This window comes from Chelonoidis abingdonii, chromosome 5 (genome assembly GCF_003597395.2).
Source record: "Chelonoidis abingdonii isolate Lonesome George chromosome 5, CheloAbing_2.0, whole genome shotgun sequence".
Taxonomy (NCBI): domain Eukaryota; kingdom Metazoa; phylum Chordata; order Testudines; family Testudinidae; genus Chelonoidis; species Chelonoidis abingdonii.
This window is the reverse complement of record NC_133773.1, coordinates 56,295,483-56,367,571: the sequence shown is the minus strand read 5'-3', so window position 1 is coordinate 56,367,571 and position 72,089 is coordinate 56,295,483. Positions and strand designations below refer to the sequence as shown.

Sequence of the window (72,089 nt, the reverse complement as noted above, 5' to 3'; positions counted from 1 at the left end):
CTGTTGTGTATTTGGTTGTCATGGTTTTTGTTCCCATGGCAACTGAGTTAGATCATTAGGGGATAGCCTAGCCTGCTCAGCCAATCAGATGAGCTCTGTGTCTGTAAATAAATGGTAGTTTTGTTAGCTATCTGCTGTCTGGCCTCAAGTGATTTCTTCCTAAACCGGCTGTCCCCAAGGATATAACACTCCCTTTCTCCCTTATCTCATCCCGAGGAAGCAAATGTGATGGAAATATGAATGAGTATAACCTACGCACGGACATCTACCTGAGTGTACAGATAGCCTAAAGCAATATTTTTGTGAGTTGTGAACTGCCTCTTTCATCTCTTCGGTGGGTTAGCTCAGATGCTCAATGTTGATAATTTAAATACTAAGCTTTTAACTTGTTTCATCACCAAACAAAGCGAGGGACAAGGGCTGCTCAGCCTAATGTGAGGGACATGTCCATTTGCTGCCATGAATGGCTAGCACTGGAGATATTACCAGCATTTGTCTCCAAATTGATCCATGGAGCCAAAAGTGGAGAGGATTCCAAACAGAATCCCACACCTCACTGAAGGAAGCCAAACCTGCAGAGTGTTCACACCTGTCCAAGGAGAAGCCAGTTACAGCATGCTAGTATGGAACAATTTCTGACTGTCTCATTTATATAGAATATCAGGGTTGGAAGGGACCTCAGGAGGTCATCTAGGCCAACCTGCTGCTCAAAGGGGGAACTAATTCCCAGACAGATTTTTGCCGCAGATCTCTAAATGGCTCCTTCAAGGACTGAATTCACAACCCTGAGTTTAGCAGGCCAATGAGCAAACCACTGAGCTATCCCTCCCACAAGTCTAGTGGGGCATCCAAGCATGTCCCTGATCAGACTAACTCCCAAAGCATACTTGGTCTGCTTTCATGGTGGATATGAGGCCAGGCAACTTCCTGGCAGTTTCTCCTCCCTCTATGCAGACTCAGGCAGACATCACTCTGTTGATTATACTCTGGTCACATGTTCAAGCTTCTCTTTGCAACCATCTATTTTAAAAATGAAAATGTAGACCCTAAGCCAACACAGGATTTTAGTAATGAGTCTGTGCCTCTTGTGTCTGGCCCTTAATCTGGCTCAGAGAAGGCAGGAGGTAGCAGCAGAGGCTGCAGTGCCCAACTGTCAGAGTAGGGAGGGGCTAATGGAGGAGATACGGGAGCTACGGAAAGCAGCTGGAGCTATTTGTGAGGAATAAGGGGAGAGGAAGCAGGAGCTGTTGAGAGGGGGCAGGAATGATGGGGAGTAGAAAACGTTGGGAACAGGAGATAGGAAGTGAGCTAAGAGGGGACATGAGCTAAGGGAAGAGTAGGAGTTGCTATGTGGGAAATGATCTAATGCGAGAACAGAATAGGGGGGAATAGGGCTAATGTCATTGTGCAGTTACCCCGCCAGGTTCACTCCAACAGCCCACTGACTCCATCCTGCCAATGAACTGTGATCCCTTGGTTATCCTTGGTTCTCCACAAAGCTGCTTCTGAGGTCCCCACAAGACCTCCCCCATCTTCTGAGTGATATAAGAAATAAAATTTTGCCTCCCCAAACCTGCTCCTGCTGCTTTAGGGGTAACCTTGTAAGGGGAATCTGGTGTCAGACCAACACTTTTCACAAGCACTAAAGGCACAATTTTTATTGATGCTTGTGGCTGTATGCAAGCTATGTATATCTATGCAAATTAACTTAAGTAACAATTTACATAAAAACAGAGCTTCATAAAAGTTGAGAGCTATGCTTTTGTCATGGCAGGGCCTCAAGGCCAGAGTTTGATGGGTTTTTTTGTGGTGTATCATTCTCCTCCAACAGCTGTTAGAGCTATTCTGCTTGCCCTTCAGAGGGCTTCTGGATTTCCTTCCCCTAACCCAGTTGTCTGCTCTCTGCTTCTCACTGCAACACACACCTGAGACAGAGAGTGGAGTAACCAAAAGAAAGTCAGGGAGGAGAAGTGACATCAGGCTGCCCCCTCATGCTCGTCTCCAACTCAACCCACACTGTCAGGCTCCACCTTACCTCATTAGTAGCAGATTATTATTAATAGTTATTTGTATTAGAGTGGAGCTGAAAGCTACTGTCAGGATTGGGGCCTCATTGCACTAAGTGCTGTATGAACCTGTAAGAAGAAACAGTCCCTGCCCCAAAGAGCTTACAGTCTAGACAAAAGAGAGATGTAGGGAGGGGAAAATGGGATGAAGCATAAAAGCAAAATGGTCAGAGTCAATATAAGCACGCACTAATTAATAGCTGCAAGGAAAATTACTAACTGTGACGGATAAGAAGTTGCATATTATTATTTGTTTCTGGTAGCATCCACATCATCCTAGATGCTGTAAAAGCGGAAAAGAAGGCAAGGCCCCTGCCTCCAAAGAGCCTATTTCCCCCTTCCAAATTAAATTTGTTGTTTTTGTTTTGTTTTTTCCATAGAGAAAGAAGAGCGATCATCTAAAGTAGGTATGTCAACAACTTTAATATGTATATTTCCACTTTCCAATAGGCCACACATTTCTTTCTCATTGCTGGGTTTCTTTTACCATTGCTAGTTCTGAAGAACAGACATTATATTGCATGCCCACAGGGGCATGAAAAGAACTGCATCTATAAAGGAAATTGTAAAGAACTTTTTATTTAAGTGCAAACCTTAATATAATTGTTGTATATTCATCTGACTAATAATAATGCATTTGCTATATTAGTAGTTAGTACCACTGAAGTACTATTGATTTATTTTTATTTTAATAGTAACTTCAGTATCTTTCAGAGTGGAAATAAATTTGTTAGTCTCTAAGGTGCCACAATGACTTCTCGTTGTTTTTCAATATCTTTTTTTCTCACTAAGTACCCTAATTCCAATGATAATGTTACTCCTTGTACGCCAAGACTGGGGTTAATGGGAGAGTGTGGTGAGTGGCTAGGAGAGACAAAATGAAGGAAAACTTTACAAACGTACTTTTTGGTTTTGTGGCTAGCAATAGTTATTAGTGTGTTTTTCCCCAGCTATATGATGTTTTTTTCACTTAACTCCTTAAAGAGAACTTTTTGCTGAGGTTTTACAGTACTCAGATGCCTTAAGCAATGGTTCTTGAGATTTTTTCATAGGGTGGACCGTCTTTTAACAGAGGAATTGTTTCATGGAACCTCTCCCCTCCATAATTACATAACATCTCTGTGGCTACTACAGCACTTGTTTATAGAGAAATGAACAAGGGTTTTACAAGTTGCCTTATCAGGCTGAAGTGAAAAAGAGAAGCCAGAAATATGTGACTAGCCAGCTCCCTGTGGTCCAACAGTTGGGAATCTCTGCCTTGTATTGTAAACCTTCTGTAAGTGGTTACAACCAGGAATTTATTGAATTGGCTGGACTTCTTATTGAAAAGACAAATACTCAGTCAAAATTATACCATTTCATTACATGACCTGAATTTTTGGCTTTTAAAGAAACATCTATTGTGATGGATTTTGGGGGGTCAGATCCCATGAGGTGGTACTAAGCACCAGCACTTCACAAGAGGGATAAATACCAAGCAGGGAGAGGAGTTATTTAAGTTAAGGGCCAGTGTTGACACAAAAATAAATGGATATAAACTGGCCATCAACAAGTTTAGGTTTGATATTAGATTAAGGTTTCTAACTATCAGTGGAGTGAAGTTCTGATACAACCTTCCAAGGGGAGCACTGGGGGCAAAAAACCTGACTGGCTTCAAGACTGAGTTTGATAAGTTTGTAGAGGGATCCAGTGATAAGACTGCCTACACTGGCATGTAGCCTACCTGTGACTGCTAGCAACAAATATTCCCACCGCCTGATGACAAGGCACTACATTGGGAGGGCTCTGAGTTACTTCAGAGAATTCTTTCTGGCCACTGAGTCTTGCCAAAATGCTCAGAGTCCAACTGACCAGCATATCTGGGGTCAGGAAGAAATTTTCCCTTTAGTCAGATTGGCAGAAACCCTGTTTTGTTTTAGCAAAAACAACGGGGAGTCCTTGTGGCACCTTAGAAACTAACAAATTTATTTGGGCATAAGGTTTTGTGGGCTAGAACCCACTTCATCAGATGCATGGTGTGGAAAATACAGTAGCAGGTATAAATACACAGCACATGAAAAGATGGGATTTGCCTTACCAAGTGGGAGGTCTGTCTAATGAGACAATTCAATTAACAGTAGGAAACCAAGGGAAGAAAAATCACTTTTGTAGTGGTAATGAGTGGCTCATTTCAAACAGTTGACAAGAAGGTATGAGTAACAGTAGGGTGAAATTAGTATGGGTTTCAGCAACTGAAATCAATGTGAATAAGTTTTTAGGCTATGAAATATTTGGATAGAATATACCTTCCTCTCATTCATTCTTGTTTCTGGGTGGTACTGGAACAAGTGTTTACATACTGAAAAAGCCTGTTCTTATTTGATCAACAGCCCAAGAAGTTCAGATAATCATAGTACTAACACCTGAATACAGGCTGCTTATCTGAACGAAATCCAAATGTAAAAATTTCACACTTCCCCTATCAGTGTTTGTGATACCTTATTGCTCAAGGGATTAATCATAGACTCACAGACTTTAAGGCCAGAAGGGACCATCATGATCATCTAGTCTGACACGCTGCACATTGCAGGCCACAGAACCTTACCCACCCACTCTTGTAATCAATAACTCAGTCAGAGGTTAAGGGTTTAAGTCTTCAAATCATGATTTAAAGACTGAAAGTTACAGAGACTCCATCATTTACACTAGTTTAAATCTGCAAGTGGCCCATGCTGGAGAAGATGGCAAAAATCAACAAAATCCAAGTTTTGGAATCAAATCATTTGTATTCCAAACATTTTCCAAGGGCAGGTCAAAAAGTTTGGAGCTCCATGGAGTATCTTCATATAAAACATAGACCTATTGTTTGGGAAAATGTTTCTAAATTTAGAGCTGTCCTTCATGAAGTTCAACAGATGCTTAGAGGAGGTGTCATAGTAATATTCCTCAATTTGAACCTTAGAGTTCAAATATAAGGTACTAGCATGAAGTCCTCTAAGCTTAATCTCCAGCTTAGATCTGATAGGCTGCCACCAGGTCAGGAATTGATAGGGCCTGACCCCCCTTTCCTCTCTCTGGTGTCCCCAAAACCATTCGCCTGGAGGACCCCAGTTCCAAATCCTTGGGTCTAAAAGCAGGAGAGATAACCCCTTCCCCCTTCCAGGCTGCCTCTTGGTTAGCCTGCGAGTATCAAGAAACCGGTTTCTTCTGCTTCCCAACAGATAAGCGTTCTCTTCCTCAGGACATTGAGATGCAAAATACAACAGCTTGGCTTTGCCTTTCCCCGTTCCTGCCTTCCGTGAGGGAGACAGATACCTGATACAGAGTTTCATTTCTCTGCCTTACCAGAAAAGAAACTTCCACAGTGAAAAAGAAGCTTTATATAGAAAAGAGAAAATACAGAATAATAACTTGCATAAAAATTATACAGGCTCCTACTTAAGAAAATATGAACACCCCAGCTGATTTAAAAATAGCCAATTTAAATAGACCAGCAATCACCACAGTAAGTACAAAGCAAAGCATATCTAGCCGATTTTTCTGTTTTTGTACTCACTGCCTTTGTAGAATGAGAAGAAGATGGAATAGCAAGATAGCTTGTCCCACAGCCGAGGAAGCAAACAAGAACGCCAGAAATCCACATCTGTAAATACAACACAAAGCTCCTCATAGCCGAATTACTTTTTTCGCTTTGTACTCACAGACTTTGTAGAATATGAGATTAAGAAGGAGTTAGAAGGAAACTTGTCTTACATCACAGCCGAGAAAACAACAAAGACCCCGAGTATACAAATTCCCGCCCCTGACTTTAAACAATCCAGTTCTCTGATTGGTCCTCTGGTCAGGTGTTTGGTTACCCTTTCCAGGTAAAAGAAACTTAACCCTTACCTACCTACTTATGACACCTACCTACTTATGACAGGAGGTTAGGGGTTAGTTGTCCTGAGCTGATTTGCTACTTTCTGTGATCATCAAGATTTTTTTTTAATTTTGCACTTTCATTTTTGAAGATTGAGATTTCACTGTATTATATAACTGTTCTCTCTTGTGCTGTTATATCCTGCCAAAGGATGCACTTGTTTGTTCCCTTTCTTGATGACTCACAGTAACTGATGTTATTTGTTTGCTTATTCAGGATTAGGACTTGGCATTTTCTTTGGGATGTCCATTATTGTCATCATTATTTCTTGCTGTATATGCAAAAAGTTACAAGTAAGTGTAAACTTTTTTATATTTATTATTCTTATATTTTTATTATATTATTATTTTTTAATTTCTTCAATGATCTCTCAGATTTGCAGTGATCGTTTAATGAGGTTTCACCTACTCCCTGTGAGAGTCTGCCAGTGGATGACATCCTTAATCCTTTTAGGATATACATATTTTCCTGATACCTTGATTATATTCCAGTCCTGGCTAAAGCCAGCCTCTTCTGGAGTAATGCTGGTTCCCAGTTTGCAATACTATCCCTTTCTGAGATACTTTTCTGTCACCAGGGGGTTCTGCACCAGCAAATGACAGTGCACCTGAAAACGTCACTGACACTAAGTGACCATAGCCTATCCAGTTTTGATTGTGCTCTGTAGTTGTCTGAGGACTATAGGCAAGATGCATGGAAAGTTAATAATATGTTGGCACATCAACATTTCAAGCCATTTGTCTGTAACCTTAATATTAAAAAATAAATTAATGCTTACTGAAATGTTAAAGGATGATCAATTTTAACATGCAATGATACGACTGAAACTGATGAGTATGAGGAAAATAGAGAGATTACAGAGATTAAAAATAAGACCAACAGATATTTTATTGTTATTTATTGTAATAATATTTCCATTTGGTTTCTACAGCTTGAATGTGTACAGCAGTAATGTTAACATATTTCTATTTTCTGTATAGAAAAGCTCATTTGAACTCAGTGGAAGCAACTAGTTCCTTAAATTCCACTGGAACAAAAGAACCAAGCTCAGGCAGAGTGTCCTTGGTTTCGTTCTGTTCTTTTGCATGGCTACTAAAATGGAGGATGTAGTAGGAGAGTACTCGTCATGACTGAGCATATATAATCTACTTGCGGCTTTATTCTCACTCCGTGAACCTACATACTAGAGCTGTGTGCTTCACCGGAATCCATGACAACATTTTCTTCAGTTTCAACCCCAATATACTTTCACACATCAAAAGTATCATTTTGAAAAAAACCTCTCAATCTCCAAACAAGACTCAATCAAAGCCATTTGCTACAGCATTAGAACCATGCAATATCATGACCTCAGCTTCACTTCTGAACCATGGTTTATGGTCCTTATTTTTTATTTGACTATAATATACACTACAGTGGGGTGTGTTAACCATCTTTTTCTTAATTCATGTGAATTTTTACTATTTCCTGTTTTTCTTTGTATAATTTTCAGGTGAGGAGAAAAAATGAAAGCACTCTCTCTTCATAGCCATTCAAGAAGATCTCACAAAAAGAACTAATATGGCTGAATCATCAGAGAAATTAAAATGGATTGAAATTCAAAGAGATCCACTTACTCACAGAAAAGGGGACTCTCAGTAGTGTAAGCTTCTTTTTAAATGGAACATTTTGGAGTGTTCCTGAATCTAGTCATAGTAATAAGCAGATATTCATTGGTGCTGGCTGCTACAAATCTTTCTTCATTGCCTGTTCCTTTTTGGTTGTGGAAAAAAGCTCGCCTTACTTTAATATAGTTATCTAAGGGCCAGATTCTGCCATTTAGGCACAAATCTGCACCAGCATATGAGGAACAGGGGGAGGCATAATCCCTCTCCCAGCTCTCCAGCATGCAGAAGAAGCATGCCGTGGCCCTTTTTCTTCCTGCCCCTGCCTACTTCCTTTAGAGGATTTGTGGCCATTAGGGTGCACAGCAGGAATGAGTCATGGAGGGGGGCAGTCTTTGTGCTTCTCTGAGTATAGGGACTGGGGTCTTTCTGGGCCCTTATGTGAAGCCCCTAAGGAGTGAGGGGAAAACTCATTATGCCTCCTGCTCCCACTGATTCATCCATCCAAAAGCCTGTGACAATCTAGCCCCTAATTCTTTGTATATAGCTTGTTTTATAATAAATGACCTAAGTAAAAGTGAGTCTCAGCACAGTGTATTTCTATTAAATGCAAAAATGATGCTGATGCACTGCTAAGATTGAAATGTTATGCTCACTAAAATCAGAAAATGTAGAGTTAAGGGACCAGAGCCTCAGCTGGTGCAAACTGACATAGCTTCCTTGGCTTCATTGGAGCCATATTGATTGACACCAGCTGAAGATCTGGCCCCAGGTTTCCAGAGACACTTTTGCACAGTAGGGTTTTTTTATCATCTAATCATAACATTTATATATGCAATGACTCAAAATGTTGTTTTTGTTCATAGAGTGTTATAAAAGAATGTGTAGTTTTAACATGGAAGCCTACAATCCTGTATACACGTTTACAGTTTTACAAACATAATGTAAGAAAACAATGCAGTTTATTTCCTTGGTATGAAGTTATTTGTTTAAATAGTGTTATTTTAATCAGGGTTGTATGATCCTAGACGGAAAAACCCTTTTGTAATATATGGGCCTGTCTGCTTCTCCTCTTACACCTGTATAATCAAGAATTTCTCCACCGGAGCTAATGAAGATACACTTGCGCAAAAACTAGTATCAATGCATAACCAGGCCCCTAAATGTGCAAGCTTTAAATTGGAAACTCTTTAGAGTAGGAATTGTGGTTTTCTTTTATCTCATTCAGTCCCTGTGCTTAAAAATAACAATAATCAATAAAAAGGTGACAGTTAAGTTTGGGAATCTTGCATTTCTTGAATTTCATAGTACAGTCTAAGGGCCTTGTTCCACTCCCCTACTCTGAGTGGGTAGCACTTATTTACTTATTGATGTCAATGGAATGACTCATGTGAGTAAGTACTATGCAATGTGAGTGCAGAATCCAGCACTTAGTAGTCGCAAACTTTAGTCTCAGTATACTATGTAGAGTTGGCATATTAATAAAGTGGCATGGTGAGGCAGCATGACCCAGTGGGTATGATACTAACTCAGCATTTGGGAGAGCTGGATTCAATTCCCTGTTCTTCCACAGACTTCCTGTGTGGCCTATAGTCAAGCTAATTAGTCTTCTAGGCCTCAGTTCCCCATATATAAAACAGGAATAATAGCAATTCCTTATCTCACAAGGATGTTGTGAGAATAAATACATTAAAGGTTGAGGTGCTCAGGTAACAGGTGCTTTTGCAAGTACCCTATCCAGAAAATCTAATCAGAGGTTTTGGCCTGTTTCCAAATCTGCTCAGGCATGATATCTTCCTTCTTAATAATAATATGGACTTGAGTTATATCAGCCTTCAACCAGTAATTGATATTCTATGAAGATGCAAAATCTAAAGCATAGAAGTTCCTTGCATGAGAGGAAGGGAAGATGAAACCTAGTTCAGCACCATTGAGGGCAAAGGGAATTTTACTGTTGACTTCAGTGGATCAGGATAAGACTGATAACACAGATGTATAATTGAAAATGTTGGCCACTTTTTTTCCTATGCGTTTAACAAATGAGGGCTAAAATCTTCCTTTTGTGTAAACATGATCTGAGTTAAGAATGAGCTCATTACAAGAATTGTGTTTCACTCCAGTCTTACTAAGAATTACAATTATAATTACATTTTCATTTCCACAAAAAGAATAATAAACTCCGAATTTTGGAAGAGCAATCTATCATTTTGTTTTGCTTGATATTGACATAGTCAGCAGATTTCAGGGTATTTTATTAAAGAAATGTCATAGTTAATGTGGATTAATTGAAAGTTAAACATATGCTTAAGTGCTTTACTAGATTTTATTGCCCTGCATGGTCCTATAGCGCTGGTTGAACGTTGCAGAAGCAGGCTCACAGAATATTCCAATTCAAGGCAATGGGATTACTCTATATAAATTAAGCATATGCATCAGTGAACATGGATTTAGTGGTGTATTGTGCTATGGCTGCACTGTCAAAAATGCACTTTCCCTATACCTTTTAATCAGAGTAGCAACCTATGATAGGCCTTTCTCGGCAATATCAAGGAATATTTTCATTACCGCCTTACAGTCTATAGACAAATATTGCACATTTATGTTTGGTTTTTATTCTAATCAAAATCTCACTATACTTTACGCTGCATTTGAAAGAAAATACTAGATAGTGCTGTAGTTTTCTAATAACCTGTATAAGTATAGTTGAAATCTGCATTCTGAAAAAAGCCTTGGGCCCAAACATTCTATGTCAGGTACTGAATATGGTCCAGATGTCTATTCATGCATATTAGCTAATATCACTAATCACATATGTCTGTTAACAAAAATGAAGAAATGTTTTTAAAACTTCTTTTTGCTGGTACCAATATGATGTAAGGAATGAAAATTTATCCAGGAAAGAAATATATATACTACGTAAGTAATAATGTTGGGGATTTTTCATTTGTAATTATATTTCACATGATTTAAAAATTGCACTATACTCAGCTATGATTCTATGGAAATTATAAATAATTTAAAATAGCTGTATTAAAGCACTCCTCTATATTAGTTAAAAATGCCTTTGGGGGAGAAGGAGCTAAAACAATTATACATCTTACAGCGGTATCACTGCAACTGCCTTCTAACAGAAGTTGTCGTCAATAGAACTACTATGCATTGTGGTACTTCCATTGACAGGCTAAGAAGATCAGTGGGTCCTTTGGACACATTGATAATGTCAGGGAATCACAACATTGTTATGGGGTGAAATCCTGGCCCACTAAAATAAATAGACTTTTACCATTGGCTCCAATGGGGCCAGAATGCCACCTTTGCTCCCCTTTGCAATATCTGTGTACAGCAAAATTCTTTGGCATGACTGCCCTCATATAACTGGCTTCACTAAAGCTGAGGTGGTGTGGAGTGCAACAAAGACACATCAAAAGGTAGACAAAAGATAATAACAGGGACTGACTCTTGATAAAGTATGTGGTTGGATCAGACGATGGACTGGTACATAGCCATCTTTTTTTTTAAGTGCACAGTGTACCAGGTACTTCTCTCTGTGTAGGAATATATCATAGTACACTGTACCATGCTTTGAGGGAGCAGCATTTTTTTATGCAAAGTCATCCTCCTGTCTGTTAACGTTCACTTTATCAGGTTCACTTCTCTTTTCCTTTCCCTTCACACCCTCTTGAACATGCCAGCTGCAGACTCACCACCGCCCAACTGTCTAAAGTAGCCTAACACTATGGGTAAGAGAGTCTTGTGTATGGAAAGTGGTGAGGAGGGGATGAAGGGGAATTGCAGGACTCAGACGATTAGTAATTGCAGATGGTAGTTTATTTGTTTAGACTGGCAGTGGGTGAAAATCTCTGCCACACTATCACAAGACCGTTCAGGCCTGTATGAAATGAATTTCTCTTCCTCCAGTTCCTAGTGGATGATTGTCACAAAACACCAACAGAACTGGAATTGCTTGGCTGTCCTTGCAGGCAGGGGTGCAGGAACAATTTGTATAGTGAGGGTGCTGAGAGCCATTTAACCAAACTATAAACCTTATACATAATGGAAACCACTTCAAGCCAGGGGGTGCAGCAGCATCCCTAGTTCCAGCACCTGTGCCTGCAGAGAGGCTGACTATCAAATAAGCATGGAAATTACAATAGCTTCTTGCCTCACTGAGGTTCCTCTTAGAAAGAGTTAACACACAGAGTGGGACAGTGTGAGACAAATTTGATATGCTTTTTTACTAGAAGCCATCTGCAATCGAGGAGTACACATGTTCTTTTGATATGGAATTTCATCAATAGGCATTGATAAGAGAAAGTTGTACATCTTCTATTGAGAGAAGATTTCAGTACCTTAGGATTTCAGTCTGGTTACCTTTCAAGTGCGCTAAATTCACTTCCAGACAAATTCTGTTCTTAGCTCCCCCATTTTAAATTGGGAGTTACCCCTATTAAAGTCAATGGCCTTGGATAACCACTCTTTCCAAGATGCGTCAATGTAATGACAAGAGGAGGCTATAGGGAGCTATTGTGACTCTCAGGTGCAGTCCTCCCAGCCCGAGCACAAGAGCAAGAAGTGTCCTACTTTAACTTAGCCTGCTGGTGTAAGGTTCTCATGCAGAGCTCATGCCCACTCCTTTCCCTCAGCCCTCCCGCTTTTCCCGCTCATGCTGGTGTGCGAAGGATATCTTGCATGGGAGCAGCACAGCTCTATGCCAGCAGCGATTCTCCTTCACATTGGAATTCCACTGGAATGTCTGGTTTAAAATGGTTTAAAACCATTTTGCATAGCAGCAAAGTGGCCTTAGTGGCCTTAGTGGGCCAATTTCAGTGGAAATTACACCAGATTTATACCAGATGTGCAAGAGGGCAGAGTTTAGTGCTTGAAACAATGCACAAAAATTAGTATGAGATTCTGCCATTTAAATTATTTATCAGGCTCAGTCTGAGGTTTTGGGGCTACCATCAGCAGATGAACTGAAACGTCTGTAATAGAGCTGGAGCAGGTGGACATACAGATGCTGTCTCAGTGGGAGGAAAAAAACCACCTTTTCATTTCACTTACCCTGATGGAGATTTCCGCAATCATATGCCTGATTACACTAATTTACTGAGAAGGTGGCTCTGTGACCAACCATCTCAACTCCTACTGGTTGTACACATCTACCCTGATATAACATAACCCGATATAACTTGCTCGGGGGGTGGAGGGGGCGCTGTGCACTCCGGCGGATCAAAGCAAGTTCAATATAACGCAGTTTCACCTATAACACAGTGAGATTTTTTGGCTCCCAAGGACAGCATTATATCGGAGTAGAGGTGTATTGATGTCCATATGTTTTGTGCTGTCTTGACCAAGCCCTGTATGCACCGTGGCAAGCTGCACCACCATGGGAAGCATGCTGCTTCAGGGATAGGTCTCTGCAGCAAAATCTGCTTTCACAACAAATACCACCACAACAAATACCACATTGGCTCTGGAGTGCTGCTTTCCCTATGTTCCCTTCAGAGATTGATGTCAGTGAAGATGAAAGATGAGAAGAATACTGGAGTCCAGACCCACTGTGCAGATCTGAAAGCAGAGCTTTGCTCAAACTCTGGCAAATAATGGGTTCTGAGGGAAGACAGCAGTGGGCATGTGATCTGTAACTTAACAAAGTGTTTCTTGTGGTGCTGCTTTAGGGAGGCATGCCATTCATTTCAGGAATATTACAGGATTTTATCCTGCTGCTGACGTGAAGAGGTGTTTAATAGTAGCTCTAGCGGCATGCTCCTTCAGAGATTCCCAGCTAGGTCAGAGTCCTGTGCAACGTAAGTAAGAGGAAGTTATTCCCTTCCCCTCCCCCCCATCACATTGGTGGTGGTGCTTGGTGGCAGCACATCATCGCTGCCTCACTATTCTTTTCCTGCATAAATATTTCTCTCTGAATTAAATTTTGATTAGTGGTGTGGATGAGATGAAGCACGGTAGAAAGAAAGGGCTCCTTGGGTTGAAATAACTCACTGTATGTGTGTTTAGCCATGATTTTGTGAACATCTGGAACAGTTCGATTTTGCTGAGCATGCAGGTGCAGTGTCTGAGATGAGGATGGAGCCCTCCATCATAACAGAATGATCAGATTGCATTTTCAATAATGTCTCCTTTAGCTACATTGTAAGCGAAGCAGATTTAGACCTGGTCATTACAAAGATGTGAGACCTCCAAGAACCATCCAGGTGCTGTAAGAAGTTAGATCAACAGGATTCCTCTAAGGCCAAGATTGTGGCTTGAGGCATAGCTATGTGCAAGGGGAAATGAGGAAGATTAGCCCTAGGAAGCACTGTGCCACAGATATCCCTTTAAGTGATTTATAATTTCCTCCCACTCCCCCCTTGCTCTGATGAGGAAGTAGTAATTTGCTGCTGGCCTATATCAATGACACCCACCATCCTGGCACAGTTGCGCTAGCCAGTGCATTGTGGCAGAGCCAAGCCTCTAGCCAGTCCCTGCAACTCCCTGTCTACCTGCTCCAGGGACAAGTGGGCATGCTTCACCCATTCATTATTGCACACCTAGATTCAAGGGGTGAAAGAAGGGGTGTATAGTCCAGAGGGAAATTTTATCCCAAGTCACTATCTAGTGTTTATAATGTAAAGTCTCTGGGGCAAGGACCTTGAGTTCTTGCTTGCCTGTAGAACACCAGAGTGCTGCACTATCACATTTCAATATCTCTTCTGTGTCTCATGGTAAATCAAGAGTGCCACGTCATTCATTGTTAAATAAACGAGAGCATGTTTCTAATCCGCAAAAAGAAACAGCATACATTCATTCTATAGTGTATATTCCATGTTTTCTTAAAAAGGAACTCCGACAAAGTAAGTGCATTTCAGTTAAAAAGTAAGTGCATTTCAAATGGTTCTGTATTTTCTGGGTTTTGGGGACTGTTTATTTCAATATTCATAACACACAGTGGGGGTCAGATTCATGAATGTCTTCTGGCAACAGAAAGCTTGATGTGAGTATGTGAATATATTCAGCTGTGATTGTCCAATAGCAAGAAAAAGATACAGAATAGGCTTGAGTTATAGAATTACGTTTCTAGATTATTCTAATTATAGTAGCTGTAGTACTAACAGGAGAGTCCCCTCTTATACTATGTTCTGCCCAACTGAATATTACCATTTGGTAAATATCACTGCAAGAAAAGTAAACATTGATCCCTACATGCTTCTTAAGAACAGCATTTGTCTCCGCAGCACATTCTGAACTGTCATGATTTTCAGTTTATTATAAATAATTATTTTTTAGATTTCCACAGATCTTTCTTTTCCTTTCCTTTGCTACACTTTGCATTAATTTTCTTAGTTTGCAATAAGCCTGTGTCTTTCTTCAAGCCTCATTTCCATTTGTAGACCATTGCTTGAACTGACAGGTTGAAAAAAAATCCTGAGTATCCTATTATTCATTCCTTCTACATGTTTATGAATGAAATCATTATTCATGATGATTAAGACTAATCCCCTGGACATCCAGTATTCTTAATCAGGTGATGTGCCGGTTTCTGTAGATACTGCACAATTAATCATTTATAGGATCAGACCATGAAGGAAGAGTCCTGTATTATTGTTGCTCATTTTTTCGTTGCTGATGAAAGGCATCTGAGGATTGATCACTCAGCTCTTGACCTCATATCATACAGCGTTAATCCCCTCTATCATGTGCGTCACGTCTTCTTTCATGGTGACTTTCATAAACAGAAGTTTATTATATGTGGAGATATCAGCTCTCTTTAGCAGCTTTAAAACCATAGATTCAGAAGAAAGTTAACAAAGTGGCTGCGCTATCATGGATGACAAGATGCTTAGAGAAGTTCAGTAAGAAGCATTTGGTCAGCTATAGATTAGAGGAAATGGAATGTTAACTGATGGGTTTTGTGAAAATGGAACGTTAGCTTGCTATCACAGACAGCACAGGTCCTCCCTTCTGTGTGATATATTGAGTGACGTATAGAACCATAGCCTTCCCTTTACATGTCACATCTGTTGTAGGAAATGGTGAGCAATCTCTCCACTTACCATGGATGTTTGCAAGCTATTTCTTTCTAGCCAGCTTTTGACAGACATGTCGAAGCAAATTCTAATCTGTGTAAATCTAAGATTCACACTCCTTCCAAGGGCTAATTAGATACTCAGGAGTAGACTGAGGAAGGGAAGATGATCAGTGATTTGCCCTTCAGATGAACTTTTTATTCACAGTGTACAAATCTAAATTAAAATCCATGTCTGTCTTTCAGTGATGGGTCAAGTAATCTCCCACTCTGTGTGCATACATATGACGTACAGTATTCCCTAATCTCCTTTGCACCTTTGTACATCAGGAAAAACTCCTCTGAACTCAGGGAGTTCCACAAGTGTGCAGCGAATGTAAGTGAGAGGCGAATCAAGTCTTGCATGTGTACTACCTTTAAATTCCTGCCCTAAATGCAAAGTTCAACTCAACCTTATAGATGGAGGTATTGACTGGTGGTGAGCAACTGCATCTCCCACTAAATTCAATAGGCAATGGGATTGCTCACTGCCTTTCAAGATCCCACCCAAAGTATTTTGATGTTTCTGCAGCAGCAATACCCAGGATTTGTAAAATAAACGTACTTCCTACGTAATCTCGGGCTAAACAGGGCAACCTTTACTTACACGAGTAGCCCCAGTGACACCAGTGAGACCACTCCTGTGAGTGAGCTATCCCTTAGCTATCATTTTTCTAACTAGCATTTGCTGATATTTTCTTTTCCAATAAAATTTTTGAAAAGCATAGAATAAAAGAAGGTGATGAATTTACCATGACCCAAAACTTCCAGATTTCAGTTGGGTTAACAAAGGCATTTCTTTTTAGTATTTCATTTTTTACATTTAATTACAGGTAAACAAAAAGTTTTAAGGAATGAGATCTGTGTAGTAGAAAAATGTTACTATCTTGAACAGTATCTTTTAATATGTTTTAAAAAACCTAAGATCAAATTCTCAGCTGATAGAAACGAGTACACCTCCTCAGGCTTCAGATTCCACCAGCTGAGGTTATGGCTCTGAATGACTAAGAAAAAAGTGATATACCATTTTTTCAGTTCCGATTGTGATTGCAGCAGCAGATGCTTCAGTAGATCCAGCTCTCTCCTGGTATGGCAGAATCTGGGCCTGTGAATGAAGACATTGTTATTCATCCATCCACCTCGTCACACGTAGGCAGTCTGTCTGTGCCCTGTTATAGACATCCCATTGTAAACCAGGAATAAATTTTGATTGAGATATACAATCTTGAAGTCAAATTAATAGCCTTAAAGATGAGATTATTGTTATTATTATCCTCAATGTCATACAGCGTGGGCTCAGTACAGGGGTAATGATGCATAATGTGCTGTTTTCCAGCACATCCACTTGAAGCAAATCTGCAAATGGGCTTCAGAGTGGCCACAGATATTCACATGGAGCAAAACATTTATAGCAAGTTGCAGTGAAAAGTTTAAGATACAAATACTTTTCCAAAACACCTCTCCTTGTACACTGATGCAGGCTGGATTTTAACCCAGGTTGATTTTGAGTGCTACTAAGGATGGAGCTGAACCTCTCACTCAGCTCTTCCTTTTCACTACTAGATACTATAATTTCTTCTAATTGGATTTTATTTTTAAACTATGATGTGCTTGTTGCCACATGATCCTGGAAAGAGCTGCAAGAAAGCAAAGCAGCTTAAATTTTTGAGTGAATTGTGGTGAGAAAAGAAAATGGTTTTTAATATTGTGTGTGCTCGTGCGTGTGTGCAGGGAGAGAGTTGTTTACATATGGTTTACAGCAAACTGCCAACATAAACTTAGTCCATCTAGAGAGAGATCCTCCCCTTTACTTTGAGTGACCCCTGTACACTGCCCTGGGCCATAAAAACACTGCAGTCAGATGGCAAAGAACTTCTCTGGTGCAGGCCCTGCATAGGGCTTCCATACGCATCCTTACATTGCCTACACTGAGGGTCTGCAGCAGGAGGCATACTAGGGATCAGGCTGGAGACATGAGACAGCATGTCATGGGAGCCCCCGTACACTGAGCACTATGGAGATTCTGTGCTATTCCATGCTCTGAGGCAGCCTTTGCTGCTCTAATACACCAGGAAATCCACCAACTCCTTCTACAGCCCCAAACTGGGAGGGCACAGTGTGAATTAAAGCCACCATTGTCCTCTAGCTAGGTTGTCAGTTCTGATGCAGTTCAGCCTCTCTCCCTAAACTTTACAGTCACATTGCTGAGCATTTTTATTAAACTGTGGTTGTACACCATCATTTCTTATTTGGCCCCATTCCTGAAGTTGATATTTAGCCAAAACTGTCCTTGATGTTTATGGTTTTAGGCCTGAGTAAGGACTGTAGGACAGGCAGTGGTAATGAGATCTTGCTCAGCAGTGGGTCTGTACCTATCACTGGAAAGACTTCCTCATGGGATGAGTCTGAGAGGATAAGTTTGTATTAACAACTCATAGACTTTAAAGCCAGATGGGACCATCATGACCATCTAGTCTGACACATTGCAGGCCACAGAACTTCACCCACCAACTCCTGTAATAAACCCAGAACCTCTGGCTGAGTTATTGAAGTCTCAAATCATGATTTAAAGACTTCAAATTACAGAGAATCCTCCATTTACACTAGTTTAAATCTGCAAGTGACACGTGTCCCATGCTGGAGAGGAAGATGAAAATCATTCAGGGTCTCTGCCAATCTGACCCATGGCAAAAGTCCTCCCTGACCCCAAATATGGTGATTAGTTAGACCCTGATCATTTTGGCAATACCCAACAGCTAGACTGAATCTTCTGCAGTAATGTAGAGCCCTCTGCATCTACTGTCCCATCACTGGCCATTGGGGATATTTGTTACTAGCAATCACAGATCAGCGACATGCCCTTGTAGGCAATCTCATCATACCCATCTCTCCATAAACTCATCAAGCTCAGTTGTGAATCAAGTTAGGTTTTTTTACCTCCACTACTCCCCTTGGAAGGCTGTTCTAGAACTTTACTCCTCTGATGGTTAGAAACCTTCATCCAATATCAAGCTTAAATTTGTTGATGGCTAGTTTATATCCATTTGTTCTTGTGTTCACATTGGTACTGAGCTTAAATAATTCCTCTCCCTCCCTGGTATTTATTCCTTTGATATATTTATAGAGAGCAATCATATCTTCCCTCAGCTTTTGTTTGGTTAAGCTAAACAAGCCAAGCTCTTTGAGTTTCCTCTCATAAGTTGGGTTTCCATTCTTCTGATCATCCTAGTAGCTCTTCTCTGTACCTGTTCCAGTTTGAAGTCATCTTTCTTAAACATGGGAGACCAGAACTACATGCAGTATCCCAGATGAGGTCTCACCAGTGCCTTGTAAAATGGTACTAATCCTTCCCTATCTCTACTGGAAATACCTTGCCTGATGCATCCTAGGAATGCATGAGTCTTTTTCACAACCACATCACATTGGCGGTTCATAGTCATCCTGTGATCAACCAATATATCCAGGTCTTTCTCCTCCTCTTCACTTCCAACTAAGTGCCAGATTTATAGCAAAAATTATTGCTGTTAGTCCCTAACCTTGCACTGTGCACTATTACATTTCATCCCATTTCTATTACTCCAGTTTTCAGGGTCATCCAGATATTCTTGTATGATATTCTGGTCTGCCTCCATATTGCCAATACCATCCAGCTGTTCTGGTTGATACTAATTGAGATGACAGTTTTTGTGATGTGGGCACACCTAACAGACTAAGACCATCAAATCTTTTTTATGCAGGCTAATTTATAGCCATGACTTTCAGTTAGGAGCCAACTTGACCGGGTTTCATACTAGCAGCTTTGGAATGATGGGGTCGGTATAATATTGCCAATATCTGAAGTTGCCCAGTTTCATGCTTTGGTGCATTTTTAAGTGACCTAATTCTGAAAAACCTACCAATCCTTTAAAACAAGGGCTACAGTATTGTCAGCATCCTAGCATCCCAGCTTCCCATCTAACCCACCTGCACAGATTCTTCCTTAAAAAATTAAGTGCACGATGATAATACAACTTCCACAAACATGTCTGCTCTGCTCTTGAGAGCAAGCAGACTAGTGAAAGATACTCAACTCCTGCTCTCCGAGTGCATGTAGCTAAACACTCTGCCTGTTCATGCCAACAGAGCCCACAGGAATAGTAGAGTGGTGGAGAAGAACCTCCAAACCAAAAGAAAGCTGTTTGTTTAATTTCAGGTTTGGGAGCCTTGCAGCATAGGGGATAGCTCCAAAGTAGTTCACTAAGTTCACTAAGGCTTTTGGATAGATATAGAACAGAACCGTACAGTGTCACAGAGTGTACAGAGTGGCAAGCACATTTGTCCATATCTCATAAAACAGACTCAAACTGGCCTGGGAATGACAAAATCAAGATATGATTGTGCAAAAATAACAGCTGAGGTTGGGCAAAAAGAAACTTATGCAAAGAAGAAAACTTTTTTTCCCTGCTGTATGTTAGCAGATTTCTAATGGAACAATTTCACTGTATCCAAATGAAAAAGCAATAAGATGTCTTGCTCGCAAGCCTTTTTAGCCATTTATCTGTCATTTATCTGTCATGGGGTCTAGAATTCATGAATAGAAGTGTAAAAATACCAAAATTACACACTCTGCTACATCTACCGAAATTATATACTCTGATCAGTTTCACTCATTCACTACAGATTGGCGGTGATATGATCCTATCAGATACCTGTTTTAAAACCCAATTATGTTTGAGTTTTCACAAAAAGGGTCATTCCTACAGATGTTCCTTTCATGTCTAGACTGCTCCAGCGTCTTCTACTTCTTGCTCATAGTTATTTGAAATATGTACCTCTCTGCGTATAGTGGGAAGTCATTGAAAACAATCTGCCACAGCATTGCAGTAAGCAAGTGGTATTTAGAGATGCTCTAACTCAAAGGTGTCCATAACGTGTTACTTCCTTGCACAGGTTACCCTCAGGGCTATTTTGTGTGCAGGGAAGAGAGCAGCACAGTTGGGCAAGAAATACATGGAGCTCTGTGCCCCATCCCCAATGTGCCAGCCAGTACAACTGAACCATTGTGGAAGGGGAGATTAGCTCTATCAGAAAGAAGACTGATGCAGCTTACTTCCCCCTGCCTCCGCCCCTGGAATAAGGGGAAAGCTGAGGACAAACTGTGAATCTCTGAGTCACTATGTGCTGCTCCTTACTTACGCTGGATAGCAAAGTGACAACTCAGCCCTAGAGAAAAATGAATCTAAGATTTATGTAAGAGAAGAAATAATAGTGCATAATTCCTGCATGATATTAGAATGCCAAGAGCATCATATTGTTCTCTTCAGACTAATTTGCAATAACTTATTCACCAAACACAACACTCAAATTCAGCAGCCACTCTATTTTCCATCTTCCTGTCTCCATATTTCTTAGCAGCTCATCCCTTTCCTGTTTTCCTCACCAGAGAACACTCTTTTATATCCTGGCCAGCTAGGGCCCAGCACAGAGGGTACAAGAGCAGGTGAGATGGAGGAAGGACTAAGAATGATTGGAAAACATGGGGAGTGAGTATGGACAGAACTATGACTATATTGTAATCTCTCTTCCTCCCCCTCCCTCCACATTCTATGCAATTCCTAGGGCCCTACCAAATTCACAGTCCACATTGGTCAATTTTACAGTCATGGGATTTTTTTAAATGGTAAATTTTGTGATTTCAGCTATTTAAATCTGAAATTTCCTGGTGTTGTGGGCAGAGGGGTTGAAAGGTTATTGTAGGGGGCATTACAGTATTGCTACCCTTACTTCTGTGCTGCTGCTCGTGGTGACGCTGCCTTCAGAGCTGGGTGATCGGACAGCAGTGGCTGCTGGCCAGGAGCCCAGCTCTGAAGACAGAGCCACTGCCAGCAGCAGCACAGAAGTAAGGGTAGCATGAGTATGGTATGCTGCCCAGCTCTGAAGTCAGCACAGAACTAAGGGTGACAATATCATGACCTCTTAAAATTATCTTGTGACCGTCCTGCAACTCCCTTTTGGGTCAGGACCCCCAATTTGAGAAACGCAGGTCTCCCCCCATGAAATCTGTATAGTATAGGGTAAAAGCACACAAAAGACCAGATTTCAGGGTGTGTGACGTGTTTTTCATGCCTGGGAACCCGGTCAGGCCCTAGCAATGCCACATCCAATACTAGGGCGATGGGAGCCACACAAGAACCTGAATAAATAGATACCTTAGGCAGGGCAGATATAAGTTCTGCTTATTTTGAGGATTGGGTGAAGAGTCCAATCTGTTCTTATTTTATCTCAGTCATTCAATGTATCCACACCTGAAACAGAGGATTGCTTTAGAATTGCTCCTTGTGCGAAGCACAAGAACCAGGTAGAATTGTAGACTCTATGCATGGTGAGGGATTGTACATGGGTGTAGGTGCAGCCGTTGTTGAGGTGGAACTCAGCCCCGCTTCCTAATCAAATTGGTACCTAACTGGCAAATCTAGTTTTATGAGAGCATATCTGCTTTGCAGAGAATTTTCAGTTTCCTGTCTGTAAAACAAATTATGTACATTTTAATGAAATCTCCAGAGTTACAGAGACTGTCACTATGCATGTTGCAGCTATGCTGTTATATGCCAAATTCAGAAAACCACAAGAATACTGAAACTGTAGATGTGGTTCGAGCAGGGTGCTAACTGAAGGAAGTGGGTGTGTACCAATAGGTCTTCAGTGCTAGTCTAAGCTTTGCCTTTACCACAAAAAAAACCAAATTCATTTGGATTCAATGTTAAAAATAAAAATGTCACCACTACATTGGCTCATTTGAATTCAGAATGAGCTGTCAGTGGAAAATGTGAGCTTCTGAAATGCCCTTATCCTTTTCCATGGCACAGCATGAAACTTTGTAATCTACAAGGTATCACAGATGAACAATACAATACGAGTTTGTGTCATTTTACTTATACAAATTGTATGACCAAAACGCTTTCCAGAGTTAAATGACACAGCTACAGAGCTGGAATCTATCCCCTCAGCTTTTATTTATTACTTTAAAAGGTACAGTATGGAATGGGCATGACAAAAAAAGGTACATTTTCAAAGGAGATTTTGAGAACACATAGAGAATAAGTAAGGTGGAGAGAGAGAGGCAGGCTATTCCAAATCGCAGGAAGTTCAGAGGACAAGGACTTCCATGGCAAACTTATGTGAAGGAGAAAACAGGAGGCAAGTGCTAGGCAATCAAGAAGCCAAGAGCCAATGTCTATAAAGGGTAATGCAGTCATGTTTCTTTGTGCATGTTGGATGAAGAACAGAGGCAGTCTGCATATGTGAAATTCTGGAGAACTGTGATGCAGAGAGGCTGGAAAAAAGAGAATTGAAATCAATGAAGGCATGGAAGGGAATTTCAGCAGAGGTGGATTCAAGGTAAACTTACACGACCGTGATTGCAGAATTAGTGATAGGTATGTTGGGATTCCCTCCGAGACCTCTTTCCACTCCGCTTCCCAAGAACTCAGTTTGACTCTAGACTTTGTCATTCAGATATGTTTGTTTGGCATACAGCAATACTATGCTGAGTTGATCAGGCTCAAACACAGGGGGGATGGATACAGGGCACATCACAACCCCAAAGTTAAACAAAAAGCCTCTCCCTTTATATGCATTACACATCTCACTGCATTTACTATCCATTGCATCACACATTTTTGAATTAGCTCAGTTACTTTGCAGGAATCAATCCCTGTGCAGCATGCATAGTCCATGGTTTGACTCCCTCTGTATCTCATCTCTATATTCCTAACTTGTGTTGTCCCTTGTTATCCAGTTCATAGTAAATAGTTCCCTGTGTGTTCCCCCCCAGGTTTCCTTCTCTAACAGGGGAAAGTATAAACCCCAGGGGATCCAGGCTCTGAAGGAAAGGTTTATCCAGAAGGCTGGTAGAGTCAAAGCCTGAGAAAGGTAGAGTAGGGAAAGGCTCAGGAAAATGACCGGCTGCTGATTAGAGGATCCCTTAGCTGGAACCCAGAGCAGAGGGAGGCTACCAGCCACCGGGAAAGTGGCACAGTTTGGGCAGTGGGGGAGAAGACTGCCATTTTGGATGGAAAGACTTTGATAACCCCTGCAAGGGGAAAACATACAGTGAGCTGAGGGCCAAGCTGCAAAGAGAGAGTGCTGAGTTGCTGAGAGAGAAGCAGCAGGGCACACAAACAAGTGACAGAAGCCAGCATCCAACCTGGAAGGAGCTAATCCCTGGATTAGCCAGAAGGAGCCATCCTAGTGGTAAGTGTATCCTGTGATAAGCATCATTAAAGTAGTAGGTAAATTTAAAAGCCCAGATGAAAATGACTCAGAGAAGAGGCAGATAATAAAGAACAGTGGGCCAAGAAATGAGAACTCCACAGAGGATGCTTTATAGTTCAGAGAAGGAATAACAACCAGAGAAGAAAAGAGAACATTTTGACTGATAGAAGCTGATCCAACATATTTCATTAATATGAAAGATTACACTGAAATCATGGGGAAGAAGGAATATTCATCTAGAGCCAAGCAAAAGTTTTTGGCTAATAGTTTGTTCATCAAAAAATATAGCTTTGGGCACCTGAAACTGTTCACAAATTTGAGTTGAATACAACCAATAGTTCTGGCTGGGGAAAAATGGAAGAAAAAGTCTACAAAAAATCAAAGCACTTTATTTCAATATTTTCTAAATGGAACAATTCAATCTTTCATTTCAGATTGTAAATAGATTTTTTTTAACCACAAAAAAGGGGATTAAAAACACAACCAAAGCCAAAATGAAATTAAACATTTTGTTTTGGTCAAACAACATATTTCACTGAGGAAAAACTCAAATTGTCATTTTGTGTCCACCTGAAAGAAGATTTTCAGGTTTACTCAGTTATTCAACTAGCTCTACCTTCATTCTGAGCGAGAAAGAGATTATTAGCCACATGGAAGAGAGCAACTCAGCTTGAAAACCACCAAGGAGATTGCTGGCTGATTAGTCATTATTGAGGAGACCCCAAGCTGCTTCTTCCCCCCGCTTTTTTTTTTAAAAGAAAATTGAAATGGAAGACTAGTGAGAGAGCAGTAGTATGAGTGTCAAGGCCAGACAGGGATATTTTAGGACAGTAGCCTGTTTCAGAGAGTTTGCCCCAGAGGTCGAGGAATTAGTTACCATGTCAGCAGTGCAGGGACAGGGAAAGAAGGGAAACGACAGAAGAGATCAAAAAAGGACATAATTTATTTAAGTGACTGAATTATATTCTAAAAATCTAGAGGGGGAAAAGGGAAGTGGGGGAGAAGAAGAAGAAAGAAATCTAGAGGGGGAAAAGGGAAGTGGGGGAGAAGAAGAAGAAAGAATTAATAGATAAGAGGACTGATGAGTATATGAGAATCAAGACTGAAGTTAAAGAATAAAGGTTGAGCAGACAGTAGAGAAACCACTAAGGATGAAGTTGGAGAGGGAGAGATGATCAAAGAGAGGGAATGGGGCAGGGGATACACCTAGAGAGTTGGAGGCTTGGAAGGGCCAAGAGAGACAGAAGTAGAAAGGAAGTGCAGGAGCAAGGAGTCGGGAAAGCAAGCAAGTACACCATAGTAGATTAAATGGAAGATTCTGAGAGTCTCTTGCAGGGACAGAGAATTTCTGAGTCAGCTAAAGCAACAGCCCATACAATCTGAGCATCTGGAGGAAGCTGATACTGGAATATAGCAGGAAGGAGAGAGGACAAATATGAAAAAAAAATCAGCTCCCCCACTAGAAGGAAAATAGACTTGCTGAGGTAACGGAGATTCTGCCACGAAAATGTCGTGGCTTAACCATGAAAACTGCAGGTTTTAAACAGAAAAGAAATTATTTAAATGATAACTGCACCTATCTTTGATAAGTAGCTATCCTAGCATCCATGGCAATCTTTCATTTCTTAGCTGAGAAGTAAAGTTGAGCCTGCACCAAAACCATGACTGTGGATTCCCCAAACTTTGGGCGGTTCAGAATAACTGACAATCAGATCTAATTTTTGCTACCATCCACTATCTTTATAATGAGACAAACCAAAATCTCTGCTCCAGACACTCCTGAAATTTGGTGTGTTCAAAATCTAGATCCAAATTCTGTGATTTGAAATCACTTCTGCTGAGAATTTCTTCCATCAGGAAATCTAGACTAGCTTTGGCTTGGAATTCACTCCCTTTATCCTTAAGCTCTTTCCTTTCATTGCTAGCTTTAAAGCTGCCTTGCTATCAAGAGGATTAATCATGTTTGTAACATGTACATTGTCTCTTTAAGAACTTCTCAAGGGCTGCTGTTAGGCACATGCCTTAATTACCTACCAGTCTGCATACAGATACCAACTGCTGCCTATCTCTATTAGAGCTTTGATTTTTTTTTCCCTTCTAAGGCATTGTAGTTCACAAACAATACGTTTTCATAGAACACCAGTTTCACTTTGGTTTATTTCTGGTGCTTAGGGAATGCTTCCCCTCCCCAATAACTCTGACTATAAAGAGAATGAGACTGGTCACAAAGAATGTCACTCATTTGTTCGCATGCACGCAGTGAACTTTTAGGAGCAGTTGTTCTCAAATTCAAATGATTTGTTTATTTCCAGCCTAACCTGAAGTAATCTTAGGTTAATAAAATAGTTTTCTTTCCAAGTTTTCCTGTTCTGAGAGGTGCTTGAAGCTTTTAGTCTCCAAATAGTTCCTTGACACATTCTGATCAATCCTGATACCTCTATTTAAGCTTGGGGAGCTTTAAAAGCAATGAAAGTTTGTCTAAATAGAATTGGGGCAGTAATTAGCAGGTAGGTAAAGGCAGGGTCAGACAAAGTGGGGGAGAGAGCTGAGACTGAGGTATGAAGAAGTTATAGGTGGTTATGATCTTTTTAGAGATGTATTGGGCATTCCAGAGACAGCAAGAGAAGGGAAGCTGGAATGAGGGGGAAGGAGGAGGGTGGGCATATGGTTATAAATGAAGGCATGACAGAGGGGGAAGTGGTGGTGGGGATGGGTGTGGGAAGTGGAGAGGGCGGGGATGGAAGGAGGGCTTCGGTTGAGGTAAATGTCGCCACAGATGAGGAAGGATGGATGTAAGATTTGGATTTGTGCTGATGAGCAGAGAGGGGAGATTCGGATGGAGGGGGAGAGGAGGAAGTGGAGCTGGTGAGAACTGTAGAGAGATGAGGGTAAAATGGAGCCAGGGTGGAGATGGGAGAGGGATGGAGGAAGAGGATGGATGCCATGAGGCTGAAGAGGGGTGTGATAAGTGCCATGGGGGAATGGCAGATAGACAAAAGGAGGAAAAAATGAAAAATATTGTGAAAGTAACATGAGTGTAGCTGCTCCTGAGGTAGCTAGACTGTGTTGCCTTTCCCTGCTTTTTTACTGCAATAGCCTATACCATGGCCCTGAACCCACAATCAGATTTGTGTGGGAAGGCCCTTGTCCCCGAGAGGACACCTCAGGACTCCAAAATCCAAAACATGGTAATTGGTTTCCACATTGCAATTTAAGATAAAAACATAACAATTCACACTATACAATGCTTAATTTGTGCCAGAGCTTACCAGGGTTAAGTCCCGGAATCTGTAGGCTTGGCAATTCAGATGAAACAAGCCCCAGCACCTCTGGGCTTGCTGCATCAGTTATGGAAGCAAAATAATTGCTTGAGCCCCAGCACCTCTTTCATTACAAATTAAGAACCGACACCATACAATTGTTTGACAGATCATTCCTGTCACCATCCCTTCTCAATGAAGAGCCATTCCATAGGGTTTTTCTTTGTCAGAACCAAGTTTCTGCTTCATAGATCACTTCTAGGTGAGCCTATTGAGTAAAAAACCTCTTAATGAAAGGTGATCTCTTATTCCTAAGAATGGTCTTAAATCACAGTGTGTTCTAAGCAGATCTATCTTATACTGTATTTCTGAAAATCACTTCTTCCATTTTGTGGACACAGGCCTTGTAAAATTTTGTCACAGCTCCAATATTTCTGTAATATAATCAAGCACTTTGAATTAAAAAAAATTAATAGACTTTGCTCCTTAACAGCTGGAAATGCCTTGACAGAAGAATTTGATTCCTGGCACATATTAGGATTGACATGGACACTAATCCTACAGTGACATGCATCTGGATATACTCTTGCATCTGCACAAGATGCTATTGCAGTAACTGGAGGATCAAAGCCTTTTTCAGCTACTTCTAAACATGTATGTCATATCTCTATATCAACATGAACATTTCTGTTCACAGAACCAAAATGAAACTGACAGGCACTTAAAATTAGATTTTTGTTAAACTATTAAATCTCATTGTGTGAAATAATATCCTTGTTTATTTATACACAGCCGTTAAAGGTTTTTAGTGTGTCACTTCCAGCTAACCTGCAGATGGAAGGAAGTGGTCAGATGAGGATTACAGAAAAACCTAACTAAATCTCTGAGTGGAAATCTCATAAGTTTCCTTTTCTTTGTCTCTCTCATTTCGTGTAGCTGTTCTTCTGGTCAATCAACTGCGGACATGACTGACAACTTGTAGTGGCTGACAACTATCACATTTCTGATGTACTGCCATGAAATAGAAAATACATACTCAAACCACAGGTAAATAAATATGCAACCAACTGCTTATGGGTATACCTGATACACAACCTATCAAGAGAGAGGTGGAAATCCAGATAGCTGCTGTACCCCTCTTTTAGTGACTTAAGGACGTGACATCTACTAAAAGTCAGGATACTAGTCCATTTACAAGGATGTGACATGAGATCAGGAAAATAGCTGTAACTGGCACACAACATATCCTACCCTGTGTATGAACAGAACACATATAGGTAATTGTTTATGTAAACAACATTTTGGAAGGGCAATTTCATTAAAAAAAAATTAAAACTACCATATGTATCACCTTTTAGGTGCTGTTCACACTTTCATGCTTATTTTATATCTTGCTCTGTTTTACTTTCCTCTGTCTTAAATTAAAGTGTCTTGCCCTCTATTTGCTTTATCCAACCTTTCCCTTATAGTTCCCTCACTACCAAATGTTCCTTTTTATTTCCCCTTTCATGCCCAACAAGTTGCTTTCAGACAAGTAGTATAGTGGCAGCGTGAGGAGTGTGGGAAACTGTATCTTTGAGGAGGCTCTGGTGAGACCTAGTTGAAATCGATTGCTATGCAGAGGCTCACGTCATGCCATGCTGCCAGACCGTTGTCAGACTCCTTTGCTCTGAGTGATCAGTGCATATCACCAAGAGGACAGGACAACAGGAGATGGAGGGAGATAAAGTAGGGCAACCCCCAGCGGGTGAAGATAGTGGTGTTGTGGGAAGGAGAAATCCAAGTGAAAGGGTAGGTGGGGGAGACTCAAATGAGGTGGAGGCAGATAAACAGCTGCAGTAAAAAGAGCTCCCTCCCTCAATGACATTAGAGCACAAGGTCCTTGTGCCTGCTTCACCTCTGTCTGCTGCAGCTGAGTCATAGGAGTGGAGAGTTTCCCTGTCTAGTGAGGGCAAAGGCAATCAAGTGGGCTGACAGGTCCTTTCAGCCTGAGCAGCAGGCTAAGACAGAGAGCAGCCATTCTTAGCTGAGTGAGGATGGATGAAGACTAATATAAGAACAAAGGAAGAAGGCCTTCCTTTCTTCAGCTTTCTGATACCTTCCTTTCTTTTTTCCCCCAGCTCTGTGTAGTTTATTCCTGAGCCTACAATTCAGTGGCGGGGAGGGGAGAATAGGCTTGACCGGTCTGTAAATGAGGTTGCACCAACCTATGTCAGCAGTGAATTTGGCCCCTAGAACTGAAAGCAAGTTTAGGTTAGCGACAGGTGTTGCTTAAAACTTTTAGCAGTTCCATTCAAATAAACACTCATGCTTTTGGGTGCTTATTCAAGCTATCTGAACCTCTGGGATAAAATCCTGGCCTCATTGAAGTCAAAGGTAGAATTCCCATTGAGTTCAGTGGGGCCAGGAGTTCACCCTTTGAGTCTGAAAAATCAGAGAGGAAAACTTGCAAAAACATTCACTCCCACAAGATTTCTAACATAGTCTGCTTCTAGTCTGACCATAAATAACATGAGATTTTTCTCGTGGTATTTTAGCAATTCAGTTTCTGGTTCTAGTGGACAATTATTTTTGTTCAGAACAATTATATTCTCTATCTTAGTTTGCTCATCCCTAGTTCAGATGCAATTTTTTAAATTATTATTATTTTATTTTATTTTATTATTTGATCACTGCTACAGTTTAGAGACAGTAACTAACACCTTTGTAAAAGTTCAGAATTCAGACTGTATTGTACAGCTTGGGCCCCACCTTACCATAAAACATGGTTATTTTTAGGTAGTTTCCTAGTATGTAGAAGTCTTGGTTAACACATTGTCTAGCTAACACATTTCTAACTTTCTTTTAGCATCTGAAGAACTGTGCCAAACATTAAGACCTAGTAGCTATCAAAATGGTGCCTGATATTAAATTCAAATAGATTCCAGATTAAGAATATAAAACTGGCTATACTGGATCAGACCAATGGTCCAGCTAACCCAGTATCCTGTCTTCTGATACTGACCAGTCAGATGCTTTAGAGTGAATGAACAGAACAGAGCAATTATTGAGTGATCCTTCCCCTGTCCACCAGTCCCAACTTCTGGCAGTGGGAGGTTTAGGGACACCCAGAGCATGGGATTGAATCCCTGACCATTTTGACTAATAGCCATTGATATACTCTATCATCTATGAATTTATGTAATTCTTTTTTGAACCAAGTTATATTTTTGGTCTTCACAAACATGTTCCACAGGTTGACTGTGCATTGTGTGAATAAATACTTTCTTATGTTTTGTATTAAATCTGCTGCCTGTTAATTTCATTGGGTGACCTCTGGTTCCAGTGTTATGTGAAGGGGTAAATAACACATCTTTATTCATTTTCTCCACATCATTCATGATTTTATAGACCTCTATCATAATCCCCCTTTAGTAATCTCTTTTTTCTAAACTGAACAGTCCCAGTCTTCTTAATTTCTCCTCACAAGGATGCTGTTCCATACCCCTAATAATTTTTCTTGTCTTTCTCTGTACCTGGTCCAATTCTTTTTTGAGATGGGGCAACCAGAATTACATGCAGCATTCAAGATCTGGGGGTACCATGCATTTATATAGTTGCATTATGATACTTTCTCTTTTATTATCTATCCCTTTCTTAATCGTTCCTAACAGTCTGTTAGCTTTTTTGACTGGAGCTTCACATTGAGCAGAACTACCCACAATGACACCACTCAAGAAAGAGATTTTGGAAACAGCTAATTTAGACCGCAGCATTTTGAATATCTAGTTAGGATCATTTTTTCCAATGTGAGTTACTTTGTACTTATCAACATGAAATTGTAGCTGTGATTTTGTTGCCCAGTCACCCAGCTTAGTGAGATCCCTTTGTAATTCTTCGCTGTCAGCTTTGGACCTACTTATTTAGTACTTTTATATCATCTGCAAACTTTGTTACCTCACTGTTTGCCCAATTTTCAGATTATTTATGAATATACAGAGCACAGATCCCAAAACATGTGCTTGGGGGACCCTGATATTTTCCTCTTTCCACTGTGAAAACTGACCATTTATTCCTACCTTTTGTTTCCTATCTTTTAACCAGTTACTGATCCATGAGAGGACCTTCCCTCTTATCCCATGACTGCTTACTTTGCTTAAGAGACTTTGGTGAGGGACTGTAGTGGGGTAGTCACCTGCTCCTGGCCTGAAAGGGTTAAAAGCCAGCCCTTGGAGAGGGCTGGGGCTGGGAGCCTTAGACTGGGCTGATTGGGGAGGCAGCCTCAGCTGTGGCCATGCCTCAATCAGGGTCCAGCTGGCCCTATAAAGGCCAATGAAGCCAGGAACTGACAGTCTCTCTCTGGCTGTAGAGGGAGATGGTCCTGGCTGCTGGGGAGCTAGAGAAGGTATCTGGAGTGGGGCAGGGCTGGGGGAAGGCTACGGGAGCTGGGGATTTCTGGCCTGGAAACCCCCAGGCTGTGGCCTAGTAGAAGGCCAAATAGATACTGCGGTTGTACGGGACAGCCTAAGGCTAGGCCGAGGCAGCGGGTCCAAACCCCTCCTTGCCTGTTGTGATGAATGGCTTATACTGTAGTCTGCCCCAGGGAGCAGGAGCTAGTTGATGACTGGCAGTAGCCTATGACTTAGGTGAGGTAGGGAGGATAGGAGGTGGGAGTTCCCTGGGGAGGGGAGATCCTGTGAGACTGTAGGGTACCGCAGGGGGCAGCAACCTGGCCTGAAAGGAGCACCGAGGTCCAAGAGGGACTTGGGACCCAGCAGGAAGCAGGACACCAGCCTTCAGAGGGTGCTCCTGGATCAAAGAGCTAATTCCCAGGATGACCGACAGGAGGCACCACAGGGGTGAGTTGCTGCACCGTTACAGGGACCTTGTCAAAGGCTTTCTGAAGGTCCAACTACACTATATCAATTGGATCACCTTGTCCACATGCTTGTTGACGCATTCAAAGAATTACAATCGATTGGTGAGGTATAACTTCCCTTTACAAAAGCTGTGTTGACTCTTCTGCAACATATCATGTTCATATATGTGACTGATAATTCTGTTCTTTACTATAGTTTCAACCAATTTGCCTGGTACTGAAGTTAGACTTACCAGCCTGTAATTGCCAGGATTGCCTCTGGGGCTTTTTTAAAAAAAATTGGTGTTACATTAGCTATCCTCCAGTCATCTGATACAGTTTCCTAGAGCTAGTCAAAAAATTTCTGAAAACAAGAAGACAATTATTTCATGAAAATCTTTGCAAAATATTTTCCTGTTTTCAATCAGCTTTGCAGTTTATAGTTTATTAACATTGGGTGTTTTGGTTTATGTTACATGTGTTTTGCAGAATAGGAGCAGCCAGAAACTGGTTCAAGAAATATATATTTTTCTCTATATGTGAGATTTCATCACATATAAAATGTATGTATGTGAATGTAGAAAACTAGGGAGAGAGAAGGAAAATGTGAACTCTGCTCTTTGATTTCCTGGAGCCCTTTTATATTACTTTACTATATTCTATTTAAAATAATTCATCTTCTAGTGAAAATGTTTCTTATGATCTAAATCAGCAACTTGTTCACTAATATTTATAAGTGTCTAGAGATGCTACAAGGCTAGATTGTGTGGCCTGTGTGCATGTTAATCCTGGATATGGTGGAAAATGACTAACAATGATATACAACCTAAAAAAAGATTATTAAAACTAAGAGCTGATGAGATCAATGCACTCGAAACAGATCTCAGTGGCTCATGTGCTCATTGTCTATATGAGGGGTCAGCAACCTTCCAGAAGTGGTGTGTCGAGTCTTCATTTATTCACTCTTAAGGTTTTGCGTGCCAGTAATACATTTTAACACTTTTGGAAGGTCTCTTTCTACAAGTCTATAATATATAACTAAACTATTGTTGTACGTAAAGTAAGTAAGGTTTTTAAAATGTTTAAGAAGCTTCATTTAAAATTAAATTAAAATGCAGGACTCCCAGGCAGTGTGAGTGCCACTGAAAAATCAGCTTGCGTGCCACCTTTGGCACACTTGCTATAGGTTGCCTACCTCTGGTCTACACACATGCTTCTAAGGTTGCCAGCCCAGTGAAAATGATGCGTGGGAAACTGGTGCAAAGTGCGGATTTATTAAATGCTAATGGGAAAATCCAGATTGTTCAAATTAAATCCTAAATCAGAAACAAATCATCCAGCCTCCACCACCCTATGCAGTGTCATTGAATCATTTAGTGGCCTCTTCTGTGACCCTGAAGTTGTAAAAATTAAACAATGTTAAGGGCTGCTGTTGTGGGCTTCTGGCTGCTGAAAGCAGTGCTGATTCTCCTACAGCGGGCTGTTAATTTAAAAGCCAAGGAGAGAGATCACAGCAATTAGTTCATGTTGGCTCCTAACTGCATCAGGGTGAATAATATTGGAGCCATAAGCTGGAGCCATGCCTCAGTCTGTGCTTTTTCCCACCAGAAGCTGCGTACCAGCAGTTTGCCTCATTTTAAAAATAAAGTGTTGACTTGAACCAATAAAAGAGAGAGAGACTATGCAAGAATGGAGACAATAAAATGGGAGTAAATAAAATATTTAAAAAGAAGGAACAGGTCACTTGAAGGCATATCTTAGCTCTGTATTAGAACGCTCACTGATACTTAACCATAAACTGCCTGCCTATGGGCTTAATTCATACCTGTGCTGCAGTGACTGTGTATCTGTGACTCTCCTTCTCCCCTCTCCTATTTTGCGCAGTGGAGAAGCGTGAAGGGACCTCAATGTTTTGCTTAGTACTAAGTGAGGGACTGGCAGTTTATACAGTAATAATCTTAGCAAAACGTTTGGAGTTGATGCTTGAAGAATGAAAATAAAATAGAATTCATACCCCTCCAGATAGGAATTGTTTACTGAGAGAACTCTTATGTATAACATACAGAAATATTCTCTTCATACAGCATACGTCCCTCTGTCCTAGTATGTTCTCCAGTGAATTATCTGAACTCCTATGTATGCAAATGTTTCTAATATCACTGAAACAGCTTGGAGGAATGAGGTAGTACTGTGAGCCACTGAAGACAGCTCAAATACTTTTCCAGTGTATTTCTTGAATTAGAATGATTTTCAAAGTCCCCTTTAGTTTCTCTCAAAGATTAAAAAATGTGTAAAGCTTCTTTCGGTTCCATTTAATACAGCACAGACCTGTCATTCTGAAATACACCAAGCCCTGTAGAGGGATTTGTTTCACTGCCCACAATTATGCAAATATTCAGGATTTGTCTAAGTCATCTGAGGTGATATACATCTGATTCTACTTTGTGGTATTAAGTCATAAATGTCATTGCATCATGGGAGCAGTGTTAGGTAGACAAGTAATTTAATCTACCAAAGAATTTTCTCTGAAAAGAGAGAACAATGATCACTCACCTAAAGTTTATGGTCAATATTATTACAGCTTCTTTAAAGGTGCTGAATGAGGAAGGGAGAAGGTTGGAGCCTATAATAAATAAACCCAAACAGAGAAATATATATTTAACAGTCTTCTGTTCATAGTATTATGCACACGTGACAAAGGATCTGTTTTACAAAATACATTTATATATAGTAGTTACTACCCTGCACAGTCATTTTATTTATAGTTCCTTGCATTTTCTCACAATATGCATGTAGCTTATTCACTGAATTAGTGTTATAGGGATATAGTTTCCTTTGCATATCACATTACACACAAACAGACTTTATTTGCAGGAAGCCCCACCTCTTCTCCTCCACGTATCCATAATCCAATATTCTTCTCAACCTCTATTTATCTTTTTTAACAAGTATTCAGCATTCCAGTTTTTTCTGCCCTCCTTATCCCTGAACAAGAAAAGCTTAGCTTTTATTCTCATTTTATCCTGACAGGTAGAGTGCCAAAAGGATCAGCAGCATTAAACCGTCTTTTATTTAACTGTGCTATGTAAAATCACAAGGATGAGAAAATAATTCCCCAGGATGAGGAAATCAGAGTATAGCACAGATATGGGGCAAAGGGGAAGCGAGTGAGTAATCCGGGATAAGATGAACAAATCCACAAAAGGTTTGGAGCCAGACTTCCAAATAGCTCCATGCTAGTTTTCAAGAGCTCAGGATCTGGAGTGAGGTTCTTCAGAGATCAGTGCCCAGTAGTTCCTGTTGTGCTGCTTCTGACCTGATTTAAAAGAGTTCTGCACCCTCAGCGATGATCTCTTGAAAATCTAGTCATTTATGTTAGTGATTAAATGGGAGTCGAACTTTTCTGAAACACTAGCCTCAACTGTGGGGCTGAGCCGTTCTGAAAATTCCACCCCTAGCAATTCATTGTAATTCATTTTCGCAATTATGAGATATGGTCCCAAAACCAACTCCCAGATCTGAACACCCCAAACTTGATAAAAGTTTGAGTCCAGATCTGAGTTTTTCTCTCTGAATGGATCACACAAAAATCCTGGATCTGAGCTCTGGGGAAAATCCAGATTTATACCCAAACTTTGTCACTTAGCCATGTCTTTAACATTTATCAGAGGGGCTAGTCTGATGCTGAGCTCAGAAAATGACAGACCTGCAAAGAGCAACTGTGGATAACACAATGAATCCAAATGTAGTGTGTTTGGCAGCAAACATTCCAGTGTGTCAGTGCAAAGTAGAAAACTGTAAAACTTATTTTGCCACTTGATACTTGGAGTATGCTATTGCGTGTGCCATTCTGTGCACCAGATTGCTTAAAAGACACCAAAGAAATTGGATCAATCATAAGTGCACAACCAGACTACATCAAGATTTAGCAGTACAAAGTATTACAAATTAAAGTTCACTAAGGCCACAGAGGGAAGCAAACTTTCCGAGGAGGGGAGTCTCATGCTGATTCATAAGCTCTTGAAAAGCATGGAATAAACTGCCAGTCAGCTGCTAGAGATGATAACAAAGACAAGACAAGACTGACCTCTTGACATCACTAGTCAATATTGCCTGGTATGAAACCTATTGCCAGCAATGGAAAAACTGGAGACAATTGCTGATGCCAACAGGGATTTAAGGAGAACCCTAGCCTAGAAGCAATTCAGGCAGAATTTGCACAAAGGTCAGTTCAAATAAGAAACAAACTACCAGAACTGGCAATAGAAGCAAGTGGTTTAAATCAGTTCAAGAGGGATTTGCATAATTTATTATAAGGGAGGAGGAAATCTGGCAACATGGCTACTTACCCAATAATAAATCATAGCTACAGTGATGGGGTTCAAATGAGAAATAGAAGAGTTGTTTTTCGGGTTAGCAGAATAGTTCTTCATAGACCATTTGCTATTCTCCTGGCACTTAAAAGATCTAGCATAATCAGTATAGTCATATCCATTACTCTGTTATTTACTGTGGGATATATATCATCCCTCTGCTTCATGGTATATTTTGAGACAGAATTATACCACTCATTTGTCAACTCTAGACATGAAGTCTGAGCACATAGACTTTGAACAGTGTTTATTATTCTCTCTGGAGCAGCAAAAACTCCTGATGTACATATATGGCAAGACTAAGTCTGGTGAAACTTTGAAGTAGTCAACATACTAGTTTCTTGAACTACATTTCCACAGCACATAGTAGGAGTCTTGCTGTAGCTAAGTATCAGGGGGTAGCCATGAATCAGAAGTGAGGTTTTTTACCCACGAAAGCTTATGCCCAAATAAATCTGTTAGTCTTTAAGGTGCCACCGGACTCGTTGTTTTTTGCTATAGCTAGTGTTCCTGGGAATCCTGATGCTAGAGGTATTTCTGTTTTATTCCAATGTGCTTTTATGAACTTCACTAGATCTAGTATCTGCACCATACTCCCTCCGGCACTAACCTGCTTTGCCTCCTGAGGCTGCTAATGCCACGGGCACTTGCCCTCTTTCTCCCTGCACTTCCACTAATCTGACTAGTAGGGGAGTGAAATTTTTAAATCTCTTTTTTCCCTATGTTTTCTTTAAGAGAACAAGAATAAATCCTGTCCTGCCTGGTGCACCAAGGGAAACTACAGATTTAACTGCTGCCTGCTAGGAACCCACAAGGAGAAACAGAGTACAAGGCTGGGAAGCACATGTTGAATCTCTGAGCTCAGCAAAGTATGTCCACCCTGATGACATGAAATTCTTGATGCTAACCACATTGGGCATGCCCAGATGACTGGGAGCTAGAGAACCCCCTACTTCTTAACCTGCAAACCAACTGACGAATTGTGCCCGGGCTGATGCATTAGGACCTGTTCTCCTACAACTCTCGAGAGCTATAGTGACATGCCAGCCTGTTTTTTTCCTTTGGTTTGGAAAAGAGGCTTCATGTACCCTCGTTCCCTTCTACCTCTCTTCCTTGTACTCCAGTATGACAGACAGCAAGATTTAGTCCATAGTGTTTTTCAGGAGACCCCCTAAATCACAGAAGCTTCACTTCCATTGGAAGATTTCAACTACAGAAGAATGGAGTGGCGCTATCTGGCTTTTTTAGAGGAAGATGATTTCCCTGTTAGCTTTTTGGAGACTTACTGTTAGTTTTCTACATTACCATACTTGGCTCCGTGACACTTGCTTTAATGTGTAGTATCTTGACATTCTGATCTCAAGAAGACGCAAACATTTACACTGACTGTGTCTACTTCAAAGGTTATGTATATGAAATGGAAACCAGTTTCCTCTAGCCATCTGATTCCATCTTTCCTTTCATGTTACCAACATGTCGTTATTATCATTATGTTCCTAATAAGCCTCTGGTGTTTAGGGCAGTGATGAAGGATCTCCACTCCTGTCTGTTTGTGGCAATTCTTTCAATAGTTCCCCAGCTGTGCCCCAGGTTTTTCAGCTCAGCTTCCACAGCTCTTTGCCATGTTTTTGGGCGGCCCTATTTTCGCTAGCCTACAGGTGTCCATCTTATTGCTACTCTGGTGATGGAATCAGTTTCCATCCGAAGCACATGACCGATCTGTCTCCAACACCTCCTGGTGCTTAGATCCTCTTGACTGCACTGTGTCAATAGATCTTGGTTTGAGATTGTTCTAGACCAAAAGATACAGAGGATTTTTCTGAGGCAGGTTGTATGGAGTGAAGACACTTTGGACATGTCATACTTTCTCATTCCCCAGCTATAAAGTAGTGTTGAAAGTACGCAGCTCTGATAAATCTTGAGTTTGGTTTTGGTGTTGTATTTTGATTATTTCCAGACTGTATTTAAGCTCCTGAAGGTGTTCCTGGCTTCACTGATTTTGTTCCAGATGTCCTGGCTTGTTCCACAATCCTGGCTGATGGTGCTGCCCAAGTATGTGACTATTTCTACATTGGTGAGAATGTGATCCTCTATCTATACTGGAAATGGTGAGACAATATTAAAAGTCAGGACATCTGTCTTATTGCAGTTGATTTTCAGTCCAATTTGCTGGCTGAACGCATTGAATCAAGTTGTTGTTTCTTGTATATGCTGTTGGGTATGTGATAGGAAAGTGACATCTGCAAAGTCCAGGTCTTCAGGGGATGAGAAGAGTGTCCATTTAATGCCCCTTGTCATGTCCTCTGTTGTACGCCACATTACCTAGTCAATGGCAGTGTTGAAGAGGATTGTAGACATGACACACCCCTGACATACTCCTGTTTTGACTTCAGAACTGAGCTTATTATAATCAACGCTGCAAATAAAGTTGAAATAGAAGCTTTAGATGATGTTGATTATATGGAAAGGAATTCCATATGTCCGCAGAATGTGCCATAGGCTGGTCCTTTGAATGCTATCAAAAGCCCTCTCAAACTCTATGAAATGTATGTAGAGTTGCTATTGCCATTCTAAGCACTGTTCTATTATGTTTCATAGAGTGAAGGTCTGGTCTGTGCATCCACCCCCTTTCCGAAAACCATCTTGCTCTTTTCTGAGAATGCTGTCAGCGGCCTCTGATATATGCTGGACTATGATCTTCTACAATCCTTTGCTTGTCACAGATAAAAGTGTGATACCATGCCAGTCATTACAATTACTGAGAGTTCCTTTCTTTGGTATCTTCACTATTACCCCATTGGTCCAGTCATCTGGAACTTTTCCCTTTCCCAGACTGATGTAAATAGAGGGACCAGGATAGAGGCTGCTATTTTAGGATTTACCTTGAACAATTCTGCACTCAGTTATCCTTGCCAGGAGCTTTCCCATTTTTTAAGGATTTGATGGCTTGAATGTTCTCTTCCTTAGTTGAGGTGTCTGTGTTGATATCTAGATCCTCTTCTGCCTCCTGGATGTTTGCTTCCTCTTTAGGTGGCTCCCTGTTCAGCAAGTCTTTGAAATGCTCTGTCCAGCGCATTTCTTGGTTTTTTTTCAGTTGTTAGTAGGTGTCCTTATTTGTTCCTGATGTGAGTGTTTGTTGGTGTCTGCCAGTTAACACTGATAAGCCGTGTCATTTTCTAAATGGTTCCTTGTTCACTACCAGCAGCTGCATCCTCTGCTTGCATTACCAGATTACCAATATAATGCCGTTTGTCCACTCTCACAAGGTGTTTGAAAAGTTTCAGGGCATAATCCTGCAAATACGTAAGCACATGAGTGGCCTTACATAGCCTGATTGAAAGTCTGTGGAAGCCTTCTATTGACTTCAGTCACCAATCACATTAACTCAATTATGCTGCATATATGTAGTATTGTCTAGTCCCTTTTCCTTGCTAAATGTAAACCTTACCATGTTACACTTTGTCAATGTATAATGCAGACCTTAGCTACTGGCCATGGGGTCCCTGTACTGACACCCAGAGGATAGGGAGGGCCTGGGTTCCCCACCTCACCCACCAGAAAAAGTGGAGTGGAAGCACCCTGACACAAGTGGGAGAAGAACTATTAATTTGGAACTGGGTCTGCTGAAAGAAAGGGCTGAGGGGCAGGTTGTGACCCTGCACAGAGGCAGGAGCACAACGCTGTTGAGTCTCAAAAGAGGTGAAAAGTCCGTGCAGGAGTGAGCCTGGATAGGGGCAAAGAGTCACGTTTATCTGAGTTTAGTTTATTGGATTCTCCTCTTTCCACCCACCCCTCCCCTTCCCAGAAATGGGGGACTAAATATGATCTGGCCTGAGGGCTGTCATGAGAAGAGGAAGAATATTGCTGATCCAGAATGGCTGATGGCAGGGGACACTAAATGAGGAGAGCCTACTATGCCACACCCAGCCAGGAGGGGACAGGCCCACAGTAAGTCTCTTCTTTCCTTCACAGTTACAAAATATACAGGCACAATATTTGGCTGAATTAATATTTCCAGAGCAACCTTCATTTCAGGAACTCTGTGGTTTGGAATATGTAAACTCAAAAATCTAGTGTTGCATTAGTGCTAGTTTTGGCTCTGAAAATATACTAGATATGCAGTTGTAAATCCTAGAAGAGTAGTGAGAAAGAGATTGTTCTACCTTCCCTGCTTCTATCATAGCTTCTTCTGATTGTAAAACCTACATCAAATGTGCATAAAACCTTTACTGTTTGTTTTGAAGACAGCGTTGGACCAATACCTACTTCATTTTGGCAATCTTATTTATGAACACCCCATCACCATTGCAAAGATATCAGGCCAAATCCTGTTTGCCTTTCTCATACAAGTAATCCCAGTAAGCCGAATTCTCTGCTGTGTTCTGTGGATTATGGCTTCCTGATCTCTGCCCTGACCCACAGGAGCTGATCTAATTTGCACCAGCTGATAATGGTTCCCCAAGAGGCTGTCAAACTAGCTGGGAATAGCCAGAATGTAATAGGGTCTGGTTACCCTGCCTCCCTGACTGGGGAGAGGGGTGGAGAGAGGCTGTGAAGAGAGTAGCAGAGAAGATTGCTCAGGGTCCTCTGTGTACTCTCCCTTGCTCGAAATATCTCCAAATAGGGGAGTTAAATCTGGATTCCATCCTGTTTGCACCACAAAAGTAGCACAAAGAGATGAAATGGAAAAGAGATTTGAGTTCATTGTATCCATGAGAAGAGGCAAAGGATTTGTACTGATGTCTTCCATAATTTAAACAATTAGAAGTCACTCTAAATATGAAAGTTCTGCACTGCTTATACCAGAGGCCTATCATTGGCTACCAAAAAAATCCCCCTCCCCACTTTTTGTAGTAACTTCTCTTTCTACAGCAGATACTGTGATAAAAGCCCTGAGACTTGAAAAAACAGCTTGTCTTATTCCCCCACATAATCATGAGTGAACAAGAGCTTGTTTTCAGGAAATCTGGGGAGGCTTTTTTTTTCCTTTCAAATCTTTGACCACATGTTTCCACAGACTACGTCAGTCACATTATTTTAAATAACCCTCAGAGCCCTGTGGCCGAATACTTGCATGGTGTGGTTAGTGCTGCCTTTCTTCAATGGCACTTTTTTCCTTCCTCATCTTTCATAAGTAAGTTTACTGCTGGTGGAAAATGGGAATTTAATGGCTCTGGGGACTAAAGTCCCCACTGTTTCGCTAATAGAACAGAAGCAATGGCTGGGAAAACCCTACAAAATGCCTCTGCCTTGTATAGGTAGGACCACCTCCAAGGGTGAGAGATTAATCCCATTTCCTTGGTTACTCTGAGACTGCAGAAAAGGGTCCCAGTTAGTTTCGGGGATAGTGGGTTTTTTTATATTTTTCTGTTTTATGATGATGATGTGGACACTTGGAAGTAAAATGTATGTTTAAGATCAAGAGGACCCCACACCTTGAAATGTCTGGTCTTTTTAGTAGGTTAGTATAAATGAGAATAAATTCCATGTGGCCATCAAACTTCCATGGTAATGGAACAACTTTCTCATTTTTCCTACAAGGCTTTGCTAGGTTCTAAGCAGGTAGCTAAAGCTTAGGGCTCTATCAGTACCATCCCCAAGTCATCCAGTCCGCTTTGGTTATACTTTGTGACAGCCTGACTGTAAGTGAGTTTTCTGACACAAAGATCCAAAGCTTGTTTGTTTGCACTGGGCCAGATTCAGACGTAGTGTGTGAGGCAGTTAAACTCACATAGGGCTCAATCCTGCAAGGTGATGAAAACTCTGGCTCTGATCCTGCAAAGCAGTCTGCTTAAAAATAAATACGTGCTCAAGTGCCTTGCTAGATCAATCCTGGAATGGTCAGTACCTTTCAGAACTGAGGCCTTAGCACCTCATCCAAAAATGACTGGAGTTAATGAAAAGACTCCTGTTGACTTCAGTAGGTTTTGGATTAGGCCTTTAAACATACTTATATCCACTCTTCTCATGTGCAAGTTGGTTTTATGCTACGGCTACAGGGCCAGAAAAATCTACTTTTTCCAGTTCCTTAACAAGTAAGCTACATCAAACTTATATGTGAAGAGAGTGTATAAATAGGTCTAAAGTGAACTAACACACATCACCTCTGAATTCAGTCCACTGTGTTCTCAATAACTTCCAGATCTGTCTTTCCCCAACCCCTATAAATTACTGTACATTTATTATAGTCAGGCTGAAAGATAAAACTATATAACTTATTTTGGTTTTTGTTATTTATATTCAAGAGCAGACTCCAAACTAACAAGAAAGATACAAACTAGACACAGGGTTCAGTTAAGCCACCATGGAAATGCAGCCAGCTCTGAAGTGAAACACAGCAGCTATTTAACAATGCACAGTAACACTTCACAACAACAGAGATAGTAAAATACCTTACCCAGCTGAAGGGCTAAAAGTAATTATAAAAGTAGCATAGATGAGAATACCCAAGATGGAATGTGGCCAAGACACACAGGTTAATATGCTTCTTCTTGGAGAAAGTGCCATGAAATCTTTAATAAAATTAAGTGGCCAGGACTGCAGTTTTTCTTCTCATTGGAAACACAGCCCCTCCAATAGCACAGTGTCACTAACAAGATGTGGCACAGTAGTTTGACTCTGACTCAGAGGGAAGAGTGCCACCTACTTGCTGAATTAAGACCTTCCCAAAGCACCAGGATTTTTTCTTTTTTAATTTCAGTTGTTAATTTGGCCTGACTGTCTAATTTATGCATACTGATTAGATCATAGGTCAAAATTAATATGAGTGCAGCTTCTTTTGAGGCATACCAATGTTTTCTCTTCTCAGTGACCGTTTTCATCTCCATACATAATGTATATATAAATGTACATATCCCTGTAGCCTGCCCACTAAGATAAAGTTAGTTATCTACAAATATACACTATATAGTATTCTCCTTTAATTCAGTGTTTTGAAACTTGGTTCAGTTACCCATTGCATAAACAATGTAACTTTTATGCCTTATCCTAAAAATTTGCTCTCTTCAAATGGTGTTACTTGAGTGGTATGGGAACTAGAATTTATTTCATGGGAAATTCTGCAGTTTTGAAACTTGATTAGTTTTGAATTGGAACAAAAACAACATTTTAAAATAGCCTGAAAAATGAAACTTCATGTTTCCTTTTGGGTCAATCAAAATATTTTTGTTTTTTAGACTACTTTTACAATAGAAAATAAATTTCTAAACAAAGTTATTTCAGAATGAAAAATCAGTGTCCAAAAATGTCAAAATGGAGTGTTTTTCACCTTATCAAAATGCTTTTCACTTTTTTCCCCAAAATGAAATTTTTACAAAATTTCAACATGTTCCTGTGGGAAGTCGTCTTTTTTAACAAGATAGCAATTTTGACAAACATTCCATTGGAAAGTGTTCAACCAACTTTAGCTGTTTGAGAAGGTAGAATTCTGACACCAATTAAAACAACAATTAAGCGACAGCCATGCTTCCTTATGCTTTGATCCCTGCCATTATTCCATCTAATTCTTATCTTTATACATTGCATTCATTTTGTATCTTGCTTAGTATTCCTTTAAGAAGAGAGGTCTAATAGATTAAACATTAACCTAAAACTATGTCTCTTTTTAAAAAAATCTTGTAAGAAAACCAATGACCCACAACAAAAATTAAGACTTAAGTTTAAACAAAATACACTAGGGGACAGCATCTACTTAATTGCCTTCAATTCTTCTTAGGCACAGAGGATTTTCAATAAGGACGATTTTGTAAAGGAGAAAATGTAATTTAGAGGGGAAGTAAGCCTTCCAGTTTATCAGGCATTTGAGTTATTTAGAATACTAAAATGGATTTTTAGCAGTGTTAATAAGAATCAAACACCCCCACTCTTTCAGTTACAGGCTGAGAGTTCCCAACCACATCAGAGTTCTCCAAGACCTTTTGCACAACCAGGGAACACCAGACAGTTCAGATATTTCATTGCTCCACCCTTCCCTAACACCACTAGTGTTCATCAGTGTTCAAAGTTCATTATCTAAAAAAATCTAGAACCTTATACATAATTTATAAAGGACACAGAACCAGTATTTCACTCCTCTGCTCTTCTTTAAGAATAATGGATGGTCCAAATATACCTGTACAGCTGCTTTGTTGAAAACAAGAATATTGGGGGGAGGGGATACTCAAATCACATTCCTGTTTATTTTTGAGAATTGCACACTAGCAATGTCACAAAATCTCTAATTTTTGTCATTACTAAAACATTGCCATCAGTATTAAAAATCAAGGCTATAAAACTACATTTTGCAATTTTTTTAATAAAAGTGATGGCCAACTTCTGACTGAACCATATGCAAGAAATGGAAAAAACTACTAACTTAGTGGTCATCTGACATCACAAACAACTCTTCCCTGCCCTAATTGGGAGACTGGGTAGCATGGGTGGAGAGAAGATGAAAGTCCAAACCCCAGCTGCACCAGCTGCATTTAGACTTCCCTGAGCTGAGCCTCAATATTTGATCCAGCAGACAGGAAGCCAGATCTTCAGCATCTCTCTCATCAGGTCAAGACTTGTCCATTGCAACATTAAGCTGAGGCATCTCATGATGCACAATGAGAAGAGGGCTGAATACTTCTCTTCTCAGCCCATGCCCGGAGAACAACTGTCAGGAAAAGGCCAGCCAGGCAGGGAAAAGACTATCAGGAAATGCTTGTGACTGAACTGTATTTAACATGAACCACGTTATTACCCTGCAAATGTGCCAGAGTGTGACATGATTCAGCAATATGGTCTGACCACCACCTAAAGTGCAAGACAGAATCATGTTTTCACTCTGTCAGAGAATTACTGTATTATTAACAAGGTCCCATAACATAACAGGAATTAGTGTAGGCAGTTTTTTAGTGATTTAATAATCACAAAAAAATGTGACTAGCATCAACTGCAGTGAAGCCGGGCACTCTGCTGTCTTCTCCATATAGTTCTGCCAAATAATACACCTCAGTCTTAACGTATGGGCTGCAACATTTACAATGTGCCTAACCATTGGATACTCTTAGGAACGCCATACTTGTTAGAAATGTGGTTTCCAGATGTGAGTAGGCTGAGAATACCAAACTCATTTCACTTGTACCCTAAACCAGATATGAATAAGAGGCTTCAGAGACAGAAAACTAGTGCATTAACCATTTCATTACTTTCACCCAGATTTATTAGATTTGTTTGGGTTTTTAATTTTGGGGGTCAGTTTATTCCCCAAAAATGTGCAGTTCCCACAACTAGTGGTACAAAATAGCTGCTAAAAGCAGGTTTATTACTTCTGTGCCAGTAAACTTTGGCCTCAGTAGGATTGAGGAGAATATTCTTAGCATCTGTAGCTGTTCCTACACCAACCATCTTCCCCTACTGAAAGAGGTACAGATATAAATATAATTTGAAAAACCACATCTAGACTTACCAGCCAGCACTACTTACATATTTACATGAGTGATATTTAAGCTTTATTTTCACCCTTTATAGTATCATGTAACCCTGCCAGGATCTAGATCAGATTACCCCATCAGCAAACTTCAGTGTAAACAGGGTAATTGTGAGATCTGTATTAAAATAAGTTCTTCTTAGAAACCACCTGTATACGGAAATAACTGCTTTCTCCCTCTCCCTTTGCCAAGTCAGATTAGTTTTAAGAGAACTATCAAATAGGCAATCAAAATAACTAGATAATGTAGATTTTTATATGCCAATAATTAATAGACTTTTCTGCGGCAAGCACCGCCATAGCTTCTGAGCCATTTATTAATATAATAGATATCCTCATGGCTCTTCTTTGAGCTAGGGAAGTATTAGTCCCATTTTACAGATGGGGAATTGATACAGATTAGGGCCCTGATTTTCAGAAGTGCCATGAATCCACAGCTCCCATTAACTTCCCTTAGGTTTATGGGTGCTCAGAGCATCTGCAAATCAAACCCTAAGGCAGAGGTGGGCAAACTATGACCTGTGGGCCACATCTGGCCCACGGGACTGTCCTGCCTGGCCCTTGAGCTCCTGGCCGAGGAGGCTAGCCCCTGGCCCCTCCCCTGCTAGCCCTTTCCACTACCATGTAGTAGCCATACTGCTGTTTTTCACAGTGGAGTGGAACCAGCATGTCTGCCTACCTATGCTGTGAAGTTCACCCCCAGCTGCAGCAGAGAGATACTCACAGGGTACACAGAGAAAAGGTGAGGACAGAGAAAACTGCATCACCCTTCCTTCCTCGCACCCTGCATTGCATGTATTCCTGAGTCTGTAGGTAACATGTCAGGCAGTTCCTTAAAGGGCACACTCTTCCTTCCCATTTCTAAGATAGCACCCAGTTCCCTGGATGCAGGACTAGTTGTGTGTACTGGACTGAAGCAGCAACTGCTTTGCAGCCCAGCTTGGCTTGGGCTTTGCTTCTCTTCTCCCACAGCTCAGGCATGGGAGCACATTCAGGCCAGCCTCCCAGAGCACCAGCAGAGTAGAGGGATATTTAAAGAAAATGGCTCAGTGGGCACAAGGGCTAGAAGTGCCTTCCTGTGATATTTTGTAACTTCTAGGCCCAAGATTCCCAACCAGAACCAGGAAGTGATAGAGTACAAGAAAAGAAAAAACAGAAAACTTAAGGCAATCTTTATAATCTCTATAGAAAATAGGGTTGTCAAGTGATTAAAAAAAAATCAGTCATGATTAGTCACACGATTAATCACATTGTTAAATAATAATAGAATACCATTTATTTAAAATAGTTTTGGATATTTTCAAATATATTAATTTCAATTAACACAGAATACAAAGTGTACAGTGCTCACTTTATATTTTTTACAAATATTTGCACTGTAAAAAAAAAAGAAATAGTATTTTTCAATTTACCTCATACAAGTACTATAGTGCAATCTCTTTATCATAAAAGTTGAACTTACAAATGTAGAATTATGTACAAAAAACAACTGAATTCAAAAATAAAAAAAGGAAAACTTTAGAGCCTACAAGTCCACTCAGTCCTATTTCTTCTTCAGCCAATCACTCAGATAAAGAAGTTTGTTTACATTTGTAGGAGATAATGCTGCCAGTTTCTTGTTTACAGTATCACCTGAAAGTGAGAACAGGCGTTCACATGGTACTGTTGTAGCCAGCATCGCAAGATATTTATGTGTGAGATGCACTAAAGATTCATATGTCCCTCCATGCTTCATCCACCATTCCAGAGGACATGCACCCACGCTGATAATGGGTTCTGCTCAATAACCATCTAAAGCAGTGCAGACAAGGACTGTTCATTCCTGCATGTTCATTTTCATCATCTGAGTCAGATGTCACGAACAAAAGGTTGATTTTCTTTTGTGGTGGATCAGGTTCTGTAGTTTCTGAATCGGAGTGTTGCTCTTTTAAACTTCTGAAAACATGCTCTACACTTTGTCCCTCTCAGATTTTGGAAGGCACTTCAGATTCTTAAACCTTGGGTCGAGTGATGTAGCTATCTTTAGAAATCTCACATTGGTACCTTATTTGTGTTTTGTCAAATCTGCAAGTGAAAGTGTTCTTAAACAGGAACATCATGTGCTGGGTCATCATCCGAGACTGCTACAACATGAAATATATGGCAGAATGTAGGTAAAACAGAGTAGGAGACATATAATTCTCCCCCAACGAGTTCAGTCACAAATTTAATCAATGTATTATTTTTTTAATTAGCATCATCAGCATGGAAGCATGTCTTCTGGAATGGTGACCAAAGCATGAAGGGGCGAGTGAATGTTTAGCATAACTGGCACATAAATACATTGCAATGCCGGCTACAAAAGTGCCATGCGAATGCCTGTTCTCGCTTTTAGGTGACATTGTAAATAAGAAGCGGCAGCTCCGTAAATGTAAACAAGCTTGTTTGTCTTAGCAATTAGCTGAACAATAGGTAGGACTGAGTGGACTTGTAGGCACTAAAGTTTTACATTATTTTGTTTTTGAGTGCAGTTATGTAACAAAAAAAATTACATTTCTAAGTTGCACTTTCACGATAAAGAGATTGCACTACAGTACTTGTATGAGGTGAATTGAAAAATACTATTTCTTTTGTTTGCCATTTTAACAAAGCAAATATTTGTAATAAAAATATTATGAAGTTAGCACTGTCAACTTTGTATGCTGTGTTGTAATTGAAATCAATATATTTTAAAATGTAGAAAAACAGCCAAAATATATAATAAATTTCAATTGGTATTCTAACTGTGATTAATCGCAATTAATTTTTTTTAGTTAATTACGTGAGTTAACTGTGATTAATCAACAGCCCTAATATACACTACTGGGAAGAAGCTCCATTCCCATAAAAACTGACTGTCCTGAAGATCTAGGCAGTAAAAACAGTTACTCTAAAAAAAAAAAAACTTTACTGTATAAAATTGCTATGAACTTGGACAATGTTTAGAGACTTTGAGGCAATATGATCTTTAGCATATTAGCTATGTATAGTATGCACTTTCAGTTAACCCCGGGCTTCTCTTTTAGTACTGCCCTTTGGTTATTAAGCAGGGCTACAGGGGGAAAAGCTGAGCCCTGCATTAATGGCAATACGTGCACTGAGTTGGGTGTGGATTTCCAGCTCAAGGGGAGAAGAGGGTAAAAGGAAATTGAAGGTTTTGGTAGACAGGGTCAGAGACAGACAAGTTACAGCCTCCAGGTGAATGCAGGCTTCTTGATTCAAATTAAGAGTGTCTCACTTATGACAACATCTCCTAAATATGGAACATTCTCACTCTGTCCCCATGAACTGCAGTCTCCTTTTTAATAGCTGGGTGCCATCACTTCCTAGAGATAACATCTACTGTGGCTGCTGGCTACCTTATAGGTCAGAAATAAGCCTTCTTTACCAACCTGTGTTTACAAAAACCTTTTTGATCCTTAGAGCCCAGCATAGCCCTAAGCAATGAAAGAAGCAAATAATTCTCAGACACTGCAAATACTCCAGGAGAACTTTCTTTTTCTGTATTATTTGGAGACATGGCTTGTTGTAGCCAAATATTCATCAAAGGACAAACTTGGAAATGACAAGTTATGTGCGCTTAGAGAACTATTAATGACTACAAGGAACCCTTTCTTTAGGAAGATCAGCAAACTATACCACTCTCTTCCCATGGTGTGCCTAAATCAGCATTTATTACAGGCAGAAATGCTAGTATATGAAAAATTATTTGATTTGTTGTGTTTAATTGTATGAGTTTTGTAATTAAAAGCACAGAAGCTTCACAACAAAATTATCAAAAATAGTAAATATACTGCAAGTAATTACTACCCACGGTTCTGACTGTAAGACCATGACCAGAAGTCTCCCCCTGCGATGGCACTACTTTAGCTAATGATGAGAGGCACACACAAATATTTCTGTTGCTGTTTCATTATCAGCAGTAAGAACTGGAAAGACATTGAACTCTAATCCAGAGATTATAATGCCACATGAGTGATGAGTAACAACTGCAAAGCACTGCTAAACAAAAGTAGAACGAGTGCACTCCAAAAAGTAACAAGCCCAGTCCTATCATATATTAATAAATTTATCATTTACAATCTCTAATAGTAAATAAAAAATGTCAGGCCACAGATGTGACATGGCATAGCATTCCAACCCTATGGTCTTTCTCCAGGTGAGCCAATACTGACAAAACAACTTCAAAAGGAGTGCTAAATGGAAAAAAAACAATCGACTGACAGATTTACATTGGTATCAGCTACAGACCAGAAAAACCTCAGAGCCAGTTATGCAGTGCATGGTACATGGGGTATGAATTTTGATATCACAAGATAAGAGATTTCCTAGATCACAGTACTAAACATACAGGAATTGTTAAATTCAAATGCAAATCTAGTTAGCAAATGGCTGAGTGTTGTAATGAGCTATTAAAGTTGGGGAAGCCCTGGAGAGGGCAGCAGCAACTGCTAGAAGAACTATGTTGCAATAAATAAGTATTATAGCAAATTCATTGTCCTTTTTTTATTCTGATAACCGATTTGATTAGAAAACGCACAGAATATTGACTTGTTTGTGTCATTTTCAGGGACGTTTGGTAACTTGTTAACTTATACAGGGAGTTCTAGGGCAGGGGTGCTCACAACCATTTTTGGTGGCCTCAGTGTGCAGCCACCAGCTCTTGCCGGTGACCACTGACAATTTTTCCTAAAATACTTAATTAACTTTAGAATAAACAAATGAATATGCACCTATCTATTTCCAAATCATTGTAATTTATTTATGTAGGGGTTGAGGTTTTTTGCAGACTCAATAATAAAAATAATGTACAGTTGTCTCTATTCTTTACTGGGCCTAAAGAGAATAGAAACACAAATAAGGTGCTTTGCATGTTCTTGTCTTTTTTTTCTTATTGTTTCTTTTGCTTTTTTTTTTTAGACTTGCTAGCTACTAAGGCTGCTGTGAAAAGTGATATTAACAAACACACAAGTACCACTTTTCACAGCAGACTTACTCAGCCCAGGCAAGCAGGGCCGATGAGACGGGGGGGAATCTGGTACAAATTACTGGGGCCCAGCGGTCTGGACGGGGGCCTGGGGCCCGGCTTCCCCTGCCCTGTTTAGCTGGTTCACCCTTGCTGGAGGGGCCCGAACCCACCCTCGGTGGCCCTGCTGGCAAGCCTGGGCGCAAATTGAGCCCTAGATGCAGAGGTGGTACAGAGGCAGTGGGAACTGGGGGCAACAGGGCACTAGGGGAGGCAGTGAGGGCCAGAGGTGATGGGAGGGGTGGTAAGTCCCGCGGCTGGAGCCTGCCACCTGCCACCCCAGGGCTGAAGCCCGACCTCACCACCTCTGAGAAGGTGGGGAACTTACTGGATGCCTGCTCCTCCAGCTTTTGTGTCTCCAGAGAGGGGCTACAGCTTTGTCCCATGCCCCCACCACCACCAATAACCACCCAAGAGGCTGTTGCCACAAGAAAAACCCCTAGTGGCCACATGCGGTTGCAGTGGATGCATGTGAGAAACACTCAGGTCACTCTAACTAAAATTACTATACTCTAAAATTTACAGAACATAAGTAACCATGTGATTGAAATTGAATGGGAACTGTGTTAGATGACGGCAACTTCATTATCTTTATCTCCTGTAAAAAAAATCCAGGGCTTATATAAAGTCATTACAACAAGAAGGCTTCTTCTGTGTCAGATGACTGACTGCCAGTCACCAGAAGTTAGAATGAAATAGGTCAGCAATAGAATGTCATTTGACAAAAGTTGATGCATGACATTAGGCTTGAGGCACATATTTTGCTGTGTGGGAGATTAACATCTAGTCCAGTACTGAGAATGGGCTTTGTGAATCATCATGTACCATTGACCTCACCTGGATACTGCCTGTTGGAGACTGCAGTAGGTTTGGTAGCCAGTCTTAGAAATCCCTTTAGATGCTCAGATGCTCTGCTAGAGAGACAGCCAAGAGACTGCAGTTCCATTTACTCCAAGTAACTGTAGGTTGAAGACTGTGCTGGAAGCACCGACACTCCTCCTCCATCCCAGAGCCTATCACCTTGCTGGTGAACCCAACAACCTCAGATGATAGGTCCACTCCACTTCCTGGACCTGGCTGCTCCCCAGAGCCAAAAGGAGCTGCTGCCATTGTTTCAGCAGCTGGTAGGTGGAGGGCCAACTGCCTGTATGTGGCACAACACAGAGCTGGACCTGGCCATTATATGGTATGCTGCATCCAGCATGACACAGTGGGACCCAGCTGCGAGCCAGCTGGGCCAGTCTACAGCTGGCTCCTTTCCAGCCTAGTTTTCTAAAGGGGAGGTACAATGGTTCATCTGCCCCCCAGTCTCTGGAACCTATGGACCTGGTTATAGGGAGCTTGACTTGGGATGGCTGTTATGTGATGGGTTTGTACTATAGGAGCACTGGCAATTTGAAATGTGTACTAATTTTTGTTTGATTACTATGGCACACTTAAGGTAGAAGGCTGGTGCTATAAAACCCAAAAATAAATGATAGAGTAGCAAAATAGCAGTATTTGGCTCTCAAAATGCAGTCTCCAAAGCCTTTCCTGGTAGTCCAGAGAGAACTGGTTGGTCAGACTACTCTTTCTTGTTTCCTATTGCTTAACCCCAAGAAAAGAAGCTAAAAATGCATTAAATACCTTGCTAATGCGTTCTGGGTATGCAGTTGGTATGCCTGTGCAATGTGACTTAGGAATGGGAGAAGTGTCCGAGAAACTTACTCTGTAGTAAGATATGGTTCAGATTATGAGAATATTTGAGAACCCCTTCTTTATCCTTAAAACACTAGGTATTAGTAGATTGCTTTGCCAAAAATGAATGCTTAGAAGAACTGAAGTATATAACGTGCGTGTGAGTCTTCAGCCCCCAAAGATTTCAGGAAATTATAAGGCTTAAGCAGACAACATTCAGCTTGTTGAAGAGAAGGCAGAGAGGTGATTTGATCACTGTGTACATGTGGAAAAGATATTTGACAGTAAGAGGCTTTGCAGTCTTACTGACAAAAGGCACAGGATCCAGTGACTTGAAATCAAAGTTAGACAATTCATCCTGGAAACAAGATGCAATTTCCTGGGAGGGAGGGTAATTAACCATTGCTTTCCAGGCAGTGGAATCACCATGCCTCTTTAAAAAAAGATTAGATATATTTCTAAAAATACGCTCTGTGTGTGTGGGCACAGAGGGTCAGGCAGGTCCCTTCTGGCCTTGGAGTCTATGAATTCCCCAGTTAATATCCCTAGGGAGAACAGGATTGCCTGCACTGCTCAACGCTTTCAGCTCTGAATTAAGACAATGACTACAGTTAAATCTCATGCTTTGGGGCTTCAGCAGGTCACTTGCTGGGGTCAAATAGGAATTTTTTTCTGCAGATGAGTAATTGGCCAGATGTATTCTTGGGGATGGGCAGGGGATGTTGTGTGGTTTTGTCCTGAACCCAGCTTCAGGAGGCAGATAAGCCAATTCTTTCTAGGTTACTGTTACAAGGTGTGACTGTCCTGCGGTGCCCTCTTTAGGTTAAGTATGGCATTCCAGGCATTTCTGCCACAGTTTCCTATCTCAGTAACACAATAACTCAGGTCTTTTGAGTCAATAATACCCTCCTTGAGGCTATCCATATCCCCTTCAGGTCCTTATATTGGACCTTGCAAACTCTTAAAGGACCATGCCAGGTGGTGGGCTGGGCTGTCCTCTAGGCACTACAGCCTTTAAGGGGCAGACTACCCCATCACAGTTACAAAAGGGCAAAAGCATTTTCTCCACCCTTTTGGCAGGTAACCTGTGAGTACAAATATTTCTCTGCACGGGAGCCTGGTAATTCAAACAATAAAGATTCTGATTTTAAAGTAATTCTTGCCATATTCTAAACTTTGTAAAATTATTCTTTCCATCCCTACTTGACCCTGTTTCTTTAGTCTCTCATTCTATAGACTAGATGTACTATTTAGAGATATGCCAAGTGACACATTTGAATCTGGATCTTACCTTCTTCAGAGTTTCATTTTTCAGATCCAGGTTTTTGACTCTGAGCCTTGAGGTCTCTGGGGACAATGGATACTTCCAAAATAGTTGTTCTAGTGTATGTTAATTGACACCTGCCTGAACTAGGAGATTATAAAAGATGCCTATTGAAAATGTCTTGGTGACAATTTTGTAATAGTTAATGGATGAAATTTAAAACAAGAAGAATTAAAACTGGTCACATTACACACACCACAGTACACAAATAAACATCATATGGTATAGTGTTTGTGAACATAATGCTAACTGCAGTAAGCAGCAGTAAAGCCCAGAGGTTAGGGTACGTACTTGGGGGTAGGGGAGATTCAGAACCTTGCCCTGAGTATCTGGTGCATACTGTCTTAGAATTGGTTTTAATCTATGTGTTTGGTCATGATCAATTTATGGATCAGGAAGGAAAGTCTAGTATATTGGGTTTTTTCTATAATCATTCTGCAAACACCTGAACTTATAAGGATGGATCCCTTTAATAGAGAAGATACAAAATAGATTTGAAAACACATGTACATTCTTTCATGGTATATAATTCTTCACTACAATATGTAACCTTGGGGTGAGTTTTTTATTTGTAATTAAAGTTCTAAAACAGATTGTGCCACATCCAGATCTCAACTATACCGATGTAACTCTAAAGTAACTTTTCTGATATCAGTGGAATTACTCTGGAGTTATACGGGTATAGCTGCAATCAGGATCTGTCAAAGGCCTAGGATATATCTTCTTAAGCCTGAGTAAATGTTCTTGCCTGCTTCCAGTGATGGCAATGTGTAGCTTGAAGCTAGGAATGTGGAATTTAAGCTGGTTTGTTTTGCTTTTGCAAGTTTAGAAAGAGGGGAAAGAGTGTACCTGAAGCAATGATTTTTTTTTAAAGCAGGCTTTGCATGTTTCAGTAAAGAGTGTGATCTGGGAGTCTTTCCTGGGGATGAGATTAATTGTCACTTTTGATTGAAGTTAGGATACATTTCCCCAGCCCAAAGAAAGGGGTGAAAATTGTTCTGTCTTTTTTTGCCACAGTTATTCTTGGCATGTTGTATTCGGTTTCAACCTACCCACAGTAGATAATAAAACATAAATAAATAAATAAAACATTTCCAAAAACGTCTTTGATCCAGTCCTTCAGTGTGGCACTTCTAACCACAAATAGTAGCATTGTATTCTTCCTTGTATCTTACATTGTATTTAATCTACTTGAAGGCAAACTCTGCCAGCTAACATATTAGACTGGAAACTTTTTTTTTCAGCAAGAGATTAAAAATCCATTATATTGTCTCTCACACTCAGAACCAAATATATTGAAGGCAAGTCAGTTTTTGCCAGATGAAACCTCTCCAACTGTAGTTCATACTAGTCTAAGTTGGAAGATGACAATGAAGTAGGAGATGTGTAGGTTAAATTATGAGTTTATCAGCAGTAAATGCTATAATATAGCAAAAGTTTCTGTTACAGCCTGTACAAAACAGCTGAGAGTCAGTGTTGCTGTTGGAATCTTGGCTTTTTCATTTCTTGGTTGGTTGAGATGACTACATTCAGTGTGCATTGTTAATGTAGGGTTTTTCTTTAAAGGGCTGGTCCTTCATGTGTTCTGTACAACTTCCATTCATTTCTAGATCAGTTCTATGCAGAGGAAGGTTGCAGGATCCAGCCCTTAACATAACTAAGGCCTACATAATGCTTTTCATCTGTAGCTCTCATAGCCAGAGCTGGTTGGAAAGTTTTTGATTAAATGTTTTTCACTGGAAAATGCCAATTTGTCAAAACTGAAACTTTTTACAGGAAAAGGACAGTTTTGACTAAACTTTCTCAGGTCCAGAATGGAATTTCTGGTTGAGGGAGACTTCAGAGTAGCTGGTTGCCCAGCAGTTAGGGTACTCACCTGGGGGCAGAGGTGATTCAAGTCCCTGCCCTGGGTTAGGCGGGACAGGGATTTGACTCTGGGTCTCCCACCTCAATGCCCTAACCACCAGGCGGTCAACTAATCTTATTGTGGGGGTAGGGAGTCTCTTGTTGGAACTATTCCACGTTGTATAAATAAATATTAATTGGACCAGAGGACAAAAGACTGACTCTATAGCCCCATGGCAAGGGTACTCATGTGGGAGAGCCCGGTGGGAGAAATACAAGTTTCCATAGCCTTTTCCTAGTTAATTTGAACAGGTTGGATCTGAGTGATTAGCAGTGTCACAGGCATGCGTCATCCATAAAAGAGCATCTCCCTCTGTGATGTTCACCTACTTCAGTCTGAAGGATTGCTAAATTCAAGCACTGCTACTGATGGAATATACACCAAACAGAGAAAGTTTGTCCTTGCTTGGGGTGAAATTTTCAGCCCACCATCTAGTCTGAGTATCTAGGCTAGGTGCTGGGGTGACGGGTGTCTTGCTGAAAACCCCTGGAGTGGCTCTACAGCCACTTCCCTGAGGGTGCTTTAGCCCAATGTATGTTCTGTGTCCTGAAGGTATGGAGCTCATTGTTACTATCTGTTAAAACAGGTGGACAGAAGCTTCATACAGAAAGGAGCTCTCTGCTCCCATCTTTTGGCGAGCAAGGGGAAGTATGGCTACAGAAGTTATTTGCATAAGTTTTATACTCAGAAATCCCCCAAGTGACACTTTGGGGACTCATAAAACTTGGACATTAACTCCTAATTGGTTAGGTGAGATGAGACAAGGGAAAAGCAGTTTCTACCCTGTGGCAAGGAATGCATCCCTGATGGCAAAGACTCTGCTCAAGGGTTTTATATCCTATTGATTCTCCTCCTCCACTGAAGATTTTGTGAATAGATGATGGAGGCAACTCTACTATGAGAGCTGGCTCTTTGCTGAAGCAAAAATTGCTGAGTGAACTCTGGTGAGGCCCCATCCCATCCCCAGCACTAATAAAGCTGAAATCACTATGGCTGGGTTAGGTGACAGAGTCACAGGGCTGGACCCCAGGCAGCACTTCCTCTAGGCACTAGAGACAGGTCTGCCCAACTGCACTCCCAGACTGAGGGAATATGCTATCCACTGACACCAAACTGTGAGTGAGTACAGTGGAGGGGGAAGTGATGTGTTAATGGGGCATTTGCCTATCAGACATTCACGCTGATGGGTGGGGTATTGAAGGAAAGGACCACTGCTAAAAGCTACCACAGTGGTGGATGTTTTGCTTTTCATTCACTTTGTATACTATTGTCATTTCCCCCAAGCTCATGTCTTGTCCCTTGAAAGTTTTTTTCTTGTTTCACACACAAACTCAGAGCTGGTGAGTGGTCTTCCCTTGCTCCATCCTCTCCCGCCTTTGCATATTGACGTGAAAGGACCCCAGTGTCTTGTAGCTTGGCTCAGTGTCTTGTAACTGTTGTGCAGCATCCTTGAACCCAACCTTCTCCCATTCAAAGTTGAATCATACAGACTCTACTGCTGGAAAGAGTACTGTAGCCATGGAGGTGGGGGCAATACAAAATTCTCAGGTGACATGCACACTAGAGAACTTGACTCACATTTTTCTCCCTACATGCTTGAAACTCCCTGGATGTCCTCTGGACATAGGAAGTTGAAATCACATAGGAAGTTGAGAGCAGATCCTTGAGGGGTGTGAAATGTTGAATGTGACACTCCTCATTAGGCTAAATTTAGCACAAGGTGCCAGAAACTTGACAGTTGTGAAGGTATAGAAGGAGCAGTAAACTGAGTAATACAATAGGTCCCAAGTAGGTAGAGGTAATATCAAAAAATTGGCTAAGCATTTGTGTTTCAAGGGGTATATCCAGTGAGAGCCTCTCAGCTATGAGGTTCCTGATTATTAATACTAGCATATTCCATTTACTCTGTCCACATGCAAATGCTAGACACTGCGGAGTCACATCTTTCTCTGCAAAGATGTAAAAGTTTTAACTGTTTTGCCATAGCTTTGAATTTTAATAGCATGTACTGAACACAAGTCTTTTATACAGTTACAAGAAGTTTGTAGCTATTCATTGATCCTGTATGAATTTCTCATGTCAAATATACCAAACACAGGACTATAGAAGATATTTGCATAAGTTTTATACCCAGGGCATAACATAGGGCTGTAATTTGCAAATTAAAATGTCTTGTTGTAGGAAGTCGTTTTCACTGAAAGCTCATGGAAACATGTAACAGCTCCAAGTAAATATCTTCTGAAAATGCCCAATATCAAATACCACATTTATTCCACAGTCACAACCTTGGTGGTGAAGTGAGCAGGCAATAACTCACCGTGGACAGCAGCAGCTACCGAAAAGTTTCAGCAATGAGTCCTTCAGAAGTATCTGTGCAATTCACTCACCGGGAATTTAGAAGCACCATGTTGCTCCATGTCCAAATCCACTTTCTTGTCCATGTATTAAACCTTAGAGTCCAAAAGATGGGGTACCAGCATGAATCCCCCTAAGCTTAATTACCAGCTTAGATCTTGTAGTGCAGCCACCAACCAGGACTTGGAGTGCCTGGTAAACTCTGGTTCCCCCAAAACCTTCCCAGGGGACCCCAAGACCCAGACCCCCTGGATCTTAACACAAGGAAAGTAAACCCTTTCCCTCACCAGTGACTCTCCTAGGCTTTCCCTCCCTGGGTTACCCTGGAAGATCACTGTGATTCAAACTCCTTGAATCTTAAAACAGAGAGGAATGCACCTTCTCCCCTCTTCTTTTCCCCTCCCCCCTCTCTCTCTCTCTCTCCCCCTTTCTCCCACAAATTCCCTGGTGAGTATAGACTCAATTCCCTTGAGCCTTAACAAGGAAAGAAATCAATTAGGTCTTTTAAAGGAAAAGCTTTTCATAAAAGAAAGAAAAAAGTAAGAATTATCTCTGTAAATCAAGATGGAATATTACAGGGTCTTTCAGCTTATAGACACTAGAGAGAAAACCTCCCCCCCCCAGGCCCATACAAATTAAAATACTTCCAGCAAACTACACATTTGCAAATAAAGAAAACAATCAAAAAGACTAAAACCGCCTTTATCCTGATACTTACTAAAATTAGAACAGAAGAGATTTTTTCAGAAAGATTGAGGAATCTGCTTACATGTCTGGTCCCTCTCAGAACCCAGAGAGAACACCAGACAAAGAAAAACACATAAAACAAAGACTTCCCTCCACCGAGATTTTTAAAGTATCTTGTCTCCTGATTGGTCCTCTGGTCAAGTGTTCCAGGTTCACTGTTTGTTAACCCCTTACAGGTAAAAAAAATGACATTAACCCTTAACTATCTGTTTATGACAGGTGTGTTTAGATATTCTGACCAAGAATAATCTCCATTTCTTGTGCAGCTGCCTGAACTTCAATTCAGTTACACCGGGGATGAATTTGGCCTGGTACATTGCTGAAGTAAACTGAGTCAAGCAGAATCTCTCTGCTTCCTTTACAGATTGACCATATGGGATTGTGTGGCAAGGTAGGACCATTGTCGAATTCTGCCCTTCATTTTACTTACACAATCACACTGCTTTAGCTATTATATCTATTTGCAGTAGCATGTGTGTGAGGATAGAATATGGCCTGGTGTGCATATAAGGTCTACAGTCAACAGTGATATGAATACTTTCCTCATGGGCCTAGTATACATGCAAACTTGCAGCAGTTTTTAAACCAATTTAGTTAAACCAGTGCAAACCCCTGTATGCACACTTAAATCTATTTTAAAAGACATTTAGCTTAATTCAGTAAGGAACTAACAAGCTAAATCAATATAAAGCTGATTTCAATTAATTTAGGAGTATCAGCACCTGAGTTTTGCATCAGTTTAACCAAACTGGTTTTTAAAACAGCATTCTGAAACATGAGGCTGTCAGATTTTATTTCTAACACAGCTCATGGCTAGAGAAAGAGAGGAATGGTTTTAAACATCTTTTAACACTAATTTTACCAGAGACATTAAACAAGTTGTAACTCAGTGTTCAGTGCAGCAACTTTCCATTAAATCAGTTAGAATCACTTTATCTGTAATCTAGCTAGACTCTCTGAAATTCAGCTAAGCCTGAAAGAATACAATCTCTTAAAGCCCTTTTACCGTTCAAAAAGAAACAAATAAGCAAAAACAAAACAAAACTCAAAACCCATCCACAATGATCGAGACAAAGGAAAACAGATTTCTCATCACCAGCTGTAAAAAATAAATTATCTTTAGAAATTCAGCTAAAAATAAACTTCTCCTCCACATTTCACTCTTAGCAACGAATAGTCCTTGAAAAGCTTCCAAAATGAGGTACCTGGTTGTGGGTGCATGGTTACAGCATACCTCAGGATACCCAGCAGTGACAAATAATTCCAAAACATCTATTATTCCAACTGCCCTGCTTTTCCAGACAAGTTTGTGTTTTCCCAATATCCATTATTCCCCTGGTTATCTGAAACTACAGGTATCCAAAATTAATTTATTGTCCCCATTCTATCTGAATATGCGACAATGAACTTGATCTTTGAAACTTTTTACCACTGTGACAAAAACAGAACTGCATAAAAACAGTTTCCAGGTCAATGGAAAAGAAAATAATACAGCAAAGATATAGGATGAATATAATTCAAAATTTAATGCAATCATGTTGCTATTCAAAGTCTAGTGTAACTCTTTTGAAAAATAATTTAGCCTGCTAATTTGTCCATGGGTCCCCGGGAATGTTTTCTGAGGAGCTAATGTCCCAGAGATCTGATATCCATTGTCATGCCAGCTCTAGTTTTCAATTCAGAGTGGCTTTCCACTTTGCTAGCAATAAAAGCAAATGAGCAAACTTCTATTGATTTAGATCTAATGTGATATTTTCTGTCATATGCGACTAAAGAAGCAAAAGGACCTAACGGAATATCTCTGTGCACTACTTTGAAGATGTGCCATATTCTTCTATATTAATATCCAGACAATTCTGGACAATGCCAGACTATACTAAATAAATTGCTTTGTGAATTTTGTATCTCTGTTGAAGAAGAACAAACAGCATTTTATAAGTCTGGGTGACACTAGACACAAGGTAAAATTTTCAAAAGCACCTATTTATTAAGGTCCAGGTTTGTAAAGGTTTTTAGGCACCTATCTGCATCTTTAGGTGCCTACATATTTCTGAAAATCTGGTCCTAAGACACTCCAGTAAAGTTCCTTTTAAAAAAAAATCTGTTGCAATAACTTATTAGCTATACTAGGAACCATGATTGCACTAAGGCCTTGTCTACTCTTGGGAAACTTCCTAAAAATTCCTCATTGTTGCAAAATTGCGCATACCTCCTTCAGTGTCAGAAACATTGGGAGTCATGATTGAGTGAGTTGATGGACTTTGGGGAATTTCTGAGATGGGGGGGATGGGGGAGTTAACTGAATTGAGTGAGACATGGAAGGCAATCAAATGGTGAATGAAGTTGTGGATTAAGTGTAGGTTTGGGGAATCTTACACTGTCGCTTCCTCCACTGTGTTTGAGGCCAGATTGATACCCTTACTCACGTAAAGGTAATACCTTTTTCATTCCTCAAATACTCCAGTTGCAATCTGGTAGACGAATCAATGGCTGTGTAGCAGAGTAGATCTCTGCTCCAGCCCTGAAGGGGTTAAAAACAGCCCAGGAAAGGCACTGGGGCTGGAGCAAGCAGCCTTTTGAGCTGGGCTGATTGGGGGGAAGCGGCAGCAGCTGGGGTCATGACCCAAACTGAGCCACAGGCCCTTATAAAAGGGCAGAGAACCTAGGAGCCCAGAGAGAAGGGCCTGGCTGCTGGAAGCTGAGATAAGGTACTTAGGGTGAAGCAGGGCTGGGGAGCGGCAGAGGAGCTGGGGAGCCCCTGCCTGGAAAGCCCCAGGCTGTGGCCTAGAATTAGGCCAGGAGGTACTGGGGTTGTAGGGTGCAACCCAGGGGTAGGCCAAGGCAGCAGGTCCAACCCCCTCTGCTGATGATGAGAGGCTAATACTGCAGTCTGTCCCAGGGTGTGGGGCTAGCTAATGACTGGGCAGTTGCCAAGACAGTGAGGCAAAGTGGGGATAGAGGGGAGGGTTCCCAGGAGGGGGAAACCCCTAAGGAATAGGGGTTACTGCCAGGAGGGGCAGAACCCCACGTAAAAGGGGCACCGGGGTCCAGGGCGGGACACAGGGCCCATAGCAGGAAACAAGGCGCATCACCAGCCTGCTGTGGGTGCTCTGAGCTGGAATTTGAGCTAATTCCCAGGAGTGACCAGCAGGAGGTGCTGCAGGGGTGAGTTCTGCCCAGTTACAGGTTGTTAATCTGGTTTCTTTCACCAGCACTAGATTCACTTAGAAATAAAAGTAAACTGCATCTTCTGACTTCAAATTCTGGGTACTTAATTTTCCACTGTAAGGGTTTTTCAGATTCTAGCATACAAACCCTTTTCATCTGGATGAAACAACATGTGAAAGGCAACTCTACATTTTTCCTACCTCCAAATTGACAAACTACAACTAAAAGAGAAGAATTGAAGAAGCCAATAGATTGTGCAGCAGCAGAGTCTTTTGGCAAATACCACATGTGTTTTGAAGCCATAAAATGATAGCTGGCCATGGTCATGGCTCTATGTAAGTGATACTGAACATTATTCATCCCATTGTGTGCTCTTTTCTTTTTTCTTTACTTAAAGATTTGATGTGTGAGATCACTGTCCTACAGAATCATCAGGAGATAGAGTATTGGAGGAAAGCTCTGGGAAATGTCTGTCATTCCAGAATGATTGCTGGCTCAGGTTTCCATCCCGAGCTTTCATCCATCAGACATTTCAGAACAATCTGTCCACCTATACACAGGATATAAAAGATAAACGTATAGTGATAATGATTGCAAGACGGCTCTCTAGAAGTCACTTCAAAAGCAGATGGGAAAACAGCCACAAAATAGATAACCAGGCCCTCTCTTCAAAAGCTGAAAAGAGCTTGTAAGTAAATGTTCCTTTTTGTTGATATAATACTGAGGGTATGGCTACACTTGGAATTTCAAAGCGCTGCCGCAGCAGTGCTTTGAAGTGAGTGTGTGGTCGGAGCGGCAGTGCTGGGAGAGAGCTCTCCCAGTGCTGCACATAAACCACATCCTCTACGGGTGTAGCGTGCAGCGCTGGAAGCCGTGCTCCCAGCGCTGCTGCGCTGATTACACTGATGCTTTACAGTGCTGTATATTGCAGCGCTCAGGGGGGTGTTTTTTCACATCCCTGAGCGCGAAAGTTGCAGCGCTATAAAGTGTAAGTGTAGCCATACCCTAAACTAAACAGGTTTAATGTCTTTAGCAGAATCAAATTCTTATCAGATACATTATAGCACAATATTTAACTGTAATAGCAGATTTTCCTTCTTTTACTTCACTTTTTTCTTTTATCAACAGCTGCTTGAAGTTCTAATATAGTAGGCCAAATTCAAACCAGGTCTAATAATAACAAGCTTCTGTAGCATTGGCAATGCAAAATGAAAACAAATCTCAACCTAAACACTTTTCACTAAATGGAATTCTTATTTTCTGGCCAGCCCCACTATGGTCTGGGGGATTACTGTGTGAAGGCTGAAGAATTTTAGCTTCATTGACTGTGAAGAAAATATATAAATAAGTGCAGGAATAGCTGAGAGTAGAACATATTTTAGAGTTTGATTGTTAGAGCAAAAACCAGGCTGGTGCTGCATGTTACAGAGCCAGGGTGCAGAACTAGTAGATCCCTGTATGGAAGAAATAAAGGAGATCTTTCAGCTTACTGAAAACTAATCTGGTACACAAAATAATTAAGTAGTTTGGGGTTTCCTAAACCCCATAAGACAGTGAATAAACACTTTCCTATTTATTTAGGAGTAAGCTATATTTAAAGAAAGAGATGTGCTCAAGCTTTAGAAATGTTTATGGAGCTATCTGGGCCGGCTCTAGGCACCAGCACTCCAATCATGTGCCTGGGGCAGCACTTTCCAAGGGGAGGCACTCCAGCTCCCTTTGGGGGGGCTTGGGGCGCAAAAAGCCGGGAGCCAGCCCTGAGCGGAGGTGAGCTGCATCGGTGGGGTCCGCAGGGAGGGCCTGTCATAGCTTTCCCACTCAGATTTGAACCTTAGCGTTCATAACCTGAGAAGCTAGCATGAACCCTTCTAAGCTTAATTACCAGCTTAGATCTGATAGGCTGCCACCAGCCAAGAATTTCCAGAAACAGAAAAGATTCTATCTCTCTTCCCCCATAGCTTCTTCCCGCCCTGGGACACTAGGAGAGTTAAACACAGAGAGCAGTTTTTCCCCTCCCCCCTGTCTTTCCTTTCTCCCACCAATTTCCTGGTGGGTCAACTAGAAAAAAAAATCAACAGGTCTTAAAAAAAAAACTTTAATAAAAAAAGAAAGAAAAAGAATAGAATAACAGTTCTCTGTAACCTAGATGGTAAGATACAGGGTTTTTAACTTATAGAAAATGAATAAACAATAGAAAAGGATATAAACAGCCTTACCCAAAAACAATACAATTTAAAGTACTTATAGCCAAATACACATAAAAGACTCCACCAGCCAGATACACAGATGCAAATACAGCAAAAAACAATTTAAAAGACTATACTTTTGCTAACTTTGTACTTACAACTGGGAAACAGAAGATTAGAAGGACTGGAAATAGACCCTCTCATAGCTGAGAGAGCACAGAACAGACCAAGACAAACCCCCAAATTCCCTCCCTTAAGCTTTGAAAAATCCGGTTTCCTGATTGGTCCTCTTGTCAGGTGTTTGGTTCCCTTTGTTAATCCTTTACAGGTAAAAGAAACATTAACCCTTAGCTATCTGTTTATGACAGGGCCGCTGGAAGTAACCTGCGGGGCGGGGGCAGAGGAACCTCTACCCCCTCGCTCACCCCTGTTCCACTGCTGTCTGCTCCCCCAAGCACGCCACCGCTCCGCTTCTCCCCCCTCCCTCCCAGGCTTGCCGCGCAAACTGGCTGTTTTGAGGCAAGCCTGGGAGGAAGCGGGAGACACGGAGTGGTGGCAGCATGCTCAGGGGAGCAGGCAGAGTGGAGGTGAGCTGCAGTGGTGGGGGGGCACAGTGAGGGCCACATGAAGTAACCTGGGGGGGCAGAGGAACCGCTCACCTCTACCTCCTCCCCCTAGAGTGCTGCTGCTCCTCTTTTCTCCTTCTCTTGGGAGGGAGGGAGGAGTAGGATGGGAAATGTGGCATGCCTGGAAGAGGGGGCAGGGATTTGGAGAAGGGATTGGAATGGGGCGGAGTTGGGGCAGGGATGGGGGGGGCAGGGCAAATTTTTTTTGCTTGGGGTGGCAAAAAACTTGGAGCTGGCCCTGGCAGCTATCAGTGCAATTTCCATTAAAACCCCCTGGTTTTTAAAACATAGTACAAGCCATGGGCTAAGCTACAAGATTTTGTGGTGTCCCACAGCACCTGCCATATTAGTGTTCAGCTACTGAAATAAGTATTATGAGATGTCACTAGTTGGCATTGTTACACATAGGCTTACAAGTCTGATCAAGTTTTTAGGCTTAGGAGAAGCCTAAGGGGTGTTTCTTGTTTTTTCTGATGCAAATTCTCTTGGGAGCTGTGGCAGGCATCAAAAGAGATTGCTCTCTGCCTTAGTCTCTGTAACTAGAATCAATTCTTGGAGAATAGTTGCTTCCTTGGAACAGGATTTGGTGTATGAGCTGGCATCCCTGAAGAATCAGAGGGGTAGCCGTGTTAGTCTGGATCTGTAAAAGCAGCAGAGAATCCTGTGGTACCTTATAGACTAACAGACTTTTTGGAGCATGAGCTTTCGTGGGTGCGTCTGATGAAGGCCTGCGTCTGACAAAGTGGGTATTCACCCACGAAAGCTCACGCTCCAAAACGTCTGTTAGTCTATAAGATGCCACAGGATTCTCTCTTGCTATCCCTGAAGAAGAGGATTGCTGGCATGCTAAAATGGTTCAGGCTGAAACAGTTCAAAATAAACTGGTACTTAACTCTAAAACAAAAATAATCTATCTAGCATAGCTGATGGCACACTGTGTGTGGACATCAGGTTTTTTTACAAAATGATCAAGACAATTTATGTCTGCTTAAGTGTGCTTAGCAAGTAAATTTCTCTAGTGTCGATCTATGATGTCAGCACATTTCATCAAAAGATTAATAAAATATAGCCACACAGCCACAGTGAAATGTTTCTTTCTGGTATTTGGGAGACTGAAAAGTAAAAATGCAAAGGATATGCTGTTCACATAGTACTCTCTTCTCCTTAGGGCTTGTCTACACTGCCAATTAGTGTATGCCAGGGTGTCAATCTACAGCACAGTAGTCTGGCACACATTAATTGGCCGTGTGGATCCTGGTACCACATGCTAAAAATTCTGTAGTGCATATCAGCATACTGCTCTTTGAAATGAAAGTACATCAGAGAGAAGTATGAAACTTCTACTGTGCAGCAGCAGGGGCCACAATGCAGGTCAATGGCTGGCTGGCTAGTATATTATAAATTCACACCTGGCTTGCTATGCAGTAAGTTGCCATGTCAAAAGCCCTCAGAACCAAATTAGACTTGCTCTATGTCCCAACTAGTGTTCTATTTCTGGAGCAGCTTCTGATCTCACTTATGCTAATGGTAATCAAGAGTAGCTCCACTGAAGTAAATGGAATTACGTTGAGATAAAACTGTACCTAAGCTGAGAAGACTCTTTGAGCTGGGTTTAGGAAGACAAATTCTTGAGTGACTAATTGTTTCATCCTATGTCACCTGGAGGCTAAAAACCATTTTTCCCCTCTTCATTCTGTTAATGTAAATGGGTTAGATCTTCCAGTGTGGCAATAGGATTTGTTCAAGAGCTTATGTTGATTCTCGTGCCTTCTGTATCCCTCCCCATCCCATTTAAATCTAAGATGAAAAACTCCTCTGACCTATGCCATCTTGTATTTGTTACCTTTATCTTATCAATTATTATATTTCTAAGTATATTACAATGTATCATTTGATTAAACTTTCTGAAGCAGTAGGGGGCTGAAAGGTGCTAAACCAAATAGTATAATGGAATTTTAAACATTCAATACAAAAGTTTGTGAATAGTAGAAACAGATTAGCGATAAGTATACCATCTCTTCACTGTTACTATTTTTATGTGGTAACCACACAAAGTACATGTAGTTATGTGGATAAGAAGATATGACTATTTTTACATTGATCAAAAAAAAAAGAGAAGTTGGGGGCTGGATTTTTTTATCTTGTCTATTGTTTAATACCAGTAATAGATTTACATTTATCTAGTTTGTTTCATCCACAAAGCTTTCAAAGTTCTTTTAAAATTTGAAAACAGATCTATTATCCTTATTGGAATTATTTTTCCTACTAACAAAAAGCAGCTCCTTCTGGGGTGCAGGACAGCAATTGTTTAACAGTTTGCAGTAACATTATATCATAGGACAGGGTGAATTTAGAAGAGCAGAATTCAATTACCCAAACTGGAATTTGGGCAGGAGTTTATCATAAATACTATCTTTTTTTTTTTTACAACTCTTGGAATATTACTTAGCAATGGTATTTGATTATGAGGTATACAAACTATTGATATCTACTATTTATTATTGCTGACCTTTGAGCAGGAGCAGCACCAGGGTTTTTGGCTCCCTAGGCACAGGGCCAGCTCGCTAGTCCCGCAGCTTCGGTAGACCTCTCGCAGGCATTCCTGTGGACGGTCCGCTGGTCCTGCGGCTCCGGTGGACCTGTCGCAAGTGTGCCTGCAGATGGTCCACAGGCACGTCTGCGGGAGGTCCACCGGAGCAGTCTGCCGCCCTCCCAAATCCTGGCACCCTAGGGGACCGCCTTGGTCGCCTAAATGTAAGCGCCGGCCCTGCCTTTGAGCTATGAAACTGAGATTATAGGGGAAAAATAGATTTTACATCACTAATCCCACATATCAAGCTTTCTTCTTAGCCATATTTTTGTTTTGTTCTCTTCCCATTTTGGCTGCATCTCACTTTATCAGTCAATACCTCATATTTGGGGTCTTGATGGATGGTGAATTATTCTTTGGTAGGATTTTCATTTCTCCCAAATTGGGGAACAGATGAAAACTCTGCAAACTATTGAAAGGAAGCCAAGGAAGGGGTAACATCAGGCACTTGGTTTTCCAATAACCATCAATCTGCACAGTCAAAACAATTTTCTGAAATACAGAAAGAACAAAGGTCCTTGTAAAGTGCCCCAAGGATGATGGATGGGTTACCTGCAAGGAACTGACAGTGAGCCAGTTCCAAACTGTCATTGACAAGGAGCTGGACGCACAGACATGACAGGGCAGAAATCAAGTATTTGCAGTTTTGCAGCTGCTTATTTTGCCTGTTTCAAAAACAAATGGCTCAAAGTTTGAACAAAAGGATCACAGAGAACAACCAGAATGTTATGTTTTTCCAACCCCATGGGCCATACGTATTGCTGGGTGGTGGTTAGAGGGCTTGAAATAAAGTATAAATGGTATTGCAAGAACTTTAGCATAATTTTATAAGAGCATCTATTTTTTATGGCTTAGGAACTTGAATGGATATTTTAGAGCTGAGACCTTAATATATCATCTGAAACTGCTTCCAGAATTAGATTTACACTCAATTTTTGCTTTGTCTTAATGCTTGGGCTTTGAAGACAGACCTAGGACACATGATAAAAAGGCAATGCCTTAGGTAAATCCTTCAATGGCAATGAATTTGGCACTGATTACACTGGAAGCCCTGCACCCTGGAAATAGAAACCAACCCATGGAGTAGTTTGTTGTCCACAAAAGGTTTCCGAGGTTACAAAGCAGGTGAATGAGGCAAGAGTGCATAGTGGGGGTCCTGAGCCATTGAACCAAACTCTAAACCCCATTCATGATGGAAACTGATTCAAGCCAGGGGCTGTGGCAGCATCCCTAGTTCCAGCACCTATTGAATGAGGTGACAGAAAATATTTCTGCTAAGGCTCTGCAAATAGGCTTTTTGGCTGCTTCCCTGAAGGTAAAGTGCATGTTTATGGCTGGCTTCTCCAGTGGTGTTCGTTGTTTCCTCACCACTGCTACACGGCTCCAGATTTCAAATGCAAAGTGGCAGGCTCATTGGGCCTCTCGTGTAACTTGCATTGATGAGCAGCTTCCAAATGTGAGATCCTTCATTAGCCAGTGGCTTGATAAACTCTCGCTATTGAAACCGGATAGAAGTTAAACGTATTGTAATAAAGCTTGCTACTTGAGCTTGGTATTTGCCAGTTTCCTAATCTAGAAAGGCCTTGTGCTGTGAGATGTATTCTCCTTTCCTTTGCTGCATTTCCTATGGATCCCGTGGTGCTATTGTGTCATTGGGGAGAAATTTTGCTAACATTCAGGGATGCTTTTCATTTCATTCTAGGTCAGATGGACATAATGACAACTCTGAAATGAGTTCATTTCCTCAATCAATTAAGCATTCAGTAATGCTGCTTCTGGTAAAAACAGCTTGAGTTACTTGCAAAATGTACTCAGTTTATATTCACTAAATAATGTGGAGATAGGCCATTTCCAGGCTCAGCAACCTTTAAAACATGAGTCCATATTGTGTTTGGGAATTGAACAGACCTATCTAAGGGCAGAATTTGGTGCAAACAAATGGTTCACAAACCAGACTGTTCTACATCATTATTAACAGAGTAATGCCCAAATCTGGCAGTGCTTTCTCAGTCCATTCCAGGACAAACAACTCCCATTAACTTCTGTCATAAGTAGATAGGTAAGGGTTAATTTTCTTTTACCTGTAAAGGGTGAACAAAGGGGGGAACCAAACACCTGACCAGAGGACCAATCAGAGACCTGGATTTTTTTTTAAAGTCTGGGAGGGAACTGGAAACTCGGTCTTTCTGTTTTCCTCGGCTGTGAGTAAACAAGCTTTTCTTCTAACTCATCTTCTTTCAAATATGCTACTATAAAGTGTGAGTACAAAGGAACCAAAGTAATCGGCTGTGATGTGCTTTGAGTTGTATTTACATGGGTGTTGATTTGCTGGACTGGTTTAATTGGGCTATCTTTTAAATCAGACTGTTTATTCCTATTTTCTTATAAGCCATATTGCCCTTGTATGAATATTCTTAATGCAGAGTTTAGTATATGTAAGTTCTTTCTTTTTTTATATATAAAGTTTCTTTTTAAAACTTGTGGGAGTTTCTTTTCCTAGTGAGGCAAAGGATAGAAATTTCTGTACCAGGTATCTGTCTCCCTCACAGGAAGACAGGGAGGGGGAGGGAAGCATTACATTCTGTGTTGACTTTTCTATTGTCCCCAGGGCAGGAACAGGCTACGGGAAAGAGAGAGAATCAACTCTGTTCTCTTGTGTTTGAGGCTTGTCTCTAGTTACTGCTACGAGGCAAGGGAGGGGTGAATCTCCTGGTGTGTTAGCTGTGACTAGGGTTAAATGCATATCCTCGAGGGAGGTAAATAGCTCTCGGGTTTTTGCATTCACGAGTTAAGTATAGCATCGCCAGGCTCATCCAGGGAAAAGGGGGGGGAGCTGGGGATGAGCTAGGGAGACCCAGGGGTCTGGGTCTTGGGGGGGAGGTCCCCCAGGGAAAGGTTGGGGTGACTTGGGGTAACCAGGAACCCTAAAAAATCCTGGTTGGTGGCAGCGATATCAGATCCAAGCTGGGTATAAGCTTGGGGGAGGTTCACAGTAAGCACCCAGATTTTGTACGCTAAAGTCCAGATCTGAGACAGAAGTTTACCACAACTTCAAAGGAGATCTGGCCTTGAGTAAAGAATGCAGGCATGAAGGAAACAGATTAGTTCTAGAATTGCTACTTTCCTTGTGTGGGGGAGGATGGTGTTAAATACAAAACTAGAAGAGAGGTGAAGAGGAAGCAATGACAGTTTCCCCTGTTTCTGCTTTCTAGCAATTGCACTAATACAAGTAAATGTTAATATAATTGGCTCCTGTATCTGAATCCAGCAAAAGATACAAGGAGAGCGTAGAAGTTCCATTTCTTTACCTGGGCAGCCCTTTTTCAAGAGCTCAGTTATGAGCTGCCTACATTGTGCCCACAGTGCGAAGGAAGAAAGCAGAAGGTATCACCTTACAATTTGACACATGCAGAGAGGGGGAGGGGAGTATAGGTGAGCCAGCATGTTTTGGGAAGTAAGTTGTGCCAGAAAAAGGGCTGATGCAGCTTACTTCCCCTGCAGAGCAAGTGGGAGGGGAGGCAGGGACCAAAGAGTGCTTGAGTCACAATTTAGTACATGGTATAAACATGAGAAAGCAGAACTATGTGCTATCACTAATCAGGGTGTCTTGTAAGGCGGTGGTGTTATTTATTAATGTCACTGAGGTGCAAGTGTATGAAATCAGGACCTGCAGATCTTCCTCTGTACACGGGAAAATATACACAGGACCTAATGGGAAGCAGTTGTTTTAAGTGAACAGGAAGAAGCAATTGTGTGTGTGGTGACACAACCTGACATCTCTATGCTGCAGAGTTGCATTTCCATCTTGGTACCCCCATGTAGTTAGTCAGTGTAGGTGCTCCTTGTGGTATTAGGAACTGTGCCTTTCAGCAGGGCTGCACAGAGGTTGTGGGGAGCTCGGAGCAAAATCCGAACCTGAAGCTTCCACCCTTCCAAACAGCCTTAACCCCACCCCACCCCCATGGGCCTGTAAACCCACCTCCTCCCAGGAGCCCTGGACTCCATTAGCCTACTCCTTACATTATTCCTCCCTGTTGGTGAGCCTCACCCTCTGGTGAGAGGTCCGTCCAACTTCCTGGCTGGTCCCCAGGGCTGAAAGAAGCCTCCATGGTTTCTGCAGCTGGCAAGTAAGGCCCCAGGATGCTGCATGCAAGTGCTGATCTAGATACTGTGGTGCTGCAATTCCACCCCCCAGCTTGTAAAGCTATTCACTTAAATTTGGCCTAGTCACCTGGGCCAAACCTGAGCTGTGCTGAGACCCTGCATGCCAGGTCACAGGCCCAGCCATGCACATCACCCCATCCTATTGTTCCACTGGTTTGGGGGCCCTCTCGAAGAGGTATACTGGTGCAAAGAGCCCCTTTTGCCTCCTCCCTTCCCCCCACCCAGGCAGCCCTGCCTTTAGTGGCAGCCCTGAGTGAAGGACAGCACTGTCCCAGAACCATAGACCCTTGAAATCTGGGTTCCCCAGCCCGCATGTCAAGCTGGTTTGGTTTTTTTGTTTGATTTTTCTAAGCAGTTGCATAGAGAAACAATGCAGAGGAAGGTGACATTTTCCACTGTTCAGTCTCATGGCTCCATACTGAAGAAAGAATAGGAATAAAGGCAAGAGTTTTTAAGTTGATTTATGCATCCTTGAATTTTGTCTAAACCCCATTC

The 72,089-nt window shown here is 41.1% G+C and overlaps 2 long non-coding RNA genes across 3 annotated transcripts in view; one reads left to right on the top strand and one right to left on the bottom strand.

The window, feature by feature from the left end:
- The window catches only part of LOC116829525 (uncharacterized), a 10,549-nt gene extending 783 nt beyond the window's left edge, over positions 1-9,766 (top strand). The window contains exons 2-4 of the long non-coding RNA XR_012655955.1: positions 180-2,473; positions 6,181-6,257; positions 7,457-9,766. This is a non-coding gene — a long non-coding RNA (uncharacterized LOC116829525). The remainder of the gene's footprint in view (positions 1-179; positions 2,474-6,180; positions 6,258-7,456) is intronic.
- A 4,082-nt stretch (positions 9,767-13,848) lies between these two features.
- On the bottom strand, positions 13,849-42,866 carry LOC116829526 (uncharacterized). Of its 2 annotated transcripts, XR_012655954.1 has the most exons (4): positions 42,751-42,853; positions 34,865-34,965; positions 34,534-34,603; positions 13,849-16,735 (listed from the first exon to the last, which is right to left on the bottom strand). It is a non-coding gene; the product is annotated as an uncharacterized LOC116829526 (long non-coding RNA). The 2 variants fall into 2 exon arrangements; XR_004374767.2 differs by lacking the exon at positions 34,865-34,965 and having other exon boundaries at positions 42,751-42,866.
- Between the last annotated feature and the right edge of the window lie 29,223 nt (positions 42,867-72,089).